This window comes from Ruditapes philippinarum, unplaced genomic scaffold, assembly GCF_026571515.1.
Source record: "Ruditapes philippinarum isolate M1 unplaced genomic scaffold, ASM2657151v2 ctg737_1_1_1_1, whole genome shotgun sequence".
NCBI lineage: Eukaryota > Metazoa > Mollusca > Bivalvia > Venerida > Veneridae > Ruditapes > Ruditapes philippinarum.
The window spans coordinates 104,677-164,417 of record NW_026854988.1 but is presented as its reverse complement, the minus strand read 5'-3'; the positions used below and the strand labels follow the sequence as shown (position 1 = coordinate 164,417).

The window sequence follows — 59,741 nt, the reverse complement described above, 5'->3', positions numbered from 1 at the left end:
CAGGTTTGAGTTCCATTCAGGCTGCAGATTTTTCTCAGTGACCCTGTGACACTTTTTTAGTGGCACCAAACGGGGGACCGTGACTGAATATAGCTCAGAGTTTATATTTATTTTTCTGTAATTCTGTGAAATTCAAGGATTAATTTAAAGAAAGCAGGGGTCAGAATTATTCACTGTTTTGGGGAGATGATGTGTAAGCGGCCAAATAGCTAAGTCGGTAGGGCAGCGATATGGTATTCCGAGGGTCCCAGGTTCGATTTCTGCTCGGGCTGCACATTTTTCTCACCCATTGACACTTTGCGCCCAATGGGGGACCGTGACTGAATAATCATTAGCTCAGAATTTAATTTACATTTCTCTGTAACTCTGTGAAACTCGAGGAAGAATTTCAATATAGCAGGGGAGTATGTCACAGTTCAGAAGTGTTCACTATTTAGGGTCCCGGGTTCCAGTTCCAGTCAGTCTGCACATTTCTTTCACCCTATGACACATGGAAAAAATGTGTCCCCTCTCATCATTTTATCTTTTTTGTGTTGTTGCGGTTGAAGGGCCTATATTTACAAAATACTTAAAAAGGGTAAAAAGGTGTGTGACAAAATAATTTTTTTATAATGTTTCTCATTCTGTCTCTCTTCAAGGTTTTGCTACTTGTAACAATTACAACCAAACAAAATAACGAAATTATAAGCACAAATCAGACACCATAGTTAAGTGATCCTCAATTGGCAAAAATGGCAGCTGACTTAAATGCAGAAAGCTGTGGAGTTCCATTGTTAATTTGAATTGTCATTTTTGTCTTAATGATTTGTTGAGTTGGGAAAACGTTTTTTAACATTTTGATATCAAAGTTGATGCAATATAATGACGCATACGTACTCAGTTAATAGAAAGTATTTAGATCACATTTTAACAGAATTTGTCCGCCATTTTGAAAAACGGCCGAAGGATACAAGCCGCTTTAAATCGTGTTATTTATATTTATGGCCTTTGTTGATTAAAAAAAATCATTGAATTGTGAATATTAAAATATCTGGCAAGTTATTAGACCTTTATTCTTAAGAATAAATGTGTATGGTAATGAATGACAAGTTTTAAATTTAAGGTACCCTTTCGGGCAAAATTTTCGGGTAATTTGACCTAGTTTTCGGAGAAATTGGCCATTTTCAACTACAGCTTAAGATTAGTTCTAGCCAATTTAGAAATAAAACAATGGACAAGAAACAAAGTTTAACACCCCTGACAAGTTTTAAAAGCATTTATTTTCATGAATGTAATACTTTTAGAACCTTGCAGGTTTTTTAAAAATGCCCTACGAAAGATGCAAAATTTGGCGATTAAGCTCAATTTCACGCATATATTCTGGAGAACATAAAAACTGTCAGAATATTCAAATACATGTACCGAAATAATTGTTCTATGCTGAAGATTTATACCAATTTTCACAGCGCTTTGTTTGTAAATAAAGTTACAGGCAAGTTTTAAAAAACATGAGTAAACCGTGGTAAAATTACGCCCGTGTGATTATTACGCGACACCGGCAATTTATATTGATTACCTCTGTCGATGTGTGGCGATCGCAAAAAGTTGTCACCCATTACACCAGTTAAGGTTTTTGATACAAAGTAAGTTGCATTCGTGTCTATGTTAACTTGCCATCCTTTAAATCTTTCATCAAATTATTTCATTGAATATTGTTAAAGGATACGGAGTTTACTTTTTACTTATTACTTATTGTGTTTGCTTTTATGTTTTAACTACTGTCAAAATATGCTTTTTCTGTTGTCTTCAATATCACAGCTTCTTTTTTTGTACAGACAAAATGTGTCTTGTTTTAATCTCGCCTTGTGTAAAGTGTAAACTGGAACATTTATATTCAAAAATATAATGTAAACAAGAGCCACAGGCTAGTGGGGTCAAGGCCAATTGAAGATCAATGTCATATCAGAATAATTAAACTTATGCAGGTCAGATATGACAATTGAGCAAACTTTGATAATTAGACCAAAACGATGCAACATGTCAGTTTAATCATAAATGTGCGTTTATCCAAATACCAATCATATCCGAAAAATCAAACTTAAAACAAATGAAATACGAATTAAGGACAAATGACCGCCCAATATTCATGTAGGATTTTTAGAATTCATTATTTTAGGCAAGAGGACAATGTTGACCCTTGATGGCACACAATCGCTGCATAAGTTTAGGTGTCAGTTACAAAATGCTATATGCCAAATATGACAATTGCGATCCCAGAGATGATTAATGGTAAATGACTATAAGGTGATGCCACATGTAAAATAGGAACTGGACATAGCAACTTAAGCGAAGAGGATTTATAAGACATATTACTATACAAATCTTATTATGGTTAATGAGCCCCATGCTTTGCCATTTTTACTCCAGTGTCATGACATATAAAAATGTTGTAGGGGTCCACCAATAACAAATGCATATAATCAAAGCTCTGTAGTTTCTAGGAAGAAACCTTGAATGTTCTTTCCTATATAACCCTTCTTCATTGTTTTATATTTTAACATGTCTCAAAACAGCTAGTGTCAAATGACTTGTTCCATTTTTAAAAAGTTGCCCCCCCCGCGTTCTTCACTTCAGTGTTGTTATTTCTTTTCTGGTCATTTGGGACCGTTGCCCTCAACACTCTTAAGTAACTGAGTACCGCTCAAGTCAGTGTAAGGCATATATTTATTAATAAGATAGAACATAAAACCTATTTTACTAACTTAAAGATAATGTAACTTACATTCATTTAATATGCTTTAACATCATAAATATAGTGCTATCAATATTTTAAGTTCTAAAAAGCATTATTTGTAAAGATATTACCGAATTTACATTTCATGTTGATAAAGGGAGGTAATTAGAAATTCATTTTCATAAAGTCTAAGTCAATTTTTTTAATAAAATATGAATGCATATATTTTAATGATTACATTTAATGTGAACAAATATTTGCAGTACAATTTTACATATTCGTCAATATTAGAAAATTGTTTTTTAATCATAATTATATACATATTTAAAATTTCAATGATTTTATATTGCTTTTAAATAAGCACATATACAGCACCCGGCACACAGACGAAAATGTGTCACGGTAATTCTTTTTTGCTACAAATTAATATTTTACTAAGAAAACCGTTAAACTTCGCATGTTTCTTCAATGACGTCATTTTAGTATTTTTTTTTAATTGTTGACGTTATTTCCGCTATTTTTGTTGATATCGCTAGAAATGCCAGTCGCCGATATTGAATACAACGGGAAAATTACGGAAACGCAGAAATAAGAAAATCATGCGATCATATAGTTTAATGACACCTTTAAAAAGATATAAAAAAAAACCAGCCGGCGAACAGAGAAAATTAAATCTTGCATTGTATTCATCATCATGAACCATGTGTGCAAGCCAAGGGCATTACTGTGATTGACTGCGTAACGTTGAAGCACAAGTTGTTTATTACTGTATTATGAAGTTGACGTCAATAACTTTTTGGAGAGCGCCACTGTCGCCAACATGTGTGTATATGAAATTAAATATTATTGTAATAAAATAAGCTACTAACATGATTTTTTATGTGTTTATTTGTAATTCATACAGTGTAAAAATTTCAAATCAATTTCTCAAATATATTTTACACAACAAAGTCCACGAAGTTTTGGTGTACATAAGAAGTGGAATTTCGATATGGTATTTAAATTGATACCATGAAACATTATTGAACGCTTAATAAATTGATGCAATATGTATTTCTAGTATATAGCTTAAAATGTGATATCTGAATAAACATTTATAAATGAAAACAATTTGAATGATTTAAATGCATTTTACTTTTTTTAAAAAAATCCATTTATATATGCAAACGTTCTCGATTTATTGATCTTTAAATTGCCTTGGTGTGTGTATAATGCATGCGCATTTTAGACAAACTGAAATAGACATAAAAATGAAGAAATGAAATATCTGGAAATCTGATGAAGCACGGTTATACATTACTCTTTTGTCTATATATGTGCATTATTTACAGTAGCTTTAATAGTTAATGTGTTTACGCCATTCATAAAACAACTGTCTATAAACATTATATTCTTCACGCATAAAATGTAATGACATTTGTCTATAAAGACTTCTCATCGAATTTTACCTAACCTCCGGAAATGAATTACTTAAAAGTGTCTCGGGAGGCATGCAACAATAGGCTAGCGTTTCCTTACCCTTTATATTGGATGTTGCACATATACAAATATTTTGAACAAACATATATCAATAAAATTGATCGACGTGTATCCTTGTAATATTGCCAAAACTGTTCTGGACAACTTTTACATCTTTTCAGTACTCTCTATTAAGTATAGTGTGGTTTTTCTGCTACATCTCTTGGTGTTGCTTTGATGAAAGTCGCGAAAAAGAGCTACGATCTGTATAATCTCGAACATCGAAATAACTCTTTTTGTTAGACAATGATAACTCATTTTATCAGACAATGACCTAATGGAATGTAACATTGAGATACTTTGCTCTAAAAGCATAATGATCACAGTTTATCTTACGTTTACAATGATTAAAACAGCTTATTTACAACAGTGTATTCGGAAGATAATCAGCAATAAGTTTGTTGCACGCACCACTTTTTCTACCCGCTTCTCTTATTGTTAAGAATTCATCATTTGCGTCAGTTACTTTAATAAGTTTCTATGATTGTCACGTGTATGATATTTGTTATACACATTCGTATATGTATTCAAACGTTGCCCGGGTTTTGATTATCAGTTGTTTATATATCTGTATCAGTATTTTCACTAATTACAATATTTCAATTACTGATTTAGTTTGCATTCACGTATACATATTGTGAGCATTTCAGTTTCTTCCTTCGAACTCGATACTTTATTAAGTACACTGTCTTCATCCAAAGAGTGGAAGTTAAAATTATCTCACAGACTGTTTTTATGAGGGTTTGTCGTCCTTTTCTACTCTAGTTGTTAAGCTTATCATCAAATACCTTTCTTCAGATTCTCCATTATCCAAAGTTCTAATACCTTTGTTTTAAAAACATCTTAACTGTTTCCACTTCCCGTTAATGTTACCCCGTTTCTGAATATGGCCTTGCTGGTGTATTAACTCGTGACATATTTATACGATTGAAGCCAGAAACTCCACTTGACAGTCCAAAGACACTAAACTTATGTTACATTTACATGCATTGTTTTTGTTTACTATAGTACTTTATTCGATATAAGCAACGGGAGATGTTTGCAAGTATAACAATATGTCACTTTGAAAAACTAAGTTTCTGTTGGTATTTTCCTGTGTTTCCTGCTATGTTATTAATCTTGGTGACTTATGTGAGTAATTTTCTCTTTCCCCTTTTTTCATAATTATCTCTTAAGCTTTATTTCCGATCACTGTTTATATATTCATACGTTTAAAAGCTCTTTAACTCGCCAAACATTCATTTTTATCAAACCCTCTTATTGCACACGTATCATCTAATCTTTCTTCTTTGTAAATCAAAATCTTACTTTTTCACTGAATGTTTTCAAATGTGTCTATTTTGACAAAGAAACAGTGTAAAGGATAATATTTAGAATGTCGTGTATAAAGCTTAAATCTTCATGTTTATTGACATCTTGCATCTACTGATAACTAAATCATGACTATCGAAAAAAAAAACACATATCGTGTCTTTTAACTTTTTATGTTTAAATTCATTAAGCCCTGAAGGTTTTAATCTTTTCCTCTATAAAACAGTTACAGACAGGACAGATAGTAAGATCTGCTGCGCATTCATGACAAGTCCGATGATGTGTACACGGCATAAACAAAATATCCGCCTCTCCAGTAACACACAACATGCAGTACATCAGCCGGGTCAATTTCTTGTTTTCCTCCACCATTGATTTCAAATCTTCAACATACAAATAAATACATTTACAACAAGTATCATTACAAACGAAGATAGTCAAAGTGAAATAGAGTCGTTTATAATAGTATCATGTAAAATCACTCTGTATTTGAACAGGCAACGCGTTTGTTTAGACTTCTTTTGGGACTACTTGATAAATATAGCTGTAAGTTAATGGAAATCATAAAGTAGAAAAGTTCGTTATTCGTTTATATGTGTTACAACGATACATATGAAATACGTAAAAAAATGCAATTTAACTTTAATTTCAAAGAGAGTCGGTCCGAAATTCTGTTATTCCCGGGTTACCAGATGAACCATTGTAAGATATATATATTCAAATCAATAAAGCCTTGTTATGAAATGTTCGAAAATTGTCCTATATACGCATATGACCCAGTGTTTTTGGGAAACCCAACAGCATATATTCGGCATATTAAAAACAACATTTTAATGTCTATGGAAATATTATAAAACTGCGTAAAATTTTAAACGTCCTCTTTTAAGCAAATACGAGTGACAAAATTCAATTGATTCCTAAACTGATTATGATAGAATTTTCAATTACTTATTCTGGCAGAGGCAGATATGTTTAAGAATTTCTTGCTTAATTTAAAAGGAAATGATATAATTTGTAAAATTAAAAAGAAACACTAACCAGTTTTATTTTCCTGGGTGCTAGTGGCACCAGCTTTCAACTGTTTTGCCCTATCCTTCATATCAAGTAATGTGTTTATTATTTCTTCAACAGTGATAACAACCCTACCTTCAATACGCAAAGCAAACATTTATCATCTAACAATAGATAAAAAAGAATTGAATAGATAGTAAATTATAAAGTTATTTATATGAACGATTCTGTGATGCGTTCATATAAATATATATTGTGATCATGTAAATGTTAAACTATGGATCAGATCAAATGTAGCCAATAACATCATTTCTTTTCATTTTATGTTTAAATTATCTAAGAATATATAAAATCTTTAGAATACTACTCCAGTTGTATATAACATCCAGTATTCATACATATTAAATGCTCAAAATTTACCTTTCTTCTTTTCTATTTCTGATTTTGCTAAAATGAATTCCATTTCTGAATATCCGAGATTTTGAACAACTTGACTCATATCTAAATTCGAATCTGTAAATAAAAAGACCTTAATTATATACGTTGGTACATCAAACATATAAAGTTTCTTCCAAATTTAATTTTATCGTTCACTTGATACACTTGTTAATGAATAAAAAAGGGGTCAAAGGCAGAAATGGCCGGGTTGCATCTGTATACCAAAATTCACAAGGATGTGATGTTACAAACATTTTCTACCATTGACGTCGAAAATTTAACCAAGTCGGTAAACATGAAGTGGATGAGTGACAGACCTTAAATCGAATCCCACGGTATAGGGCCAAATGCTCTCGCTGTATACCACATATGAAGAGGCTATGATAAGTAGTTGCTGAGAAAAATGTTTCGAAACTGTCCTACCATTGACCATTGATGTCGAAACCTTAACTAAGTCGGAAAACAGGAAGTTGATGACTGACAGACTTGAAATCGAATCCCAGGGTATATCAAGGAGCTTTCATAAATAGTTGCTGAGAAAACTGTTAAGAAATTTTTTCCCGTCCGTTCGCCACCTGCATTTACCAAACTATCACTCGGGTTTACCCCTGTGTAAACCGGTCTATTTTTGTTTTCTATAATCATAATTAACGAATATTTATGTAAAAGGTAAGACAAAAGATCTGCATATATGTTTTAAAACTTTAAAATATTCGAATTCCTAGCGTTCATTTTCTCTATGCCAAGAATAGAAGTTATAAATCTTTAAACGATTTGACCATGGTTGTCAATTTAAGGGCAAATCAGAAAAATACACCATGTCGGTATTGTCAGATGTGTTCTTTTGCACAAGTATGAATCAAATATGTAAGAAAGTAATCATGTTATGACAATTTAAACAAATTTCAAAAATTTGACCCTGACTGTTAAAGTCAATTAAAGGTCATATCAGAATAGTACCTTGAAGAGACATTCTCTCTATTGGAAGGTTTGGTGACGTTTCGGTGGCCTGATGTGGTGTATTGTGTGTATTGTTGCCTCCTTCAGCACCCTTTAAACAATCATGCGATTTTCTATTTACATTTATTATTTGCCATACAAATCATTGATACAACACCAGTGACAATAAGCTTATTAATAAACAGACTTAATAATAATAATAATAATAATAATAATAATAAAAATAATAATAATAGACAATAATAATAATAAAATTAACAATACAAGCTGTCTACTTATTGAATAATTTTGTTAATCTGATATTTTAAAAATTTCATTTTGTAAAAAATATTGACAATTGTATTAAGTGTTACAAGAAGACGTGAAGGTCAAACTGAATATTGCAAAACGTCATTTTGCTACAGAAATCATTATACATATTTATTATAGATACAAGAAGGACCGTGAAGGTCAACTGTCATATTTTATTGAAGTATTAAAAAATAAGCTTTGCTCCTAAAACATAATATGCCTTAGTATAACATAATGAAAAATGTAATGACAAGAGATTTTTGAGCAAACAAATAATTATATGTAAATTAAATATTATGGTACTACTAATTCAAACCATTGCTGCTTCGTTGCTTGATCGACTTTGTTGCTGCAATTGAACATACTCATGTCCTTTCAATTTGTTTATATAATGACAGTTTGAAAAGTACGTAGCATGCTCTTTGATAGGGTCATCTCCAGGGCTCCAGTCCTTTAAACCACCATCACATGTAAAGCAGCGGCACAGATCACCTTGTCCTCGAAACATAACAAATGTATATTATATATACTGGAAATTCAAATGTTGCAATTCACAGGTCTATATTTACATAAGATTTACACAAGTTACTGACATCCAAATACTTCTTTAATTTTGTACAAGATGACCATCTAATTAATTGGTCCTTTTTACGGCAAAGGTATGGCATCTTTCAAGAACATTGTTGACATTTGCAAAATAAACATGCTAATTGAAGTTAGTTAGATGTGTTGATTTATAGAGAATAACTTGTTTTATATATCACACTATGTACAAAACATTGCACACTGTTAATCATAATCTATAAAGCGAGTTACTAGTCCAAATACATTTTAATACAATATAACACAATGACAAATAGTCTTATAAAAATTTTGAAACACATGTCTAACTAGTTCTATGAAAGCTTAAATAAAATAGTGAAATACGGGTTTTTCTTGGTTCTAGCTGTACTCAGCGCAGTTTCTGTCAATTATAAAATATTTGGATTCCCTTTAAATCTGAAGTAATTCGAATTTATGATATTCAATATGTACATAAAACGATGATGTAAAATTTAAGAACTGAGGAGATCTCTTGGAGGCGAAGAAATGCAAGTAAATGTTTGAAAAATATCAAGTGTGTTTATGAACGATAATGGGGAGCTTAGAATATCTCTGACGATATTTTGCACTGAGTTAAGTCAACATGGAAAAGAATAACTAAAAGTATTCTATTATATTCACAGGCATTGTCAGTTTATACAGGATGACAATAATACAGGAAGACGTATTCATTTAACACACAACTTATGTAAAGACGCAATAACAATAGTACTATACACAATTACAAATTAAGTTTTATTAAGAAATTTCGCTTCAGCTTTAAAAGAGAATAAAATGTAAATTGGACGATGCATGTCAAAAGCTTACTCATTGTCAGTTTCATGTTACTTGTAGAACAGCTGACATCAACCTGGCAATAATAAAATATCAAATTTACCAGTGAAGAATAAACCCGCAACAGCAAGTTGTTGATGAGGTATGTTGTTGGCGCTAGGAAAGTTTTCAAATGATGCAAGTCTTGCTTCCATTGTCTGATAACGTGGTGATCTGATTGGGTAGCTTGGTGGTGCTGGTGGTCTGGATTCTCCTTCATTGCTACTTTCTGTATTGACAAAAAATAAAAGTTGTTACGGAGACGTTCACTGCATTTGTATATTTGTAAGAATAAAATTTGTTGTTTTTTTTACAATTTAAAATTAAGTGTTTTCAATATCTTCAATCTTTATTCTCCTTTCTTCTCCTTCAATATGCGAGATACAAGACAAGATTGTGTTGTAAACAGTGTTGCGTAAAGCTTTATTTAAAGTAATTTGCTTCGGATATAGTAAAATATTTCGTTTCATTCTTTATCATCTAATATGTAAACATCATATCATACATTTAAAAATATAATTCTTCTTGGATCGTTTTAGAAATTATAATGTTTATAAAAAGTTATATACAGACTAAATAAAGGCTATTTAATGATCAATTTTTATATCAGCATGACTTCTTAACTCTCAAAGCACCATATATCTAATGACATACACATTTGTTAATCGTTGTAAACATGAATTGTACTGTGTATTTTATTGACAAGCAAAATATCGATTTCAGAGGTAAATTATTTGAAACTCTTACCAGTTGTCAGTGCCGCCTATAAATAGAATTAATTGTATGAATATATATCAATATGGAAAATTTCCAAATGCATGCTCATAAATCAGGTTTTGATTAGGTTTTGAAAAGGTTTTGATTTGTTTATTGATTATTGTAATATATATACCACATATACCACAATGTTTTATAACGAGTTATATTCTATTGTAGTATAAATTGTTTTGGAAGGTTTGTTGAAATGGTGATACTCTCATGGTATCAGGCGAGGGCTCGTTTCCTTTATTTGGAATTGTCTTGAATTAAATATAAATTTAAAATGATGATTTTGTACATACATAGTCAATAAACCGGAAATATTGATTACAATGATCACATTAATTAATATGTTGTTTATCCAATGTATTTTTATATTTCGACATATATGGATTCAAAAGCATCATTTCATAATGAATTAATGAATATAATGTTCTATCGCATAAAAGTGTGCATATTAGTATCTCATTACCCATTACCTTCTCAATGATCCATTGACTTCATGCCATATGTACGGACAATAAAGGGAGTTTCATAAGGTAAGGCTTTAAATATGACAATGATTATTTGTTGAAACATTAATATCAACATTAATATCGACCCGTAAAAAGGTTCGTGTATTTATTTTAATTATAAAAATACAACATTGATTAATAATGTTTCATTTATACAATTAATTTTCAGATGTCGATATATACAGAGTTAGAAGTGTCATAACATCAACATTAACTATGTTTTATCCAAGAAGATGGTAGAACTAAATCACTTAACATCAGTGCAAATGATGCACTTTCATTCGGCGATAGGTACGAACAATTTAAAGGACGAACATTTTATTCAACGTTAAAACTACTACCAATTTTTGTTCAAGGAACACTAAGGTTTGTTTCATTTTCGTTATACACATACCTTCATTCTTTCTACTTTGGGTTTTCCATATCTCCAAATGAGGAAATCACACGTTGATGAATATTTTACGTGCTCAGCAAGGGGATCGTCATCTTTAATCCAGTCTTTTAATCCAATACCACAATGATAGCATCTTACAAGGTCATTATTTCCTTAAAGTGATACATAGAAATATAACTAGTTCAATATGTCAGATATATCAAGCATCTATGTTAACTTCTGGTTGCAGTCAAGATAATCTATAATATATATGAATGTCGATAACATAGTTTGCTGCAGACATTTAGCATTGAATTCTCTGTTGAAGGATATAGTTCCAAGAGAAAATCGATAGCCTTCCATTTCAAATGATCACACATGCGGAGGTAGAACAAAGCATTTTATGTCTATTATTATGTTACTGAAATGGCTCTAAATATATACCGTCCATGAATAGGCTCAATCAAACCGGGTATGCAACATTTTTAATTTGCTGTGTTGGACCTTCGTTGGGGATTCTGTTTTTCTCTATTTGATGATAACAATTTAAATCGTATCTTCTGAGCATATTATAAAAACTCCCATTAAAGAACGATTTCAAAATAAATTTGTACCTCCATAAACCATATTTCAATATCATATCCGGCAAATAAAGAAATAACAGAACAGAAGTTTGAAATAAAACGGAAAGGATATTCTTGATTTACATGATTTTCCTTTTGTTTCTTAGCTACCACATTAAACATATTACTTAAAACATGAGATTAAGTTGATTTAACATATAAGCACAAATAACTATTAAGTTTAGATCGTGAAAAGATACGGAGTAAAATATTTTGAAGTCGTTGCCACTGTCATTTACGAAAGACCGGGGGAACCATTTCAACCTATTGAATTCTCGAGTTGATAAGTAAGATTTGAAGTCGTTGCAACCGTTATTTGTGAAAGGCCGGGGTTAACATTTTAGCTTATTGAATTCTCGAGTTGATATGTACGAATTCATAATGTCAAGTTCGTGAAGCTCAAAGCATAAGTTCATGAAGTTGTTAAATTCATGAGATCAAAATATGAGTTAATGAATTATAACTCGTTAAGTAGAAAACGTGAATTCACGATGTTAAATTTTGCATTCAAAAAGAGAAATCTGGAATTCATAAACATGAAATGTCCCAAGCGGTATTTCGTAGTTATTAGACCACATTTCCAGCAACTGTTCTGATGTTATACGTAAACATTTTTTATTCATGACTGATCATGTGTAAATAAAGTATTTCTTCACAACTATAATAAGATCAACCAATGTTATCTACCTGTAAAGAAAAATCCACATCCTACTAGGAGATTAATATCAGGTTTGCTATCAGTCAACCATTTCGGAGTTTGGAATGAGTCATATCTCTTCTTCTGATCTTGATAATCTGCATATCTAGATGGTTTTAAATGAAATGGAATTCCAGAACCAGAGGTTACCATACTTCTTTGCACCGTTGCTTGTCTCATCAAAGTATTGCTGTTCCCTGGGTTTGATAAACCTCTTTGACTTGGTTCAGATTCTCTTGTAGTCGATAGTATTGTAGATGTTTGTCCGGGATATGGTTCAAATGATAACATGCCTGCATCAATCTCCACTGCTTGAATAGGAAATTTGTCTCCCTCAGTTAAATGTCTTGAGTTAGGAGAATGTAATTTATTTTTGTATACGTTTTTGTCAGTTGGTATCGTGGACACAGATATATCCTCATCAAAAATGTCACGCTTATCTGGTTCAATGAAGGTTGTTGAGTGAGGACGCCGAGGAGTAAGAGGCCTTAGTTTTGAAGACGCTTGATGTAAAAAAATAATGTATTAATGAAATAAAACAAACACGACAGTGAACAAAATATACTAGTTAGAGTTAAGATGTCGAATATGAATAATCAAGATTAGAACGTTTATAATAACAAGCTACCAAATAGTCTTAAAGTTTTTAAATATGACAGAAAATGTACCACCGTACTTATATACATTTTGTTTTTCCCGGACTACCTCATATATATCATGATAATTGATAATGATTTAGGAGTTATCACGGATCGACATCAGTTCTACCACGTGAATTTAAGTGTAAACATAAACAGGCGCTGTATTTTTTGACGAATGTATTTTTGACATCCAAAGGACATTTGTACGTTCAGTTTCTACAATCGTAATGTTAAACATACATAAATATAAATATAAGTATAAATGATGCACAGTACTCTTATATCTTTCAATGTATTATGTTTCGGTGGACTTTCTATATAGAATAAACCAGGCCGACAAATTCAAGCATTTAAAATGCCTTTTCTTTGCATGCTATTTATAAATGTAGGTTAGACCGAAATATCGTATCCGTTCTGTGTATTCAAACACTTGTATTGGGAGTCTTTATCTGAAGACGAAAAACCCCTAAAAGGAGCGATTGTTAAATTATCTCTCCTGTTGAACGGTTGTTGAAAGAAGTCAAAATGTCGATTTAAAGTTAAAATTTTAAAATGTTTGGTTTTGAAATCAGACAGTCCGTTTTCAACCATCGAGGTAAACACTATTTTATTATATTAACCGCTTGAAAGTTAAAAATAAAATTATTATAATTGTCATAAATATATTATAGGTAGAATATCGATTTGAACGTATACTTAACAATTATTATGCAGTGAAGAAACACTTATTATGGACAATTTTGTCAATTTTCTTATTTGTATTTCTATATAAATTTACATAATAATTATTTTATATAACTAGACAGTCAAGTAATGAACGTTTTCTTGCAACAGTATTTATTATCTTTGCAAATGTTTTATCTATTCAGCTGGTGGAAAGTTTCATAGTGTTGATAACTAGAAATATATAAATGAAACAGAAAGCACGATAAGTCCGTTGTATTTAATATTGATAAATCAATCCATCCATGCATGTTTAATATAAATCTGAAAATGGGATTTTAAGACCTTACCACCTGTTGATACGTTGTCATTTCTTTTGGTGTTGTTTTTATTTGATTTTTTATCATGATTTATATGAAAAGGAAACGTTGCTAGAAAAATGTCAGTATCCATGTGTCTCATGAGTTGTTGACCCTCAGCAATGTTTCGTTTTATTTTGTTTAACAATATATTAAATATTTCACTATCTGTAACAAGAATAGCGTCTCCTGAAAGAACAACAATAAGCAGCTGCCTTTCTTCAGCGTAACATTTCACAATATGTTCTTGTGACTCTTTCTTTATATGAGTTTCGGTAATGATTATCTGCCGCTCCATTTTGTTTGTTAGATACGGCAATGTACCATAAGTTAATTTGTTTTGTTCTATAAAGAAAAATAAACGCCATCTTGTATCACATTTAAATAGTATATACTGAAAAACAGAATTAATGTATCTCGATTCAAGTTTTGTTTCAAAAACTATTTCGTTTAAATCCCTTTGGGTATTAACTGACATATCCATTGTTTGCGTGGTAAACTTGTTTTATCAATTTTAACAGATTACACTTTAGGTTTAGAGTATACATGATATTTTGGAATCCCATTGCGTGTAAATAAATATAGCTGGGGAAGTACTTTTCTGCTATAAATAGTCACATACGGTGATACAAATACCTTCTATGCAAGATGAAGAACGAGTTAAATCTCCATGTGGCTCAAATCTAAAAAGAACTGCATTTTATACTTTTTTTACAGTTTTAGGTGAAATATATTGTGTAACAGTTTGTAAAAACCATAGATAAAATATCATTACAAATGGTAATTCTGTTAAACGTATTTATTTTATTTTTACAAATAAATTATTGATAAAAAATATCAACTCTAGCGTTAAAATATCATTGATTTATCAGTCAATAAATTTTATATGCTGATCACAGGACAAAGTAAACATTTTATATGACACATGAACAATTTCATTCAAGGGATTTGAACGTTAATTTTCTATCTCGTTTATTTAAATTTTAAATTTGATCTGTGTTGTCTATGTTCAAGTTTAAGATTACGCTTTTGTGTAATTGTTTGTATGCGTGCGAGTGCGTGTGCATGCATGTGCGTGTGTTTTATGTTGTTGATGTTATTGTTGTTGCTTTTTTGTGTTGTTGTTGCTGCTGCTGTTGTTGTTTTAGTTGTTGTTGTTTTCTTTCATTCTATCTTCTTTGCTATTGTTCTTTAGTTTATCAATTACCACGTAAACTAAGATGTTTTCATAATTTCGTTTATGCAGCATTTAAATATACTGATTAAAGTGTAAAGTGTTTTGGTGTTTATTTTTACTTTTCGTAAGGAATTGTAAAATCAAAATGCATGCTGTTTTGATAATAAGGAATAATTTTGGTTTGTATTTCTCCTAGAAAATACATTATTACATATACTGTTGTGTTCACTACATATATACACGCACATATAACATGTATAATAAATTGTACATATGTCAGTATGAATCAAACTGTTGTATTTTATCTTTAAGGGCCCTAAAAATCAGAAGTTATTTTAATTAATGGATAATAACACATAAAGTTATCAGCTTAGATTAAAAGTTGATATCCAACAAATATAAACATACAATAAAGTCATCAGACATCAGATCATGTAAGAATATTTCACAATAAGCCATATTTGTATTAATATAATAAGTCGTTTAAAAAAGGGCTTTGAAAATATAATTTGTTTGACAGGCTATACTTTTAAAATCATATTAAATTATCATTCAATTCATATTTATAAAAAAAAGAAAGAAAATTAAAACTTTTTTGCGTATAAATTATTTTAAAATAGTTTTATTGAAACAATTAATAAAAATATAGAGGCTATGCCACTCGTGAGAATATTGTTTTCAAAGCTCATTCGATGAAAATAGATTTCATCTTACACAGCAAACAAACACATTTTCTTTGTGTATTCTAAAATGCAGTTTTAATTAAATTTCCTCAATAATAACTTGTATATTAAAATCTGTTTTCCCCACTGATAGCCTCAATTTCTCATGTGTACAGGAATTATTGAGCTGAAGAAAAAGTTCGGAAATCAATGTTAAATAGAGATGTTATGTTTCATTTTAAACAAAAATGATCCCTTTTTTAATCATTAAACAAACATTTCTAGAAGATAAAAGTTACAACGTTTCTAACTTAATCCTGTTTTATATACACTAAATTAAATATAATTGAAAGATAATGTATAATCCCCTATCACATCCGCCATTTTTAAAAGTTGTTTATTTCAAGCAAGGAAAGAATAAAATGTGTTTGATTCGAAAGGAGTTCAAGTAATAAATAATTGTAGGCATGTGTGTAAACATTTAAGAAGTTACTAGAAATTTGGTAAATATGGAACCTTTTGATTCGATGGCTCTCTTACGAACGCTGGGTCATTTACTTATCCTTCATGTAGATGAATGTCATTGCACTAACACAGTTATATAATTGTTGCTCTTAGAATACTTATGTATGCCAAAATGTCGTCAAGAGTAGATTTTAGTGATGAAGAAAGAGTAATTATCAGATTGTTAAGAACATAATCAAAACGTAGAGACGAATATGTAAAGAATAATTTGATAATCGGAAAATTGGATCGTTTTGGAAGTTTTACTTTTTTATTACATTTGAAAATTGAGTTATTTATCAATTCCAGCGTTGTTTGCTCTAAACAGCCTAGATATGTCGGAATAATAATATATAAGTTGAGGTACCACATAACATTTGGGAAAATCTTTAAAATGTAGTTCCTTCATTGAAAAGTGTAGACATATATTTTGATAATTTTCACTGCGAAATAATAATATATAATGTTCACGGATAAATTGGTAATCCACTCTAAAGTCTAAAATAAAAAGTGTGGTTTACATTACAGTTTGACAGATTTAAAGAAAATTTATGAAAAAATAGCATTGAATTATTAAACTGTTCGTTATTTTTGACCTAACCTTCCTCGCCATGACCATTCACTATTTGTCGGAGTGTTCTCTGTATTTCTTGATGTGTATTAATCAAGCTATCATAAAACAGATAAAACCCATAAAAAAAAGAAATAACGAATCCTTAATTACGTGATAAGTGGCTGTATAATCTGCTATACACTGGTTACGAAGTGAACTTTCACATATCATAGTATCGGCGGGATCTTAATAAAACTTTTACTGTTATCTTGAAAACAAATCTTGTTATTCTTTGACACATCGTACAAATTAAGAACGATGAACGAAAGCAACTATTAGTCGAAATAAATAAAATATTTCCAACATTTATTGTACATAAACAAAATAAATTTTGAATGTATAAAAAATTCTCTCCTTTATCATTGTTTTACATTTAGAAGGGATTTTGATTTGCTTTTTTATTTAATAACCTCTATGTATTTTCAAAGGTTAGTGGGAGAGTAAATTATTAATATAATAATATTTGACATATCAAGATATTCAACATAGTTAATCAACACAATTGTCGAAATGTATTATTAAAGCGACGTACATTTAATAGCATTTTAATTTCGTTTTATATTTATACAGAATTTCTAAGTGACTTTTGTAAAACATATTTCTTTTAAGGTCTGACATTTTAGAATCCATCTGATTATATCATACAGAAAGCACATTGGTCAAAGAATTGTCAATGTAACATAAACACGTTAATATTTTTTTTTATTATAATGTATTGGATGTGTCACATTGAACTTAGTTTGTTAATTCACAGTTTTATATTTGACATGTTTTAGCATATTACATACCACTTGGATACCACTCATTCCATATTTCCTTGTAATATCAAAAAAAATCTCATATTTATTTGAAAATCATACTTAACTATGTCACTTTAAACTTTATAAAGACGGTTGTAGTGTAGCAAATGTGAATCTCTTTAATATGCTTTTATGTAGTATTAATATGCTTTTTGCTAGTATATTAACAAATAATTCAATCTTGTTCAGAACGGATTAAGACAAGTAAAATATTTGTCTTAAAATTAGGCAGAGACTGTAAAAGCTCTATCTCACTTGTGTACATGAAAATGGCAGCACTTACATTTGCTGTGACAGAAGTTTTTACTTAATAGCATTGTAATAATTTACACAATTGCATATGTAGAAAAATGAAATTTGAAAACACGAACTACTCATAGTGATGAAATAATTAACGTTCCGTTTCTTATATGATGCATCTAAAACATGAGGATGAGCCATTTGTATTTAATTAATTCAAAAATGTTGTAATTAAGGTTGTTAGCATACTTCAATGAGATTTTTTATATGTAAAACACGTACTGCAAATATTTGTTCAATTATATGTAATCACTAAAATATATGCATTCATTTCTTATTGAAAACTTTGACTTATCTTTTATAGAAAATAAATTTCTAATTACTTCCCTTTTTTAACATGAAATGTAAAGTCTGTAATATCTTTACAAATAATGCTTTTTGGAACTTACAATTTTGATAAATTTTCATTTGCGCATAATATTAAAACCATAGAAAATGAGTAACATGATCCTTAAATGTTTGTACAGTGAGAAAGCATGTATTTGTTCATTTTCATTCACATAATGATTTAATTTATAAATGTTCTACAGTTGATGATTCATGTTAATTGATTAATCAAAGCTGTTCAATGAAAATAATAAGATGCCGGGACTGTTAAACACTTGTTGAACCAATATGAATATGACGAAGATGTCGTTTCCAAAGAAGTAACGTCCCGGTAACATTTGAAATGTTTTACATACATGACATTTTTTTTTGTAATAGCACATAATTATCATATTTAACATTATGATAAGTGTTAAAAAGTGTTGTATTTTAAATGCAAAGCGACCGACAGTATGTTTTGCAGAACACGTTCGTTCGATCTCTTCTGATCCTTTGGGTTATAATAAAGTAAATCAAAACTGTAACAAAAAGGTTAGTTTAAATTTATTTTAAAAATCAAAAAACAGATATGTTTGAAATAAGTACAATAATAAATTCACCCAGATAGAACAACAGCCTTTTTGAATTTCAATGGTACTTTTACAATATTTGTATAAGATATTTTTAATATCGCTGACTAAACGTCTCTGTTCTGTTCATGAATCGTAATAAAACAGCCCAAAAGTCCATAAAAAGTGTTCTTAGCTTTAATTATTGTAATTGCAAAAACTGTATTTCTGACAATTTATGTAGTACCTAGTATTCCGTGTATTGAACCTATTGTACATTCGTGTCACATAAGTCAAAACAAATGTTTAAACCTTCCAATAGTAGCATACAGTTACTTCAATACATATCATGCATTGGTTGAGAACGTTTTCTCATGTTTGAAGGGAAGACCATGAAAACATACATAAATTGTTTCTCAGTTATAAGGTAGAATACAGAATACAAATTTATTTTTAAGCTAATGAAACATGTGCGCATTGTGCTTCAATATCGTGGTGTCACTTCACTTCATAGGTTTGAAACATGTATGTAACATTTTATTTACGAAAGCTCTTCTCTCAATAAAAGATCGAGAAGATGTGTTTGATTAGATTCCTTCAATGCACTTTTAAATTTGTTATATCCATTGACACCTTTTGTCATCACCTTACGCAGGATAGCTCTATTTTTCTCTGACGTGAGTTGTAGCTCCTGTAATTAAAACAATATAGAAGCAGAAAATAATTCGAACAGGTTTTGTCTAAAAGCTTAAATGTGTTTCATTAAATCGTCGTTAATGCATAAAACTATTCTGTTACGCAGTACATTTTTATTGGTACAAACAAAGCATTATGATATAGGTGCGTATCTTGCCTTTTCCGAATTAAAAGTTGAAAAAAAACCTCCAAAAGTTTTCAAACATTTTTTCATTTGAAATATTCTATGTAATTTGCTTATTTTACAAGCAACAGAAGTACCTTAAAATAAGATGTGGTAAAGGGAGGTAAACAATAACATAATTTGACTGCAAAAACAGTCATCGTTTACATGTATGGCATCAGGATGTTGACAAGTATTGTTTTTGCTGATGTTTGATGTTATTGCTGAAAATTAAAGAGGTAATTTATTCCTTTTCCTGTTAATGTATGATGTTTCTTTCATTTTATTTGATTTGTAATTGTATCCGGAAACTTTGGAGGGGACTGTATTTCCAACGTAATGAATAACAAGTAAAAACTGAAATGCATGTTTTTCCCACTAAATTAAACACTATATTTGCTCTCCCTCCTAACTTTACATGAAAAGCAACATCATTTTAACAATCATAAAACATACATTTTTTCTAAATATATAAAAAAAATGTGTTTTAGATAAAGGGATTAATATTAATCTTGTTATTCATTTTGCCTGTGTGACAAACATACACGAAACTTTAAAAAGAAAGCAAATAAAAAAAACAAGAGGGCCATGATGGCTCTAGATCGCTCACCTGACACGTCGAACTCATCAGAGAAATTTCTTACACAAGCATCCTGACCAAGTTTGATGACAATTGATTCAACAAGAGCCATGTCAACATGGTCATCTCCCGCCGAAAGTGTTTGCTCATTGGAAGAAGTATATGTAGCAGAGCAGAATTATTCATTTTTAAGAGGTCTTTTAGTAATGAAAACTGATGGCTGAAGTGATGACAGTTTTGAAACCTATTTGAATACTGATGGCTGAATATAACAAAGGGCAATAACTGAAAAATAATGCAGGGTAGAGTTATTTTATTATTGTGCACTGCACACCTCCTGAGTGAGATCTATCCACCTATGAAGTTTCAAGTAGATATCTCAAATTCTTTTTGAGATAAGCTCCGGACAAAATAGCATGACAAATAACAAAGGGCAATAACTCAAAAATTATATAGGGAAGAGTTATCATTCTTGCACACAGCATTCCTCCTCAATAAGATATATCCACCTATGACATTTCATGTTGACATCTCAAACACTTTTGAATAATGTTCCACTCAGGTGAAATATTAAGTATGAAAAATAACGTAAGGGCAATAGTTCTAAAATTATGAAAGGTAGAGTTATTATTATTGTGCATTGCATACATCCTGAGTGAGATCTATGCACCTATGAAGTTCATGTTGATATCTCAAAGGCTTTTTGAGTTATGCTCTGGACAAAAATTAATTTTGAAAAATAACAAAGGGCAATAACTCAAAAATTATGCAGGGTAGAGATATCATTCTTGTGCACTGCACTCCTCCTCAATGAGATCCATTCACCTATGAAGTTATAAGTTGATACCTCAAATGCTTTTTTAGATAAGCTCCGGACAACATAAATGAAAAAGAACAAAGGGCAATAACTCAAAAATTATGCAGGGTAGAGATATCATTCTTGTGCACTGCACTCCTCCTCAATGAGATCCATTCACCTATGAAGTTATAAGTTGATACCTCAAATGCTTTTTGAGATAAGCTCCGGACAACATAAATGAAAAAGAACAAAGGGCAATAACTCAAAATTTGTAAAGGGAGAGTTATCATTCTTGTAAACAGCTTTCCTCCTTAATAAGATCTTTTTACCTATGACATTTCATGTTGACATCTCAAAAACCTTGAGTTATGCTCCACTCAGGTGAAAAAATTAAGTATGAAAAATAAAAAAGGGCAAAAAGTCAAAAATTATGAAAGGTAGAGTTATTTTTCTTATGCACTGCATACCTCCTGAGTGAGATTTATGCACCTATTAAGTTTTATGTTGATATCTGAAAGGCTTTTTGAGTTATGCTCTGGACAAAAACTAATTTTGAAAAAAACAAAACAAAGGGCATTAACTCAAAAATTATGCAGGGTAGAATTATCATTCTTAAGCACTACACTCCTCCTCAATGAGATCCATTCACCTTTGAAGTTATAAGTAAATACCTAAAATGCTTTTTGAGATAAGCTCCGGACAAAATATATGAAAAAGAACAAAGGGCAATAACTCAAAATTGTATAGGGAGAGTTTTCATTCTTGTGCACAGATTTCCTCCTCAATAAGATGTATCCACATATGACATTTCATGTTGACATCTCAAAAACCTTGAGTTATGCTCCACTCAGGTGAAAAATTAAGTATGAAAAATAACGTAAGGGCAATAGCTCTAAAATTATGAAAGGTAGAGTTATTATTATTGTGCATTGCACACCTCCTGAGTGAGATCTATGCACCTATGAAGTTTCATGTTGATATCTCAAAGGCTTTTTGAGTTATGCTCTGGACAAAAATTAATTTTGAAAAATAACAAAGGGCAATAACTCAAAAATTATGCAGGGTAGAGTTATCATTCTTGTGCACTACACTCCTCCTCAATGAGATCCGTTCACCTATGAAGTTATAAGTTGGTACCTCAAATGCTTTTTGAGATAAGCTCCGGACAAAATATATGAAAAAGAACAAAGGGCAATAACTCAAAAATTGTATAGGGAGAGTTATCATACTTGTGCACAGCTTTCCTCCTTAATAAGATCTATCCACCTATGACATTTCATGTTGACATCTCAAAAACCTTGAGTTATGCTCCACTCAGGTGAAAAGTTAAGTATGAAAAATAAAAAAAGGCAAAAAGTCAAAAATTATGAAAGGTAAAGTTATTATTCTTAAGCACTGCATACCTCCTGAGTGAGATTTATGCACCTATGAAGTTTCATGTTGATATCTCAAAGGCTTTTTGAGTTATGCTCTGGACAAAAATTAATTTTGAAAAAAAAAAACAAAGGGCATTACCTCTAAAATTATGCAGTGTAGAGTTATCATTCTTGGGCACTACACTCCTCCTCAATAAGGTCTATCCACCTTTGAAGTTTCAAGTTGATAACTCAAATATTTTTTGAGATATGCTCAAGACAAAACTGTCGGGCGGAAGGACGGACGGAAAGACGGCCGTTCTAACAGGAGAGTAATTATGTGGCTACTCTATTGTTCTCTCTATTGTTCTTTTTAGCCACACAAAAGAAAATAGCCACATAAAAGCATTACGGAATGAATGACATCAAAGAGAAAGAACAGTTACCTATTGTCCTTCTAGCCACACAATTACTGTCCTGTGAGTGCGGAAGGACGGACGGACGGAGACTATTTCTCTAAAAAGGGACCACTAGAGCGTTAATAAGGTTTTTCCATATTTGGGCAGTGTGACTTAGTTTTTGACCCCTGGTGACCCATATTTAAACCTGACCTAGAAATCATCAAAACGAACTATCAGACTAATTTCAAGGATATTTGGATTAAAACAGGAGCAACTAGAGTGTTAACAATATTTTTCTTTTTTAGCTTCTATGACCTAGTTTTTCATCCGAGATAACCCATTTTCTAACTTATCCGAGTAATTACGTAGACAAGCATACTGACAAAATTTGATGACAATTGAGTTAAATGTGACCACTAAAGTGTCAACAAAGTATTTTCGATATTTGGGCGGTGTGACCTAGTTTTTAAGGTGATTCATATTTGAACTTAACCTAGAAATCATAAAAAAAAACTTTCAGACAAATTTCACGGATATTTCGATTCAAACAGGAGCAACTAGAGAGTTAAGGACGTTTTATGGAGTTTTCATATAGACAAATAGGCAACATTAAAACTGTTCAATAGAATTTCTTTAAACTTGACATGTTGTTAGAATATGATAACAGAAACATTTTAAACGAAAATAAATTTGGGCCACCGTTCTCATTTTCGAGTTATCTGCCCCTGAATCAGAATTTTCTACTTATTTGGGGTCATTTCAAGGGAAGATAACTTACACATACTTGAATGAAATTTTATTTTTAACTCTGAATTACTTTTTCTTTTTATAGTTGAGTACAATTCATAATAACAGGCAATTCCTTCAATCGTTTCTCTTACTTTTTTCAATGAAAATAAAGGTACTCTAAATTGTTAAAAATAGGCCATTTTTTACGAAAGAATGCATAGGTTAAAAGAAGAAGTGGGGAAAAAAACATCCACTCTAAATTTGTTCTTGAAATTTTGCATATCGACTAAAACGAAAGTAAGCTTCATGAAAATAAGAAAAAAATTGTATTGTTTCCCTTCATTGTAAATTATCTGCCCTTGAATTTAACAAAATAGTCCAATTCAAGGGCAGATAACTCGAAAAAGAGGACGGTAACCCCAATGTTTTTTTCGTTTAAAATGTTTCTGTTATCATATTCTAACAATATGCCAAGTTTAAAGAAATTCTATTGAACAGTTTTAATTTTGCCTAGATATGTCTTTATGAAAACTCCCGAAAACGTCCTTAACAAGATTTTTTTTTATCTCCTGTGGACTAGTTTTCATCCAAGGGGACCCATGTTTGAACTCATTCGAGCAATATCCTAGACAAGCATCTTGACAAAGTTGATGATGATTGAGGACTAGAGTGTTAACGAACAAATGTGGACGGACGCCGACAGCCAACGTATTAATATTCAACGATCCTAAAAGCTCACCCTGAGCTAGCTTAGGTGAGCTAAAATAAAATAAAATATATAAGCAAAAAAGGTGTCGACTGCTATACTTTAAACATGTCGGCCGATTTGAAATTTGAAATAGTCCGATGCCATGACGATTGTTTCATACGTAATTGTTACACAATAGTTTGAATGATACTGCAATAATGCAGATTAGTATTTTAGATAGCATTCGATCGAAAATAAAATTTGAACGTATACAGTGTTATAATTATCATATTAAGATATATGTACTTGAACATGGTTGTATATATGTAATATTAAAATATATGAAATATTACCTCAATGTCTCGAATTTCTATATTCGTCAGAAAACCACATGTTGTAAATTCATCCAAAACCAACCGTGGATCCATATGCAACACAACATGTTTTGTAGATTTTCGAAGAACAGATGTATACTCAAAACTATCTGTAAAACGTAATATCAAAATGGATATCACTAAAATTTTGCATTGTTTTGCATTGAGTGTGGACTAAACAACATGTGTAAATCGTATTAAAATCACATTAGCAGTTGTAATTAAACAAAGAAGTTTTAACCAAATATGTTAAACAAGTAATGAAAATGACAAATTACAAAACAATTTTTGGTTTTTAAATTTAAAGGTAGTTTGTGAAAAAACGCTGAAAACGTGTTCTGAACACAATTCCAAATTAAGAGGAAAATTTAAGCATCATTTAAAGAACTGAATACAAGAGAAAACTGCAAATAATTAGTAAAAGAACTCATATTTGGCTAAAAAATAAGATATAACAGTTATTCAAAATTTAAAAAAAAAAACAAACATAAGAAACAACAAATAAATGTAAAAGTCTCGACCTCTATCTCTCAAGAGCCACACATTTTACAAAAGCTAACAGTATATACCTGCGCAAGCAAATATAACTGTTGTTATCAAAAATATAAATCCCTTATTTATAAATTGATTATTTCAATAAAGCCATTAAATCCTGCCTACGGTATGGTTTTGAGGCAAAGGTATTTATACGCAGTAAAGAACTTAAATCTTAAAGAGACACATCATCCATGTTTTATAGTGAAGTAACTTCTTTTCAAAAAGTCATTCAATTCAGAATTAAAAACTTTTTTGTACACAAACTGATATTTCAAGCAAAAATTGAAGTACAATATGAATCTTTTTCTTAATGTATGTCATGATCAGGGGCATATAATATACACAATGATTAATAACATACAAAATGATTATTAAAACGTGGCATTGGTTGGTACTGAAAGTCGATGGTTATTATCTACATCTGAAGTTGCGTTTGAAAGTGAATGGTTTCTTGATATACTACAGGTTGCTATGGAACGACAATTTTCGCTATGGAAGTTAACGGTTGCAGGACAACTATAATCAAATGGTCAGTGAAAACTTAATACATAAATATGAATAGAAAATGGTCCACTAAAGACATCAATGACCGTTAAGTACAATACAATTAACATTTTTTTAGATTAAATAAACACAAAAAGTAAATACTCCCATTATAAAGGTTTTGAATGACAATGAACAATTAAATTTTATTTATTTTCATGAATAAAAAAGAACAATAAAATGTCTAATAGATAGCTACAGAAAATTGAATGCTTTTTTAAAGGTCAATGGATGCTATGGAAATTTAGTGGTTACTTTGAAAATCAACTGTTGCTAAGGTAAGTCCATGGTTCTTGTTATGTCACTGGTGTTTCGATATATTAATGGTTGCTATTGAAGTCAATGATTTCTATGATATATCAGTGGTTGGTATAGAAAAACAATAATTGCTTCAGAGGTCACTGATTACTAAGGAAATTCTGGTAGTTTATAATTATTATGGTTGTATTGGATGTCACGAGTTACCTTGCAAAAAAGGTAACTATGATATAGCGGTCATAAATTTCCGTGGAACTCAATTTTTACAAAATCATCAAGTGACATTGAAGTAACTGTTTGATATGGCATCCACTTATTCCTATGAAAAATTCGAAAGTTGCTATTAAACTAACTGCTTCCTTAGAAAAGGCAATGGTTGCTGCACATGTCAATGAATGCTCAGGGAATGTAATGGTTTTTGAGAAAATATTTATTTGCCATTGGATGTCAAAGGTTGCTATGGACATCACTGGTCGCTTTCAGTCGTCACCAGTTGCTTTGTTAAGTTTATGGTTTTCTAGTGGAAGACATGTGTGGCGCTTGAAAGAAGATAGTTCCTCTCGAAATCTGTTGTTATTATGGAAAGTCAATTGATGTTAATGAAGTTATTGCTTTAATCTAAAGTGAATGTCACTGCAAAGAAAAAGAGAATGCTTGCTATTGAAATCACTGGTTTGATAAACATTAACTGTAACAATGGTTGCTTCGTAGTCCATGGTTCCAATGGTTACTATTGAAAGATCATTGTTGCTTATGAATGTCAGTGGTTGCTACAGAAACTCAATGGTTGCTCAGCACAGCCAATGAAATTATTGAATATAAAGGTTTTCTATGAATGTCACTGATGGAAATTGAAAATCAATTGTTGCTTTGGAAATCAATGGTCGCTATGGAAATTAAACGCTCATGTAGAAGTCATTAGTTACTATAAAAAGTCAATGCTTGCTTTCGAAATGTGTAGTTGTTATGGAAAGACAATTGTTGTCTTTTTGTTGTTTTTTTTCTGTGTGTGTGTTTTGTTAAGTTTTTTTTTGTGTTTTTAAGTCACTGGTTTGGAAGGTAAATAGTTGCAATTGAAGTCAAAAGTTATATCGAAAAGTATATTGTTGCTTTTAAAGTCACTGGTTGCTATGAAAATAAATTCTAGATATCTAGTGAATGCTAGCTGTGAAAGTCACTAGTTACTATTGCAGTCAGTAGTTGCTATTGAAAGAAAATGTTTACTATATATATTTTGGTTGGTGTGAAAAATAAATGGTTGCAATGGAAGTCAATGTTTGCTATCGAATCTTTTTGGCTGCTAATGAAGTAACTTTCTGCAATCGAAAATGAAAAGGTTTCCATGTGAGCCTCTCGTATCTTTTGAAGTCACTTGTAGCTACATAATGTTTAAAAAAGGAGATGTTAGTCAATGGTTGCTACTGAAAGTCAATAGTTGCTATGTAATTCACTGATTGGTCAATGGTTGTTTTGGAAATAACTTGGTTGCTTTTAAAATCAAAATTTTCTTTTGATGAAATTGGTTGCTAAATAAAGATGATTACTTTGAAAATCACCAATTACTTTGAAAATGACTTGTTGCTAAGAAACGTCAATGTTTACTATTTAAAGTGAAGGGTTAGCCAATTTTTGAACCCTTACACTTTTTATTTGATCAAAAGTTGTTGAGGTCCACTAGACGATGTTTTATGCAACAGCTAAGATTCAGCCTTCATGATTTTAAAGATTTGTTAAGTCTTCAATTTTCCAGGCCTTTATTTTTAACTAACTTTAGCATTTATGGTTTTAGAAAGATACTTTTAAAGTTTTATTATCATGTATATAAGCTAACCAAACTATGGATTGGACCGAAAGTTTTTGCACAAACATTGTTCAGCTTCATGCAAGTAACATTACTGCAAAGTGTCATCAATTTTAGTCTTGTGGTTTCAGAAGAGATGTCCTTTGAATAAATTCTGGACTGCAGATGTCTGTCGATGGGTAATTATTTATCATAAAACTCTGCGTCAATACGAAAAAGGTGAGCTAATAGTTTATGAAACTATACTCTTAAACAGTGAAAAAAAACAGGATTAAAAATATATGTAAAATGCTGGAGTTTATCATTAAAATGATTTTAGAATTAATGCTTAACATTGTATATATACAAGCACAATGGCAAAACAGACAACATAAACAGATTTAAATATTCATTGTGCCAGATCTATTTAGAACTTCACAAACCTTTCAAAGTAGAATATTTATGTAATTTACGAGATTTATAACGCTAATCTTACAGTTTTCATCGATGATATATCGACAAATAAATAGCAAGAACAAAGGGAATAAATCGTTCAATTTGAAACATAAATGTTACAATATTAAATCTTAAATGTCTTATATATTCATATGTCTGGGGGAAAAGATTAATTTGATGTACATACATCCATTTCCTTGGGTTGTCTGCGAAGCTGAATGTTGGTTGCGTTCTGAAGTGCTTGCATTCTGTAAATATGTTTAAAAGAGTCCGTCAATGTATGTCAGTTTTCTGTGTTTTCAATATTTACGTTATATTTTACTTGGTCGAAACTGTTGATATGATACAATGTAAGTCTCAACATTACAACAACTACTATGGATTTTTTATTGCAAGGAATAAAGATGATAAGCCCAATGAATAGGAAAAGCGTGGAATCCCACCTGTATTTTTTACATAAAATGCGTTAAACTTAACTTTCTATTTCAAGGGGGCGCGGACAGTAACTTGCACTGACCGGTACCGTCAATGTACATGCCCAACTAAACGGAGCCTCAGTTTAGTCATATGTGGCGTTCTGTAGGGATGTTGCTTTCACTATTCTATAAGGTGCCAATGTGTCTTTATCTACATTACCGCTGTTACTTTTCTGATTATAGCATATATATTGATAAAACGTGTTCATAGTTGAGGCCAATGGTTTTGGTAATTATTGTATAATTTTTCAAATTATAAAAGAAGAAGAAGTTGACAGCATACGAGTATATCATTAAGTTGCAAGATAATAGATATTGATAAGTGAATGTTTATAATATAAAACGCATGCGGAAATAACACAATTCAATATTTACTGATTTTCCAAATGCTTAATGCTACCTAAACGGATATAAAAGACAGAATACTTTTGCAGTTACCTCACTTGAATTTAAGCTTAGTTGCCAGTTAGGTTGACAGCATAATGTTATTTATTAAGTATTGCATGTCGGGGTATTAAATATTTTACCTTCTGCCAAGTGTAGTTGATTTAGAAATGATACTTTATTTAATATAGTCAAGATGTTATAAAAATGCGCCTAGAAATTATTTCTATATATTTGAAATACATATCTCAGTATCAGAGGTCATATGTAAACAAAACAAAATTTAATCAAAAAGGCAAACATTAAAACTTATATGTTGCAACCATTTCCAGGAACGTACCTTTATCACATCTCTTTGACGAGTTGTGTTTCTTTTAGACTTATTTCTGTAAGTATCATCAGGAAAGTATGTGTCTTGTTCTCCTATAGTTTTATCACAAAGTCTCCGATCTTTAATACAACCACAATCCACAAAACAACACATGTTCTCTCCTGAAAGAACAATTTGATGTATTGTAAAATTAAATTCGTGCTACAAGAAATATGACAAAAATCAATGAGTTTAATATCCCGTTCACTAAGCATACAATGGCCGCAAAGTTATCATTTCTTACTTTTATCAGGACTATTTAACTAGTTTGCCTCCTCGCTCTGTTTGTTCATTATCTCGTTAACCTCTTGTTGCACCTCACCTTAAAGTTCCTTACTAAATGTATATAAATATTTATTTATTTCCTGATGAAATACGTGCAGACAAACGTCTGCTCCCCAGTTTCTATCAATTCAGATTGTGCGTTTTAAATTGCCGTTACGAGTTTATAATATAGATAACGTAACTGAATAATAGTGATCACCTGAAAGTACTGAACGAATATATTTAAATAAAACGTAAACACATCATCCTTATTGCTGTAAAAAATGGAAAATAGATAAAAAAAACAAAGAAGCTGGTTTAAAGACATGTGTGTAGTAAATTGGTATTATTATTCTTTGTACATAGAAAATATGTTTATTTTAGGTGAACTTTATTTTGAATTTGATTTGAATTGTCTTAATAGAACCGGATATAGGATGCCACGAGGTGCGATTGCGACGAATGTAGTAAAGTCAATGAGAGTCCAATACAAATACATGATATCAAGTGACACCAACAATAGCCCTTCTATTACAATGTATACATGTATACTTTGTCGAATACAAACTATATATCCAACCATAACATGATTTGCATATGACTAACAATTTCTTTCAAAATCACATTCAAGTGTAATATTGTCTTATGCATGTAATCGAACATCTGCAGAACCATATATTGCAAAGTAAAACTTATCTAGATTCTCTCAAGACATTTTACAGAAGCATGATAGAGTCTTACTTAATCTGACTTGCTTTGATTCTTTTGATTCGATTTATGAAAATAAAAACAAAAATATAAGAACTTATCACAAACAAACAAACGCACTCAAGCATGCATGCGCGAACGTTTACTGAAACCTTACTTTACTTGATTTACTGGGGAAAAAAATCTTATAACACGGTTTTCATTATCTTCTAGTATATACAAAATATATAAACGCACATACTTTCAGTAATATTTCCTGTCCGATCCGATCGCTGACTTGATGTATAATAGCCGCCTATGTCATCCTTCGAAACAAAAATACTGATAATTTATTTTATATACAGGTAGCGACACCGTGCAGTTGACCGTTAGTTCAAGCTTTTTAACATTGATAATAACCATTTTAACAACAAGAAAATAATAATAAACAATCAATATATTTGTTTTCTCAAATTGTGTCAGATTTTACCAAAAAATAAAATATATACATACTATTTTAGTTATACACTGCATTAATATTATGACAATTTCCAAATTCTGCTGGTAGAGTAAAACCTTCGACATGCACTATTTAAAAGACGAGCACTTATCTTTGTTCCATCGATGACATGCTCTTTAGAGTTAATTGTGATTTCAAATTATACTATGGTGTTGTTGCTGTTTGTGGCAGCCCATTACTTTATAACATATTTTACGTGCTATATTATAATTATTAAGGTGACAATTTGGTTAGCATCATTTATATTACAGAATCAGCTTTAGGTTTAAAGTTCATATTATAATAAAAACAAGTAATAACTTTTACTTTTCTACAGCAAATGTGTTCGTTTTCTAATCCACGTGGTTGCAGGGACTGTACATATTGTTTTCCTTTTAAACTGTTTATATAAGAACAGTTAGGAAAGGATCTAGCGTGCTCTTTGATGGGGTCATCTCCAGAACTCCAGTCCTTTAAACCACCATCGCAACAGAAACATCGACACAAATCACCTTGTCCTTGAAATCAAAGCTTTGATATTACATTGAAAAACAAACAAAAAACTTTAATTGACATATATTATTCATATATTATACTGTTATATTACGCATAAACAAATACGCTTAATATATTTATTTTGGTCCGTAATACTTGAAGTTGTAAATATAAAACGTTTATATAATCACTTAGTACTACATTTAACGTGTATTTCGGATATTGGCAGGATAAATAAATAAGTAAACCATCAACGCTTAGTTTGTTGCACTACCTTGACATTAAATATTGTAACATTAAATATTTTTTAAAATAAATTTTTCAATTTGTATTGAATTCAGAATTCTACCCGTTTTCTAACAAATTTATAACCCTGTTGAATGTAAAAAATCAAATAAACTTAAAATTTCTTAAAGCACAATAAAAGTCATTTCTATCATATAATTAACATAGCAAAACATAACTGTTATAATTAACATTTAGTCGGGGAAATAATGTTGAACAATGTAAAAGCTGAAAACACAAATCAATTTACCAGTGAAAAATAAACCTGCTACTGCCAGTTGTTGATGAGGAATGCAGTTGCCGCTAGGAAAGTTTTCAAATGATGCAAGTCTTGCTTTCATTGTCTGATAACGTGGTGACCTGATAGTGTAGCTTGGGGGTGGTGATCTGGATTCTGTTGACAAATATCAAAATTGCTCTATTTATAACAAAGACATTCACTGCATATACGTTAAAACATGAGTCATTCTTTCTTGACATACTTCAATGATTTTTACTCTTTCTTCCCCTTCAATGTGAGAGATATAAGATTGTGATCTTAAAATTGTTACGCAAAGCTTTTTGCTTGAGACATAATATATATTTCGTTTTAAAAATCATTTTATGAAATTGTAACATTGATTTATATGTTAATATAATTATGTAAGTGTCATTTAAGAATTTATAACGTTTAAAGACTTAGATAAAGACCCAATAAAGACCATTATCATTTGTAATATCAGCAAAACTTCTTATCTCTTAGGGTACCATAAATCTAATGACATACTGTCCTTTTTATTGACAAACCAAATATTGATTTCAGAGATAAATTATTTGAACTCTTACCATTTGTCAGTGCCGCCTACAAAGAGAACACATTATTGTATTTTTATATGAATTTTCTCCAAAAACATGTTCTAAAATATTAAGTGAAAATGTATTGATTTAAATTATGTTGGAATATTTGTTAAATGGTGTATCACATGAGGATTTGTTTCTTTTACTTTCAATTGTTTGATTTAAATATGAATTTTGATTATGCACGACTAGTAATGCTGATTCATCTGTACATAACCTTTAATGTCCTTTTTATAATTATAGAGAAAAAAATAAGTAATTAATATCTTGATTATTCAATTTCTTTTTATATTTCGATCAGGGAGTCTAAAGAATCATTTCATCATAGAATATGACGTTCTTTTGCACCAAAAGGTGCATTCTTGTACCTTTTTACCATTTCAAATATCCATTGACTTCATGCCTTTATACGAATATCATACAGGGCGTTTTCATGGCTATAAATACGACAGTGATTTTTGTTGAAACATTAATGTTATTCTTGTGAACTGTTGAAAGTTACTGTCTACAAATTAATAATGTGTCGTTTATACAATAAAGTTTCAAATGTCGTTATATACATAGTAAGAAGTGACATAACAACAATAGTAACGCTGTTCTATCAAATAAATTTCTTAATCTCAGTGCAAACAATGCAGTTACTTTCGGCAATGGGTACGAACAATTCTTGTTTTCATATTACAGATACCTTAGTTCTTTCTACTTTGGGTTTTCCATATCTCCAATTGAGGAAATCACACGTTGATGAATATTTTACGTGCTGAGTAAGGGGATCGTCTTCTATGGTCCAGTCTTTTAATCCAATACCACAATGATAGCATCTTACCAAGTCGTTGTTTTCTTAAAATGATACATAAGTTGATTTTAAATATTTGCAAAAATAATATATAGTTTATCTTGTGAACAGATGTGTTATGACTGATGGCCAAAACAATATTTTGAAGTCGTTGCAACGGTAATTAGACCATTTTTCTAACGACATTTTTGATATTAAATAAACAAGTCTATGACAGATCATGAGTAAATGAAGTATTTCTTTGCAAATTATATTATATCATATTACCTCTACCTGTAAAGAAAAATCCACACCCTACTAGGAGATTAATATCAGGCTTGTAATCAGTCAACCATTTCGGAGTTTGGAATGAGTCATATCTCTTCTTCTGATCCTGATATTCTGTATATCTAGATGGTTTTGAAAAATATGGAATTCCAGAAAAAGAGGTGATCTTAGGTCTTTGCATTGTTGCTAGCCTTATTGAACTATTGACCTCTCCTTGGTTTGAAAAGCCTGTTTGACCAGATTCAGATCTTGTAGCCGATGGTATAGTAAATATATGTCCTGGATATCGTTCAAATGAGTACATGGTTGCATCAATCTCCAATACTTCGCTAGGATATTTGTCTTCGTCAGGTGAGCTAGGAGGATATGACTTATTTTTGTATAATTTTTTGTCATTTGGTATCCTGGGAACATATATATCCTCATCAAATATGTCACGCTTATCTGCTTCAATGAAGGTTGTTGAGTGATGACGCCGAGGAGTAGGAGGCCTTAGTTTTGAAAGCGCCTGAAATAAAAAAAATAAGTATTATTTAATTGAAAGATATATTAAGACAATGAAAAATGTATTCACGTTACATTTACGTCAAATTTACTGTCGAATATGACTTATCATGAATTCAGAGTGGTGATAAAACAAGCAGCTATGTAGTCTTTATAGCTACTCGCCTTCATAAGATAACAGAACATCTTCTGTTGTGCTAACGTTTCACATTCTCAGTCGAACGACCTTGGCGATTTTTTACAATAACCTAGGAGTTAATAAGGAGTAAAACTTGCTCTACAATATAACCTCATGTGTTAACAAATACAAAGGTTGTATTTTTATAATGTAGTAAAGAATGTGTTAATTTGCATCCAATAAAACCTAAACTGAAAAACAAAGACAAGTTAAGTGCAATTGTAATACAATCTATAATACCGTCCACATGCTAATCTTCTAAAAGCATAAGTATACATGTATTAAAAATGAACTGTTTAAATGTTATTTAATTTGGGTGGACTTTTACACGATATAAACTAAGTCTACAAACCCGTCATATGTTTATTTTTAGGTGAGACCGAAATACCGTATCCTTTTTGTGTATTTATACTATAATTTTGCTCGAGTTCGTTTTACAAAGACTGTAAAAAAATCCTTTATGTTCTTCAGCCATCGAGATCATATACTGTAAAAAACATTTAATTTTCGCGAGAACTTTATTTCGCGAATTTGAGGCAAAATGTCCAAAAAAATTATTTCGCGTCAACATGAATTCGCGTCTTCCCGAAAAAAAGTTCACTAATTTTTGCGTCGTTTATTGTGCGACGAATGCATTTATATCTGTATCAATTTTTCTGATAGCTTGCTAATCTTCTTATTAAGTGAAACCGTCTGGTCTGTCAAATATATGTCAATAAAGTTTGATAATTATTTGATATGTTCACTGTGTTTGTCAAAGTGTTAAAGTTTCACTGATTAGCCATTCAAAGGCAAGCAGACGAAAATCAATTAATTAAAAATAGTACCCTCTTATATTACCTGTAGTACTTTTAAAGTTATAATAATTTTATAATAATTATCATAAATATATCATTTTAAACGTAAAATTGAAATATGATTATGCAAAGAAGTGGGACGTATTATTGACGATTATGTAAACTTTCTTTATTGAATATTTATGCTAATGGGGCTACGCATTAAATCTAACTATACAAGTATTGAACGTTTTCTTGAAATTGAATTATTTTATCGAACTGTGTAAATGTTTTATATACTCCACGAGTTTAAAGTATAAAGGTGTTTGTACCTAGATGTACATTTACGAAATAGAAAATATGATACATCATTTGTACATTTATTTAATATTGATAAATCTATCCATCCATGCACTTTTTATTTAAATCTCAAAATAGAATTTTATGACCTTACCACTTGTTGATACGTTATCATTTCTTTTTGTATAGTTTTTATTTGCTGCTAATGGTGTATTTTGAGGGTGTACTTGCTAGCATTGTCTTTTGTATCATGATCCATTTGATAAAGAAAAAACGTTGCTAGAAAAATGTCAGTATCCATGTGCCAAAATTGTTTACCGTCCGCAATGTTTCGCTTTATTTTGTTTAACAATATATTAAACAATTCACTGTCTGTTACAAGAATAGCGTCTCCTGAAAGTACAACAATTAGCACCTGTCTCTGTTCAGCGTAACATTTCACAATATGTTCTTGCGACTCTTTCTTTAAATGTATCTTTGTATCATATTCAAATAGTATGGATTAAAAAATAGAGATAGTATTTCTCGATTCCAGTTTTGTTCCAAAAACTATTTCATTTTAATCCCTCTGGCTGTTATCTGACACATCCATTTACTGCGTAAGATACTTCGTGTCAATTTGATCAGAAAATAATCACTTTATAGTTCATATGTTGGACTTTTAAACATAAATAAATGGAATCCCATTGCATTTACATACACATAGGTATATGTAGCAGGTATTTAGACTACTTAGGCAACTTAGACTATAAATAAAATAGTAACACTGATAAATGTTTATGTCATTTTTGAAGATAAAGAAAGATTTAATCGACGCTATTGCGCCATAACAGGTTACACTCATAAATATTTAAAGGTATGTGAAACCAAAACTATATATAGATAACAAAAAGAAGCTCTAGTTGAGATATCAATCCTACCTTTGTTTAGTGACATTAGTATTTAAACTTATGGTTGAAAACCAAACTACATATAGATGATAAAACGTAGCTCTAGTTGAGATATCAATCCTACCTTGACATCCCTGGACAAAAACATCTCTTATTCTTGATACAAATATGTACAAATATGTGAGAATCTCATACTTCCTGTTCTAGCCAAACATGATAAAAACCTAGTGTCGATAAAATATTTTAAACACGTGAAGCCAAATTTGATTTTTGAGGTTGACTTTCAATGTCATCTAACATCATTTTATATATAAACTTCGTTCGCTCGAACTCGGATCGCTCGAATACCTCCTTTCGCTCGAACTCATCGTCCAGTCCCGGCAAAACTCCTATATAATATATATTGTTTTACCTCGGATCGCTCGAACACCCATCGCTCGAACATGATCTCTGGTCCCTTCGGCAGAAATATAGTGTAAATCACACCTTTTCGGTCGAACACAAACAGACAACAAAAGTTGCAGGTCGACATGTTCTAAATAATTGACAGTCGGTGACACATGTTTTTAACACCTCGTGATCGTGACAAAGGAAATTAAGGTTAATTGATACAAAATAAAAGGTGTTGTAACCGATTTGTTTGTTATGATAAAATTGTATATTTGCCGTCTTGAGTAACGATAAAAAGAAAACAACTCCTGAAATGCGCAAAAGTCAATAAATAAATGGCGTTTACCCGGACGGCTTTAATTACAATCGTGGTTCATGTATCGTGAATTGTCAGTGTAATCTATTTATATAATGATACATGTACGTGTTTATTTTAGTAAATGACTACAAATATATGCTGCTGTAAAATGTTATTTTTACATTTAATTAATTCATTGTTTAAAATAAAATTGATTTCATAATAGACATATAAATATATTTTGAACATTGTTCACAGTTTGGATAATGATCGCTCAATCGAACTCAACCAATTACAATATGCATAAATATAGATTAACATAGTGTACCGTTAATATTGTTTCCAATAGGATAATAATTCTTAATATGACGTATTCGACAAACAGATGTTCTAACAACAATTATATTGACGTATTTATCATTTGACCTATGTAAGCTGGAAAACCTTTAGATATGTGTTCTATGTAATAATAGTTCAACCTCGATTGGCTCGAACTACCGATCGCTCGAACATATTTTCACAGACCCTCCGAGTTCGAGCGAACGAAGTTCGACTGTATATAATATATATTTATTTTCAGGGCTGTTAGTTACTTTTAACCAATATTTTAAAATGTACACAATTCTTAGACTATATTGGTCCGTTCTTCCAAGATCGCCATATATAAAATTATTTTGTATGCTTACTTTCTCACCTCATGTTCGTTTGCAAAACATTGTATGCACCCTTTCAATGTGGTTTACTTGTAAAAAGCCCCACACCTCAGCACCATAAATAAGGACTGGCTAAATTAGTTTATCAGGAAGGTCTAAGACATGTTCTCAAGACAAATTAACAAACCTAGACATATAATTTTTACTTAACAATTCTTAGGTACGTATTCAATTCCTAGGTACGTATACTTATTGACGATATCTAAAGTATTTACATCATAATAAAAAGCAAGGTTATTTGGTAAAAGCCCCCTTTTCGAAATAATAACGCTTTGGTTTTATCTTAAATTGTTTAAGCTTAATTTTCATCTAGAACAAAATTCATGTAAAATATCAAAACCAGTCTGTATTTCTTCAGCAGAATTTGTTAAATGAACAATATCATCAGCATACATCAATAAAAATAGTTTCAATGCTCATATGCGAGGGGTGATCAAGAATTACGTAGACTGGCTCAATATCTTATTTATTGTTTGACAAACGTAAGTAAAACTTATATCACATGAAAGTACGTTTTATCAACAAACAACATGCAATTTTGTTTTACAATATGTTTACATAATTCGGAATAACAAACCATGAAAATGTGTCTCTATCGCGGTACCGGCCCACGTCGTCAAAAAACTCTTGACGTCAGCGACGTCGCTGCGACGTAATTGTTTAAGGAAAAGCGCATGACATTCAGTCTTGTTCAAAGTACGAGCCAGAACATGCAATTCAACGTTCATGCCTCTTAGGCCACTTAGAAAAGAATATATTCCTGTAATACTCTGCTAGATACTGACGTATTAGGATGTTTGTCGCTGACTGTAACTCCAAATTCTCAAAGCGCTGGCCCTTCAGCTGGCGTTTCAAATCTGGGAACACTGAGAAATCAAACGGATAAGCAAATATTAAGGTATTTTGTAAAATTATTTAAGTTTTTGATACATTGTTTATAAATTTGAATTACGCAGCATGTTTGAAACAAATGTGTATCCGTGCATTTTATTGTTTATAACAATACTGTAACAGCGAAATCATAAATTAGCGCGGAAAATTTGATTTTTTATATTCGAAACCTAATAGGTTGTAGAGTGATTAAAACAAAAAAACATAAGTTAATGCACATAAAATACCTTTCGCATGTTCAATTTCTTGGTGATAATTGTGTGCGTGGTTCCATAGCTCATCCCAATTACTTCTGATATCCCTCGAACGGTCACTCTTGCGTCTTCCTTGATAAATCTTCAATTGACGTCACATCTGACGGCTTGACGCTCGACCTTCTTTCACGCCATTCACCATCTTCAAGTGACTTTCGCCCTTCAGAGAATCGCCGGAACCACTTAAAAACGAGTGCTTGAGAAACAGCATTCTCTCCTCTGGTCCTCTGCAGCTTTTTATATGTGTCTGTAGGCGTTTCACCTAATTCCATGCAGAACTGAATGTTGGCACGCAATTCAGGGCGTTCTTGTGATGTCATTTTTAACGTAGCTGCGTAACGGGTTACTATGGTTTAAACATTGTTTATTTTCCTTATCTAATGTCAAATGACGTCAAATTTTTATGCGACGTCATACAAACGTCCGAAAACATATTCCCGCATTTTTCTGTTATTTTGATAAACAGTGTCGAAATTATAATGCATTGAATAAAGCAATTATATATAAAAATAGCACCTTGGCCAGTAACGCGTTACTTTAGTTACAGTTATGCTAGTTATTCTGCTCTGAGTAATGCATGACTGATATACAGCTCCTTGTAAACGGCAAAGAGATAGGTCACGACAGTGATATAAATAAAAATATTTTATATGGGTCCGTTTCAAAGATATTGAACCAGTGATCACCCCTCGTATTAATACCGTTTGCACCCTTGATGATAAAATATTCTTCTAAGTCGTTTAAATACATATGAAACAGAAAAGGACTCAAAGATGCGCCAAATATAACTCCCAGATAACTGACAAAAATAGAATATTTCTCACCATATAATTTTACTCATGAACGTACATTGATTCATTGCTTGAATTATATAAAATAACTTACCCCTTACACCTTCTTTGAATAATTTAATCCAAATATATTCGGTCTTACTAAGTAGTCAAAGGCTTTAGAAAAATCAACAAAGACACAATAAATAAAATGACACAGTCCCATTTTAGCTTTAAAACCTTCTTAAGGTTCAACATAAAGATGTATATAGTAATTTTCAGCCAATAAAGTAAGTCGTTTGTTAATAATACTTTTATGTATAGTAATGATATGTCCTTCACTCTATGACGCTGGTAACCTTTTTCAGAAATTTTATTAAATAATTTCAAAATATGTAAAGCTAAAATAACCTTTCCATAGACTAAAACTACGGCCTAAATTCAGGTCAGTAATACTCTGTAATATTTCTCACATAGTAAAAGGTAAGTCCAGTTCATTCAACATAATTTAAACCCGTTATCTAAAATACGATTTGTGAACTTTGTAACTTCTTTGTCTGCTTAAAAACTCATTTATCGGGGTTATAAATTGATTTAAATATTATGTAAAAGAATCAAGTGAAATTCTTTTCGGACCTTTCTAATAAATACATTCATTCAACATTTGCCAATATAACTTGGCATTGCTATAACGTGCTGACAACATTAATTTCTGTGTTCTACTCTTGTCGTTTACAAATTGAAAAACTCGGACTCTCATTTTGTATATATTTCTTGCTTGTATAATATTTATTTTGTTCAATTCTATCTTAAACCTTCTATAAACACAAAGTTTATTATAAACAATCTACTGTATTGTTTTCACATATATAACTGTATAATGCAGCGTCCTGATTTCGATGATCATACTTATTAAAACTACTATCAACTGTACTATATTTACCAAATACATACATATTCAAAACATTGAACAAATTATCAAATTCAACATGTGTTGTAGTACTATTAATTTTATTATTGAACTCAAAAAGATGCGTTATAAATTCATCACTTTGTTTAGAAAATAAAAAGACATCTTTTATGTCAGAATCCCATTTATAAAAGAATTACTATCATTAATATTACATATCAATTTGTTATATCCATTATCTTCATGTTTACTATACCAATAAAAATATTCAAAAGAAAATTCTGTTTTTCAATGATCTGACAGTATATTTGGCTTGTGCATTTTAAAACTATCGAATATTGTTAACACATGTTCAATCTAGCACAGTGCAGCCTTTTGATCATATATAAATAAAGGCACCCTCGTAATCTTACATTCGACCATTTGCAATGCGTAATCTAGCCTGCTTCCAAAAAGCCAATCAATAATAGACAATTACCTTTAGTACATTTATCTTAAGTTTTTCTCGGAAGTTTAATACATTGTATCTATTCCATGAACATCAGTTAATAAACGATTTTCTAATAGGAAACACACATTTTTCTAAGCACTCTAAACGTGAGTTTAAGTCTTCTAATATCATAAAACTGCACGCATTCTCTCCGTATTTACTTTGTTAAAATACAATGTCATCAATTACATTATCATATACATCATTTTCAACAAAACGATTCCTGCTTGATGCAGATGGGGATAATATAACACAACGCAATGAATAAATGACCATCAATATTAAATAATTCCAACTTATTTTCACACACAGATGTGTATCGTCTTTCTCAAAAGAAATATATCAATATAACAAAGGCCACGACATAAATAAATAACAAAACCACCAGAAGATCTCGTGGAACATAAAACTTTTACTTTTTCTATTTAAAGCAAAATGTTGAAAATGTCTACTTCAAAATTTGAACTATCATCTCTCCAAGTTTCAGTTCAACAAACAATATCGTTATGCATATATGCAGCATTTAAATTGAAGGTGTAGAAGTTTATTTTGTTTTTTATTAACTTTAAAAAAAAATGATACATCAAAATTTATGTTGTTTTGAAAATGAATTGAATTTATTTTATTTTTCTCTTTGAATGTAACTTTAAAAAATAAATATTGTTATTTTTTTTATATATAAATCACAATTCCAAGCGCATATGCGCGTAAGTATATGATTCTTTGTACATGTACATTGAGCTACTGTAAATTTTACAATGCCTTCATTTTAATAACATCCATTTATGGTACCAAAAAGTAAAACCATATGCTGATTTATGAATAAATTGAATGAATATAGTTAAATATACATCGTATAAACATACTACATTTTACTAAAGCTCCAATTTGCAAGGGGTTTAATGATGTGTCAGAAAAAGTATATTCAGAAATATCTTAGATAAAACATACAAAGTGTCATGTGCATTGTGTCTAATTTTAGAGAGAAAACAATGTTTTGCTTTTATTATATTATAATATATGCCCACAGTTAAGCTTTATATATCATTAAGCAGTTGAATGTTTTAGGTTGAAGTTCCAATGAAATTTCTATCCAGGAAATTGGTTTAGCATGTACTAGTAACTATAGCGTAGTTGTTGTTTTTTTCCTCTTAATCACGTTGCGAAACATATGTTTTTAATGTAAGCAGTTTTTGTGCGCGCGCGTGCAAGCGTTGGTTATGTGTTTGTATATTTTTATCGTTTTATTACTATTATTTTTCAATAAAGCAATATTCATTTAGAGGATTTTTTTTTTGTAATAACGTTGAAATAAATTCTGGATACTAAAAGTGTGAGTAACCTTATACATTATCAAAATAATGTCCAATCCAAATTTTTCTTTGATAGATCTAGTAATTAAATTTTTTAGCCTCGAAGCAGCAAGATTGAAGTGTCATATGGACCCTGTAAAGTCTTGTTCAGTGAATTATCTCAGTGATGTAATATCTTTATTGTCACTCATGATCATTAAAATTTTATACCAATACTCTTTTGTTTAGAATTGACCTCCGCTTAAGCCGGTGCTTGGGGTTGAAATATAATGCACTTCTAATTTTCTTCATGATTAAATTGATTAGTTTGATTAACCAAGTATGTGATATTGATTTTGTTTTCCTTTAACTCCAAGAAACTGTTCTTTTCAAGTTTATGTCAGAACTGCTGTGCCACATTATGGTGAATTAAAGTTATATATCAAAATCAACGCTGTAAAATAGAACAATGAACATTACAATACATAAATTCTGGAGAAAAAAAAACAGCTAAGTAAACAATGTATTATACATAACTTTATTAAAAGTATGTAAGTGTATATAATTAATTCGCATTGTTAATACATATATATATCTACCGTTTTTGTTGATTGGAATACAATTGTATGAAAAATTGTTTCTTCAAAGATATAAATACTTGCACAATCCATTTTAATCCGATTCTTAAATCTGTCAGGTATTCCTGTCATATCAATATAATAAGGGTAACACACATAGGAGAGCGACATAAAATCCTTTGTAGAGTGTTTCGTGCAGAAAGTGCAAATGATTTTAATTTTGAGCAGTGTTAATATGTGGACAGTACCTATAACTAACTATAAGCAACAAGATGCAATGCAGTGGTTATTTTCTTATTAAAACATATACATGTATGTGATTGGCACGACAAGAATAACATTGAACTCTCACAAGAAAATAAAACAATATGCCATTTTGCTTATTAACAAAGAAAGCTGTATGAGCTTGCATATTTTGTACACACATTTGTCGTCTCTTCTACATCATTAATATTTTAATAATGTTCTTATCAACTAGACAAGTCACTTAACATACTGATGTTTAACTGTCTTCCATAACCTAGAACCATGGTAATGTGCATGTGTTAATTCTATCATAATTGTAAAATAAGATGACTTACTGTTTAGATCAGTATAAATGCTCATTTAGTTTAAGGTTTATCGTGTTACATTTCGAAAAGATAGAGGATAGAATTAAATAACCACTTCTATTAAACCATCGTCAATTGTTGAAAAGATGTATTTAATCATGTTTTGTTTGGATGGAGCAGAAAACCAGTAAAGGAAGACCACCACTCCAAATGTATGTAGGTATCTTCATCATGACAAGTTCCGAGATACACTGTGTCTCTAATGTCAAGGTCAGTCACAAATGTTTGAGAAACAGATCTGCAGTATGTATCCGCTATTCTTATAATACTTATATCATCTTCCTTGTATTTCCTCCTGTGGATTTTACAGTGTATTGTGCTATTCATTTTCATTGGTCCTTTCCTCACCATGGTTACAGAAAAATGGTAGATACCAGGTATGGAGCATGTGAATGTACCAGTAGACATATCGAAATCCTGTCCGTATTGGTATATTGTCTTTGCGAAAGTCAACTTAGATGTTCCGTTGTGGCTACGGTAGCTGTAAGGTGTATTCACTGTGAATGCAGACATCGTATCTGTAATTTTAAAGTTGTATCATTAACATAAATCGAAACATAAACATCTTAGTTTAACTTTATACCTGCCTTTAAGTTAAGATAATATGGCTTTCACAAAAGACATAAAACACATATGTTGCTGTAGAAACAACAGCACAAGTTGTCCAACTTTAAACCAGGCTACTTATATGAGCTTGATAAAATCACTGTTTGGAATATATTAATTCTTAAATAATAATGATAAATGGCGGCGAATAATTGTGTATTGAACCGCGTCACGCATCGCGTAGCAAGCGAGGAATTCGTAATCATTTTTTCTTGACAAAAAATATTAAATAAAAAGGTTTATTTTCATTTTCGAGAAATATGGAATATATTTTCACGAAACATGATGAAATTCCACATATTTTCACAAGCCGGTATCTCGAGTATTTTATCATATTTCACTCAAGAATAAAAATATCCTCTTCTTAATTCGAAGATATAGAGGATATTTAATTAGTTTAAGTTCAATACTGAATTTATTGAACGAGTTGAATAAAATTATATTTTGCGAGCCTCTAGCGAGCATATTATTTCATTCAACTCGTGCAATAAATTCAGAAATGAACTTAGACGAATTTAATATTCTTTTTATCACATTCCCAAAATAAAGACCGTTTAAAGTGAAATAAGAGTCATTTTTCATTGACGCTAACATTAAGGGCGTCTTAACACTATATTTGTATAACGCTAATGACGTCACGTCAAACTATATGCACGGCCGTGCAATACCATGTTTACGGAGTCGCAAATTCGGCACAGGTGTTTCATAGGGAATTTTAGTTCATGTTATCCGTTTCCATTACTTTCAATCATTTCAAGTTTAATATGCCTGAATTCCATATAAAAATGAATACACTTAGAACATTTTTGGAGACTGGAACATAGATTTTCTATATTATATCAATTCGACAAATTTGTGATCAACTATTTGCTTTATAAATTACTTTTTATTATTTTGAACCGGTTATAACGACGGTTAAAACAGATCTGTTATCCCAGATTTTCGCCCCGATAAACATCGGACAGACTTTTTATTACTTTCATAGACCCTGAAAAATCATATACACAAACAAACAGCAATGTGTATGAAATGGCTATTTATAATAATCAATATTTCATTTTTACACTAGTTTAAATTTGAACAACAAACATTTCTTTTTATATTTCTTAATTCAACATGTCTAACGTGTCATCCACTATAGGTTTACAAATTATTTATTGATAGAAACGTTGATGAATAAGTGAGTGATGATTATGATTGATTATGATGAATATTTGCGATACTGATGGTTGTGATGAATATTTAAACGATGATGATGGTGATGCTGATAATAATGAAGATTATTGGGGTGGTGATGATGATAATGATAAGAATTATTGGAGTGGTGTTTGTGGTGATGATGATGATGATGATAATGGTGGTGGTGATGATGATGATGATGATGATGATTATGGTGATGATGGTGATGATGATGATGATGATGATGGTGGTGGTGATGGTGATGATAATGATGATAAGCGTCATCTTTATTATTACAATAATTATAGGGATGGTGTAGATAATGAGGATTCGAAGAATGTAGATTGGAACGGTGTTGACGATTATGTAATGTTGATAAGAAGAATGACGGTGATAAATGTAAGTTTCAGTGTATGTTTTGGTCTTCTGTCTGAATTCCTAAGATCAATATCTATATGAAAATGTTGTTGATAATTATGGGTTCTAGTTAAGAAAATTATTAAAAAAGTGTGTTTTTTTTATAGTCATGGCAAATTATTGCAATGGACATGCCATGGCAAGTATTTTAGATAGTTTTACTTTTTACTTTTTTTAAGTGCATTAAAATATGGGTTAAACTTGGCAAAATCTGGCATGATAAAAAAGAAACCCGCAGCTATTGTATATAAAAACAATCCTTTAAATTATAGAAAGAAACAAACAGGCCTTTGAATCTATTTGTCCCAAACAATGTTGTTTTTCTAAAACCTTCATGTCACATTTTATTCCATTATAAAGATCTTCATGGCTGCCTTTTTTGAGACAATATAAAGTTAACGTAAACTACATCAAGTCCGTCACAATCATTCTGTCAGTGTGCATGATATGTTATAATAAATAATAACACTATTATTTGAACTATTCTCAAGCTATGCCATATAAACATAAAATAAAATGTTTATTATTTGATGGGACATACAAGTGTATAGACTTCCTGGTAGAAAATATATCAAAATGCAGTCGGATAGACAAAAGACTCGCTCATTTGCAGTTTAAGTACCATAAGAAAGAGAATAACAAGGAAAATTATAAGTTGATTAAACTAATTGCTTCTCTTCAAACGACACTTGGCATATTGTCATTGAAACAGAAAAAACACTTTCAGGACACACTTACCCAAAACATTAAAACAATAATCACACTTATTCTTTTGGTCGTTATTTTATTTCCAGTGTCAAGATATTTTTCAAGTATTACTCTTTAACAATAGAACATGTCGCGGCTTATTTAAATAAACTGGAGTGGACACTTTTATGTCAAGAAAATAAGGAAGATATCACATGGCGTTGACAACATTTTTAATTTAACAGACAATCAAAAATAAAAGTATTTAATTAAGAAATAATTGCTCTGTGTAGTAGATGTGTGTATGTGTCAGACTCTTGAAGTTTTTGAAAAAACATCCTCCTTTATATAGAATTAAGGATGGGGGATAATTTAAATATTTTGGTCCTTTTTTATTTGATGTTAAACTCGTTTCTTGAAATATCAGGTTTGGGTACAGGTAGCTCTGAGTATATGACATCATAAGATGTTGAAAGAAGCGGAACATGAATGATTATATAGAGGATATTTGTTTGTTTGTGTGTAAGATGAAATTTTATTTCATCGAGTGGGCTTTAAAAAACAGTATTCTCACGAGTGGCGTAGTCACGACTGAGAATACTGTTTTTTTTTAAGTTCACGAGATGAAATAAAATTACATCTTACACAACAAACAAACGTATTTTCTTTTTATTTTATGCTAAAAAACAAGTTTAAACAAAATTTCCATAATATTAACGTAAATATTAAAGTCTGTTTTCGCCATTGAGAGCCCCATTTAGTCGGAATTTCTCATTAAAAACAAGAAGTCTTGAGCTGAAAAATTAGTCCGACAATCAACGTTAAATGACAGTGATATTATTTATTTTATTAAAAAATATGAATGATCGCTTGTTTTAATAATAAAAACAAACAATTCTTGTAGGAGAAAAAGTCCAACCATCCATCCATATTTTTGTTGCTTACTGCGAATTTATATTAGACCTTGCTTTGTTAAATGTAAGCGGCAGCCTTTTTTAAAGTTGTGTACTTCAGGGGAGGAAAATAATTGTGTTTGATTCAGAGGGATATCATTTTGATTTGTTAGTCATACACCTTTTTAAAAGAAAGAAAAACATATTTGAGGATTGTAACAGACAAAAATAAGTGTTGACAGATGTGAAAACATTCAAAAAAGGAGCTAGGAAAATGGAAAACTTGGAACTTGCTCAGGAACGCTAGGTGGTTTACTTGTTCTACGAGCTTATGGCTGTCATTGCTTTTCAATTTTTCATAAAGCATACGGCAGTTATTGCTTGTAGGATACTTTAAATATGCCCAAATGTCATCAAGAGCAGTTTTGCATGTGGAAGGAATGTATTTTTCAGACTGTAAAAATGAAACAAAAAATTTAGAGACGAACTTTGGTGATTGGAATTTGAATGAATAGAAGTAAGTTTTCTTCTTTTTATTACTTTTGACATTAAAATTACATGTATTTATCAATTTCAGCTTTGCTTTTTCTTTAAACAGCCTGACATTGTCAGAATTGTTAGCAAAAATAAAATTGAGGTACCACGTGGGAAAATCTTAAAAAAAGTAGTTTCGTCATTGAAAAATGTGAAATTATATTTTGATAATTTTCACTGTGAAATTATCAAATATAATTTTCACGGATAAATCAGTAATCCACTGAAAAGCATAAAATAACAGGTTAATACTGAGTTACAAATAATAGATTTTGTCTAAATGAGTTAATTTCAGTAAGGTAAAATTGCAACTACGTGTTGAATGACCCTTTGAAATATAATTCATGTATTGGTAGAAAGCAATCATACAATGTATAAAGTGATAATTCCTATGCAATTACCTTAACCACATCCTTATTTACATAACAATATGGAAAATATATTTAAGACTTACACGTTGTAAACGGCGCTTTGAAGCCATATAAATTGTCAAATAGAGGTCAAAATATGCAAAATATACCCTACTACATTGGTCTCGAGCGTAAATATGATGATCATATTTATTTTGTCAATATTTTGCGTTGTTATTTAAGATAAAATCGTTGTCAAATCGTTGATTTAGTTTATGCTTATAAGTAAAAGTCTGGGTTTCTATTGCGTTGGATAAAACCCATATATCACTCATAGTGTTGTAAACAAAGCTTCTGCATATATATAAATATATGACTCTGGATATATCCTTAAAATGTATTGTATATCTTGTTCTTTATAGTCAATTTGTCAAGATGATTACCGCAATAAGATGATATAAATTGCACTGCAATGATGACTCTAAGCTGTCACTTTTTTGTTTTGCCAAGTGTACGCGTAGTTGTTGAATGGTTGGCGTCATTTACTTAACGCGGGTCCGTTTCCCATGCCGTAGTATATGCTGTCCGTTCCATATATATATCTACCGTTTTTGTTGATTGGAATACAATTGTATGAAAAATTGTTTCTTCAAAGATATAAATACTTGCACAATCCATTTTAATCCGATTCTTAAATCTGTCAGGTATTCCTGTCATATCAATATAATAAGGGTAACACACATGGGAGAGCGACATAAAATCCTTTGTAGAGTGTTTCGTGCAGAAAGTGCAAATGATTTTAATTTTGAGCAGTGTTAATATGTGGACAGTACCTATAACTAACTATAAGCAACAAGATGCAATACAGTGGTTATTTTCTTATTAAAACATATACGTGTATGTGATTGGCACGACAAGAATAACATTGAACTCTCACAAGAAAATAAAACAATATGCCATTTTGCTTATTAACAAAGAAAGCTGTATGAGCTTGCATATTTTGTACACACATTTGTCGTCTCTTCTACATCATTAATATTTTAATAATGTTCTTATCAACTAGACAAGTCACTTAACATACTGATGTTTAACTGTCTTCCATAACCTAGAACCATGGTAATGTGCATGTGTTAATTCTATCATAATTGTAAAATAAGATGACTTACTGTTTAGATCAGTATAAATGCTCATTTAGTTTAAGGTTTATCGTGTTACATTTCGAAAAGATAGAGGATAGAATTAAATAACCACTTCTATTAAACCATCGTCAATTGTTGAAAAGATGTATTTAATCATGTTTTGTTTGGATGGAGCAGAAAACCAGTAAAGGAGGACCACCATTCCAAATGTATATAGGTATCTTCATCATGACAAGTTCCGAGATAAACTGTGTCTCTAATGTCAAGGTAAGTCACAAATGTTTGAGAGACAGATCTGCAGTCTGTATCCGCTATTCTTATAATACTTATATCATCTTCTTTGTATTTCCTCCTGTGGATTTTACAGTGTATTGTGCTATTCATTTTCAATGGTCCTTTCCTCACCATGGTTACAGAAAAATGGTAGATACCAGGTATGGAGCATGTGAATGTACCAGTAGCCATATCGAAATCCTGTCCGTATTGGTATATTGTCTTTGCGAAAGTCAACTTAGATGTTCCGTTGTGGCTACGGTAGCTGTAAGGTGTATTCACTGTGAATGCAGACATCGTATCTGTAATTTTTAAAGTTGTATCATTAACATAAATCGAAACATAAACATCTTAGTTTAACTTTATACCTGCCTTTAAGTTAAGATAATATGGCTTTCACAAAAGACATAAAACACATATGTTGCTGTAGAAACAACATCACAATTCTTCCAATTTTAAACCAGGCTACTTATATGAGCTTGATAAAATCACTGTTTGGAATATATTAATTCTTAAATAATAATGATAAATGGCGGCGATTAATTGTGTATTGATCCGCGTCACACATCGCGTAGTAAGCGAGGAATTCGTAATCATTATTTTTTTGACAATAAATATTAAATAAAAAGGTTTATTTTCATTTTCGATAAATATGGAATATATTTTCACGAACATGATGAAATTCCACATATTTTCACAAGCCGGTATCACGAGTATTTTATCATATTTCACTCAAGAATAAAAATATCCTCTTATTATTTATTCGAAGATATAGAGGATATTGAATTAGTGTAAGTTCAATACTGAATTTATTGAACGAGTTGAATAAAATTATATTTTGCGAGCCTCTAGCGAGCATATTATTTTCATTCAACTCGTGCAATAAATTCAGAAATGAACTTAGACGAATTTAATATTCTTTTTATCACATTCCCAAAATAAAGACCGTTTAAAGTGAAATAAGAGTCATTTTTCATTGACGCTAACATTAAGGGCGTCTTAACACTATATTTGTATAACGCTAATGACGTCACGTCAAACTATATGCACGGCCGTGCAATACCATGTTTACGGAGTCGCAAAATCGGCACAGGTGTTTCATAGGGAATTTTAGTTCATGTTATCCGTTTCCATTACTTTCAATCATTTCAAGGTTTAATATGCCTGAATTCCATATAAAAATGAATACACTTAGAACATTTATTGAGACTGGAACATAGATTTTCTATATTATATTATTTCGACCAATTTGTAATCAACTATTTGCTTTATTTTTACTTTTTATTATTTTGAACCGGTTATAACGACGGTTAAAACAGATCTGTTATCCCAGATTTTCGCCCCGATAAACATCGGACAGACTTTTTATTACTTTCATAGACCCTGAAAAAATCATATACACAAACAAACGGCAATGTGTATGAAATGGCTATTTATAATAATCAATATTTCATTTTTACACTAGTTTAAATTTGAACAACAGACATTTCTTTTAAAAAAATTATATTTCTTAATTCAACATTGTCTATCGTGTCCACTAGAAGTTTACAAATTATTTATTGATAGAAACGTTGATGAATAAGTGAGTGACGATAATGATGATAATTGCCGTTTCTGATGGCTGTGATGAATATTTAAACGATGATGATGATGATGGTGATGATGATAATGTTGAAGATTATTGGGGTGGTAACGATGATAATGATAAGAATTATTGGAGTGGTGTTTGTGGTGATGATGATGATGATGATAATGGTGGTGGTGATGATGATGATGATGATGATGGTGGTGGTGATGGTGATGATAATGATGATAAGCGTCATCTTTATTATTACAATAATTATAGGGATGGTGTAGATAATGAGGATTCGAAGAATGTAGATTGGAACGGTGTTGACGATTATGTAATGTTGATAAGAAGAATGACGGTGATAAATGTAAGTTTCAGTGTATGTTTTGGTCTTCTGTCTGAATTCCTAAGATCAATATCTATATGAAAATGTTGTTGATAATTATGGGTTCTAGTTAAGAAAATTATTAAAAAAGTGTGTTTTTTTTTATAGTCATGGCAAATTATTGCAATGGACATGCCATGGCAAGTATTTTAGATAGTTTTACGTTTTACTTTTTTTAAGTGCGTTAAAATATGGGTTAAACTTGCCAAAATCTGACATGATAAAAAAGAAACCCGCAGCTATTGTATATAAAAACAATCCTTTAAATTATAGACAGAAACAAACAGGCATTTAAATCTACTTGTCCCACACAATGTTGTTTTTTTTCTAAAACCTACATGTCACATTTTATTCTATTATAAAAGATCTACATGGCTGCCTTATTGAGACTATATAAAGTGAACGTAAACTACATCAAGTCCGTCACAATCACTCTGTCACTGTGCATGATGTTTTAATATTTTATTAATTTATTATAAATAATAACATAATTATTTTAACTATTCTCAAGCTATGCCATACAAACATAAAATAAAATGTTTATTATTTGATGGGACATACAAATGAATAGCTTTTCAGTTAGAAAATCTATCAAAATGCAGCTGGATAACCTTGAGCCTTTGACAAAAGACTCGCTCATTTGCAGTTAAAGTACCATAAGAAAGAGAATAACAAGGAATTATATAAGTTGATTAAACTAATTTCTTCTATTTAAACGACACTTGACATATTGTCATTGAAACTGAAAAAAACACTTTTACTTGTAATCGTTACACTTATTCTTTTGGTCGTTATTTTATTTCCAGTGTCAAGATATTTTCCAAGTATTACTCTTCAATAGAACATGTCACGGCTGATTTAAATAAACTGGAGTGGACACTTTTATGTCAAGAAAATAAGGAAGATATCACATGGCGTTGACAACATTTTTAATTTAACAGACAATCAAAAATAAAAGTATTTAATTAAGAAATAATTGCTCTGTGTAGTAGATGTGTGTATGTGTCAGACTCTTGAAGTTTTTGAAAAAACATCCTCTTTTATATAGAATTAAGGATGGGGGATAATTTAAATATTTTGTCCTTTTTTATTTGATGTTAAACTCGTTTCTTGAAATATCAGGTTTGGGTACAGGTAGCTCCGAGTATATGACATCATAAGATGTTGAAAGAAGCGGAACATGAATGATTATATAGAGGATATTTGTTTGTTTGTGTGTAAGATGAAATTTTATTTCATCGAGTGGGCTTTAAAAACAGTATTCTCACGAGTGGCGTAGTCACGACTGAGAATACTGTTTTTTTTAAGTTCACGAGATGAAATAAAATTACATCTTACACAACAAACAAACGTATTTTCTTTTTATTTTATGCTAAAAAACAAGTTTAAACAAAATTTCCATAATATTAACGTAAATATTAAAATCTGTTTTCGCCATTGAGAGCCCCATTTAGTCGGAATTTCTCATTAAAAACAAGAAGTCTTGAGCTGAAAAATTAGTCCGACAATCAACGTTAAATGACAGTGATATTATTTATTTTATTAAAAAATATGAATGATCGCTTGTTTTAATAATAAAAACAAACAATTCTTGTAGGAGAAAAAGTCCAACCATCCATCCATATTTTTGTTGCTTACTGCGAATTTATATTAGACCTTGCTTTGTTAAATGTAAGCGGCAGCCTTTTTTTAAAGTTGTGTACTTCAGGGGAGGAAAATAATTGTGTTTGATTCAGAGGGATATCATTTTGATTTGTTAGTCATACACCTTTTTAAAAGAAAGAAAACATATTTGAGGATTGTAACAGACAAAAAATAAGTGTTGACAGATGTGAAAACATTCAAAAAAGGAGCTAGGAAAATGGAAAACTTGGAACTTGCTCAGGAACGCTAGGTGGTTTACTTGTTCTACGAGCTTATGGCTGTCATTGCTTTTCAATTTTTCATAAAGCATACGGCAGTTATTGCTTGTAGGATACTTTAATATGCCCAAATGTCATCAAGAGCAGTTTTGCATGTGGAAGGAATGTATTTTTCAGACTGTAAAAATGAAACAAAAAATTTAGAGACGAACTTTGGTGATTGGAATTTGAATGAATAGAAGTAAGTTTTCTTCTTTTTATTACTTTTGACATTAAAATTACATGTATTTATCAATTTCAGCTTTGCTTTTTCTTTAAACAGCCTGACATTGTCAGAATTGTTAGCAAAAATAAAATTGAGGTACCACGTGGGAAAAATCTTAAAAAAGTAGTTTCGTCATTGAAAAATGTGAAATTATATTTTGATAATTTTCACTGTGAAATTATCAAATATAATTTTCACGGATAAATCAGTAATCCACTGAAAAGCATAAAATAACAGGTTAATACTGAGTTACAAATAATAGATTTTGTCTAAATGAGTTAATTTCAGTAAGGTAAAATTGCAACTACGTGTTGAATGACCCCTTGAAATATAATTCATGTATTGGTAGAAAGCAATCATACAATGTATAATGTGATAATTCCTATGCAATTACCTTAACCACATCCTTATTTACATAACAATATGGAAAATATATTTAAGACTTACACGTTGTAAACGGCGCTTTGAAGCCATATAAATTGTCAAATAGAGGTCAAAATATGCAAAATATACCCTACTACATTGGTCTCGAGCGTAAATATGATGATCATATTTATTTTGTCAATATTTTGCGTTGTTATTTAAGATAAAATCGTTGTCAAATCGTTGATTTAGTTTATGCTTATAAGTAAAAGTCTGGGTTTCTATTGCGTTGGATAAAACCCATATATCACTCATAGTGTTGTAAACAAAGCTTCTGCATATATATAAATATATGACTCTGGATATATCCTTAAAATGTATTGTATATCTTGTTCTTTATAGTCAATTTGTCAAGATGATTACCGCAATAAGATGATATAAATTGCACTGCAATGATGACTCTAAGCTGTCACTTTTTTGTTTTGCCAAGTGTACGCGTAGTTGTTGAATGGTTGGCGTCATTTACTTAACGCGGGTCCGTTTCCCATGCCTTAGTATATGCTGTCCGTTCGAGAAACATATTGCTTTTTCTCACTTACTGATGTGATAAATCATAGCATATTAACTCAAAACTACAAAATATCCTAAGTTTACATGTACGCACATATGTACATAAACCGTTTATGACTTTTTACGTTAATAAAGCCGTCGAAGAACTTATCAGATGACATTCATAATAAAGACGAATATTACCGAAACTTGACCGAACATCATGAACATACAGATTAGTAGAACAAAGTGTGCATAATTGACAGGCCAGTTATATTGTACAAAAATTATTTATAGTAAATTTAAATTTTTCGTAATTCGTGATTTGCGAATAACATGAATAAATAAATAAATAAATAAATAAATAAATGTAGATGCTGGATTTGCAAAACTACATTAGAAAAAAAACACCGATACAAATAATTATATAAACGCTGAAAAACCCAACATGTTTCATATGGGAATTTTACTCTAAATTTCAGGCTGATTAATTTGCAAATCCAGCATCTACCTACCTACCTACCTACCTACCTACCTACATAAATCCTACCTACCCACCTATCTATTATTTATTTGTACTGGTATGGTAATAAGTCAAAATGTAAAATCTAAAATATTCAAGAAAAGATAGAATGACCTTTTTAATTAATACTGCTGTATGTATAAGCTTTACATGTGGCGGTAATGGTGGGAAGTTTAATTAATATTTTCAACTTCTGTTTATTTTGTATGGCTTTCTACGTATGAGGCAATTCTGTTTGTGGTTTATACAACCGCACATGAGGCAATATCTTGATATACGTTTTACAGATTTGCTACTTTTCTTTTTTCTAAATATCTACACAGTATGAAATAAACTGAATGAGAGAAATGTACATAAAAGTTTGTCGTAAAATATAATATTATTATTTCGATATTTCTTCAATCAAGCAACGTTGTCAGGATTGGTAAGTGAGGTTGTCCCCTGACAAAATATTTTTGACAATATTACGTAGCCCGATAATGCGCCCTAATAAAGAAAAAGCCAAAATATACTACCGCCACTTGGTGTCTCATTTGACATAGACAAATGTACTTGTATATTTCTAATGGATTAACATTTTCTTATGATGGCTTACAATTGATACGGTTACGGTACTCTTGAGCAAAAATTGTGTTATAAACCGATTATAAAAAATAAAATTGTGAACTACGTTCTTAATAATTTTAATATTAAATTTTGCATGCCATTTACGTACTAAGGTAAATGTATAGGATTTCATGTCAAGAAAAACGATGATCCAGTTACATCCGTGTGACGTAGCATATTTAATGATGCTTTTACTAACGTCAAATAAAACGACGTCACCAAAAATGCTCAAAAGCGTTATAAATCAAGTTTTCATTGTCCAAAAATAATCAAATTTGTATTAAATGATTCAGAAGAATTTGCATCTTGAGAGTATTTGAAAAAAGTAAAATGTCTAATTTGACCACTATTTTGGAAATGTCATGTCACGACTCATATGTGTTATTATTATCTACTTTTCTTTTCACAAGTTACAGTAAGTGACATCATTAAATCATGTAACATCGAAAGAAATAGTAATTCACGACAGGTTAAATCTTTACTCACATTTTATTGCCTACACATATAAGTTTATTGGAAGATGACGGCCGAGAGCGGTGCTTTTACTTTAAGTATTTCATCATAATTGTGAAGGATTTAGGATAGGACCCTAGATAATGTTGGTATAGCTTTTGGTCCAACCCTTTTGTATGTAGATTATAATTATGCTTAAGATAATGATGTTATATTATGTAAATTTATCATGTTCAAAATATACAATAATAATTATTAAACTAAGGGTTTAAACATACAATAAATAATATAACGAAAGCACTTACTCGGAATCTTCCGTTGGTACAAGATGACTGTCAAATATATGAGTATAGCAAAGATAAATATAATAACCACTGCCATTATCCATAATATACATTTTACTCGGGTCAATGAGTCTTTCGTTTGTGGGGATTCAATCCTCCCTTTTTTAACCTCCACCTCCTCGTAATCATGATGCTTATCCATTTCTATATTTTCTGTCGTCTGTAATTTGCTATGTTTTATAGATGAACGGTCTGACTTTTGAATCACATCAGAATTGTTCTTTACATGTGTGTCAACGTACATGTCTTTACTTTTATCCTTCAACACATTCTGAACTTAATAAATCAAACATATTCCTTATATAAGTTACAATAAAACCTGAAGTGTTGAGTTTAATTATTGCTACCTTTTAGGTGTGATAAATGTATTCTTTATCTAATATATCTTTTATTACTGCTTTGTTCCTAAACGTATTTGTAGACGAGCAAACTGGTTTTGATATTTATCTTGCACGCGATGTATATTAAATCATTAATGATTTAAAAGATAATTAAATTGAACAATTCTATGCAGTTACACGTTATCGACCATGCCTTAGTACATTTAATTTTTTGCACGGGAAATAGTAGGATATGTTTATGATAACGGTTGACAGTACAAATAAACCGTCATTCGATCATGGTAATTTTGAGTTTGGCTGCATGTAAATGAATGGTTAGATATGCTGCTTAAGATAGAACTGGGGGTATAGACTTTCAGAAATTTTAATGTAGGCCTTCTCAAAGCAAAATTAATTTTATATTAAATATATATTTAATGCATATACTCTGAATATTAGTTTGATAGATAATTATCATAAATTTTTCTTTGTTTTCAAACAAAAGTTATGACAATAAGATTTTTTTATATGCGGACCTGTTTATGTATTAGATAAGCCACTATTGGTGTAATTTTGCTGAATAATTGTATCATGGCTTCTTCTCCTCGTCATCTGGTTCTTTATGTTAATGATGTAACGTAATTAAAAAATCATACTCTGTTTAAATCTACAAAACGAACATTATTGTTGTCTACTGCATTGCATATATCACATTAATCTATAGATTACTGCATGTTCAAGGGGCGTCCGCGGCCGAATGGCTAGGGCCATTGACTTCAAACCAAGTGTCCATCACCGTCTAGGGTTCGAATCCCGCCAGGGATGTTGGATGCTTTCACGGAAGGAGGCTATCTAGCTAGATAAAGGAACGTCGATGTTTCTACTCAGCTGCCCGTTCGTGCCTGACATAATGGACGGAGGTGCATCTGATGTCTTCCTTTGTAGTTGATGGAATTTGGTAAAAAGAAATACTTCTTAAAACATTACTTAAAGGTACTTATCAAAATTATTTGCAATATCAATACAGGGCTCCTTCAATATCTCAACTAAACGAAAGAAACGATAAACGATTAAATTATGAGTCAGAAAAGACAAGTACAATGGAATTTTTCTACTTCTTCCTCTTTGTTAACCCTTAATGGTCTGACAATTTTGTGGTCAACACGTTAAGTATTTAGATAACACTTAATTAACCCGTTCATTATGTGGTTAATGCGTTACATGACACTTTAATGTGTTTATTGAAATATATGTCTTAACCGATACAAAATGACAGATTTATTTAAATTCATGCTCATGTGAACGTAATTTGATCTCATTAGTTGTGTACGTGATTTAATCTAATTAATTCTGTACGTAATTTGATCTTTTAGTTTTATTAAAAAATGACTTGACGGACAGATGTGTCTGATTGTTACTGAAAGTTAAGTTATATATTTAATTAGTGTAATAGATTAACCGATTAGTGTTATGATCTCATTCCATTTAAAAAAAACTATTGTAAAAACCTACGAAGGTTTATGCGCTTTGATTTTATTATTTACTCTTGTTTATCATTTCATGGGTTTCATCTATTATAGTCAAATTATATTAATTTTGACACCATTTTTTATCTATTTCTTCTTACTTTTTAAAAATCTTACTGAAATAATAAAATATAAATAAGTTATCATGCACCAGAAAATGGATTCAAAAAATTGTTATTTTTACAAGAGAATGTTCTACAACATGAAATGCTAATGAAAATAATTATGATACATTCCCGGTATCATTGGTGTCTTTCTGAATACTCTTTTTTTTCTGGGTATGTTTAGTTTCGGGCAAGAGTTGTTTTATCAAATAGCTAACATAATAATGTATCTGTTAGTCTATATGTTATTTATTAAGATTATTATTTTGTTGTTACAAATGTTACCGTGGTAAAAATATTGTAAATAATAAATCTTTTGCATAAAGACAAAAAAAATATCATCTAAAACCCTACTTTCATGAAAACATGCATACAGTTTATACTTAAACGCATTTTATAAAATTGAAATATAGAAAAGTGTTTGATAAAGGATAAATGACAACTTAATATGATTTAAATTTATTGTATTCAATACAATTTCATGCCGGAGTTAAACACAAATTTCCTTCATTACGCACATTTTATGTTAACATGCATAAATTTGGCTGGTAATAAGTACAATTTTAGTAGAGGCTCTACAATGTATACAAAATTATAGTGAACAAATATATTGATGCTTATAGTTTGCTCACGCATAAACCACAGCTAAATTTATAATGTTACAAAAACAACTAAATTTCTTAGTATATGAGTAAACCACTGTAAACCGCGGAGAGTCACGGTAATTAGATTCGTTCCCTATGTAGCAAATAGTTATAACAATTTTTGAACCAACTACAAGTATGGAAATGATTACAATAAAAGAGGTTATAGATAATTTAATATATAACTGACAAGTGATGTACATTTATATACGTCCTCACATTCAAATTTATTACGATTCGTCTCTTAACTTAAAAGTTTAAAGGTGTTTTACTATTGGATAACATTTATTGATAAACAAAACGCTTTGCTGCGAGTAATTAATATTAATAAAAGCAACATTAATCAATGAATAATTCGTTTAATAT

General features: G+C 30.6%; 4 protein-coding genes across 6 annotated transcripts; all 4 read right to left on the bottom strand.

Moving 5' to 3' along the window:
• Positions 1–3,583: 3,583 nt before the first annotated feature.
• On the bottom strand, positions 3,584–14,827 carry LOC132741706 (baculoviral IAP repeat-containing protein 3-like). The gene is made up of 10 exons (XM_060729949.1): positions 14,280–14,827; positions 12,616–13,128; positions 11,327–11,478; positions 10,406–10,421; positions 9,723–9,887; positions 8,559–8,740; positions 7,952–8,042; positions 6,974–7,066; positions 6,581–6,688; positions 3,584–5,925 (listed from the first exon to the last, which is right to left on the bottom strand). Exons 1-10 carry the CDS (start codon positions 14,770–14,772, stop codon positions 5,729–5,731), a joined length of 2,010 nt encoding a protein of 669 aa, XP_060585932.1. The 5' UTR covers positions 14,773–14,827; the 3' UTR covers positions 3,584–5,728.
• A 4,269-nt stretch (positions 14,828–19,096) lies between these two features.
• Positions 19,097–29,924, bottom strand: LOC132741716 (uncharacterized). Of its 2 annotated transcripts, none has more exons than XM_060729962.1 (4): positions 29,779–29,924; positions 28,766–28,826; positions 24,984–25,114; positions 19,097–19,910 (listed from the first exon to the last, which is right to left on the bottom strand). In XM_060729962.1, exons 1-4 carry the CDS (start codon positions 29,920–29,922, stop codon positions 19,761–19,763), a joined length of 486 nt encoding a protein of 161 aa, XP_060585945.1. In that variant the 5' UTR covers positions 29,923–29,924; the 3' UTR covers positions 19,097–19,760. The 2 variants fall into 2 exon arrangements, with proteins under 2 accessions (XP_060585945.1, XP_060585946.1); XM_060729963.1 differs by lacking the exon at positions 19,097–19,910 and adding an exon at positions 24,419–24,701.
• A 1,036-nt stretch (positions 29,925–30,960) lies between these two features.
• LOC132741711 (baculoviral IAP repeat-containing protein 3-like) lies at positions 30,961–36,305 on the bottom strand. 2 transcript variants are annotated; one of them, XM_060729955.1, is made up of 7 exons: positions 35,851–36,305; positions 33,939–34,446; positions 33,564–33,715; positions 32,864–32,879; positions 32,289–32,432; positions 31,586–31,776; positions 30,961–31,085 (listed from the first exon to the last, which is right to left on the bottom strand). In XM_060729955.1, exons 1-7 carry the CDS (start codon positions 35,869–35,871, stop codon positions 30,990–30,992), a joined length of 1,128 nt encoding a protein of 375 aa, XP_060585938.1. In that variant the 5' UTR covers positions 35,872–36,305; the 3' UTR covers positions 30,961–30,989. The 2 variants fall into 2 exon arrangements, with proteins under 2 accessions (XP_060585938.1, XP_060585939.1); XM_060729956.1 differs by having other exon boundaries at positions 33,945–34,446.
• A 12,743-nt stretch (positions 36,306–49,048) lies between these two features.
• On the bottom strand, positions 49,049–57,179 carry LOC132741714 (complement C1q-like protein 4). The gene is made up of 2 exons (XM_060729959.1): positions 56,743–57,179; positions 49,049–50,163 (listed from the first exon to the last, which is right to left on the bottom strand). The coding sequence occupies exons 1-2, from the start codon at positions 57,023–57,025 to the stop codon at positions 49,742–49,744; spliced, it is 705 nt and encodes a 234-aa protein (XP_060585942.1). The 5' UTR covers positions 57,026–57,179; the 3' UTR covers positions 49,049–49,741.
• Positions 57,180–59,741: the final 2,562 nt, after the last annotated feature.

Excerpts from the sequence above, each read along its gene's own strand:
- LOC132741706 (XM_060729949.1), bottom strand. The coding sequence starts at position 14,772 with ATGGATATGTCAGTTAATACCCAAAGGGATTTAAACGAAATAGTTTTT. Across the intron at positions 13,129-14,279 it reads TGACAACGTATCAACAGGTG|CGTCTTCAAAACTAAGGCCT; the intron begins GTAAGGTCTTAA and ends TTTTACATCAAG. Across the intron at positions 8,043-8,558 it reads CAAGCAACGAAGCAGCAATG|GGTGCTGAAGGAGGCAACAA; the intron begins GTTTGAATTAGT and ends GATTGTTTAAAG.
- LOC132741716 (XM_060729962.1), bottom strand. The coding sequence starts at position 29,922 with ATGTGTTGTTTTGTGGATTGTGGTTGTATTAAAGATCGGAGACTTTGT. Across the intron at positions 28,827-29,778 it reads GTCAAAGAGATGTGATAAAG|AATGCAAGCACTTCAGAACG; the intron begins GTACGTTCCTGG and ends ACATATTTACAG. Across the intron at positions 19,911-24,983 it reads TAGAAATTCGAGACATTGAG|GAGCTACAACTCACGTCAGA; the intron begins GTAATATTTCAT and ends TTTTAATTACAG.
- LOC132741711 (XM_060729955.1), bottom strand. The coding sequence starts at position 35,871 with ATGATAACGTATCAACAAGTG. Across the intron at positions 34,447-35,850 it reads TGATAACGTATCAACAAGTG|GCGCTTTCAAAACTAAGGCC; the intron begins GTAAGGTCATAA and ends TTTTTATTTCAG. Across the intron at positions 31,086-31,585 it reads AACACATTTGCTGTAGAAAA|GATGACATAGGCGGCTATTA; the intron begins GTAAAAGTTATT and ends TTTGTTTCGAAG.
- LOC132741714 (XM_060729959.1), bottom strand. The coding sequence starts at position 57,025 with ATGTACGTTGACACACATGTAAAGAACAATTCTGATGTGATTCAAAAG. Across the intron at positions 50,164-56,742 it reads GTACCAACGGAAGATTCCGA|ATACGATGTCTGCATTCACA; the intron begins GTAAGTGCTTTC and ends TAAAAATTACAG.